This window comes from Macrotis lagotis, chromosome 2, assembly GCF_037893015.1.
Source record: "Macrotis lagotis isolate mMagLag1 chromosome 2, bilby.v1.9.chrom.fasta, whole genome shotgun sequence".
Lineage (NCBI taxonomy): Eukaryota > Metazoa > Chordata > Mammalia > Peramelemorphia > Peramelidae > Macrotis > Macrotis lagotis.
In genome coordinates, this window is record NC_133659.1 from 61,626,830 (window position 1) to 61,698,918 (window position 72,089).

Below are 72,089 nucleotides of genomic sequence, written 5' to 3' on the forward strand. Positions count from 1 at the left end.
CCAAATGGTTACAGGACTTAGACATAAAAAACAATACTATAAGCAAATTAAAAGATCAAGGACTTGTTTACCTGTCAGATCTTTGGAAAGGGGAGCAGTTTATGACTAAGGAAGAGTTGGAGAACATCACCAAAATCTAATTAGATGATTTCGATTACATTAAAATAAAAAGCTTTTGCACAGATAAAACCACTGTAACCAAGATCAAAAGAAATGTAGTAAATTGGGAAACAATCTTTACAACTAATGATTCTGACAAAGGACTCATTTCTAAAATATACAGAGAACTGAGTCATATTTTTAAACCAAAAACCCATTCCCCAATTGACAAAGGGTCAAAGGATATGCAAAGGCAATTTACAGATGAGGAGATCAAAGCAATCCATAGCCATATGAAAAATTGCTCTAAATCATTAATTATTAGAGAAATAGAAATTAAAGCTTCTCTGAGGTACCACCTCACACCTCTCAGATTGGCCAATATGACCAGAAAGGATAATGATTATTGTTGGAAGGGTTGTGGGAAATCTGGGACACTATTACACTGTTGGTGGAGCTGTGAACTCATCCAACCCTCCTGGAGAGCTATTTGGAACTATGTCAAAGGGTAACAAAATTGTGCATACCCTTTGACCCAGCAATATCACTACTGGGTCTATATCCTGAAGAGATGTTGAAAAAGGGTAAAAACATCCCTTGTACTAAAATATTTATAGCAGCCCTGTTTGTGGTGGCAAAGAATTGGAAATCAAGTAAATGTCCTTCAATTGGGGAATGGCTTAGCAAACTGTGGCATATGTATGTCATGGAACACTATTGTTCTATTAGAAACCAGGAGGGACAAGATTTCAGGGAAGCCTGGAGGGATTTGCATGAACTGATGCTGAGTGAGATGAGTAAAACCAGAAAAACACTGTATACCCTAACAGCAACATGGGAGTGATGATCAACTTTGAAGGACTTGCTCATTCCATCAGATATCTTATTGTCTGGTTTTGTTACCTCTTAGACTTCTTGCCTCTTCTTTAAGGATATGATTTCTCTCTCATCACACCCAATTTGGATCAAGGTACAACATGGAAACAAAGTAAAGACTGATGATAGATTGCTTTCCATGGGGGGTGGGGGGAGGGAAGTAAGATGGGGGGGGGGAAATTGTAAATCTCAAATAATATCTTTCATAAAAATAAAATAAAAAATAAAAATAAAAACAATCAGGAAAAAAATAATACCAGGAAAGAGTGATGCCTGGCAGTGGAAATGAACACGGGAACTTTCAGTCATATTCCATACTCTTTCCCTTTTAGTCTCCTCCTGCTCTGTGTACACTCCTCATTCTAAGTTCCTCAAAGTCTAGCTAAAGTTCTACCTTTTCCATAAAACCTGTCAACATTCCAACCCTTATTGACAAATCTTCTCCTAGACTCTGCTAGTATAACTAGGCCGCATGCACAAGACTCCGTGAAAGTCATCTGGTACGAACTTTTGCCCTGTTGTCAATCAAAATTGTTTTTGAAGTTTCTACCCATTGATTCTCCTTCTGATCCTCGGTACCTGGGAGAACAACAATCAACTCTCTTTTAGATGATAGCCTTTTAAATACTTGAAGACATATTTTCCATTTAAATCTCTTTTTCAGGCTGAACATTTCTTATTCCTAATTTTTATATAATGTAGTTTCAAAGTCCCTTATCAACCTGTTCACTTTTCTCTGGATGTTTCTGAACTAGCCAACGTCTTTGGTAAAATGAGGTACCCAGAGAGGAACGCAATCCTTCATATATGATCAAACCAAAACTATAATAATAGCATTACTTCCTTCATTCTGTTCTCAGTTATTCCCCCTTGTTTCATGGATGTTAGGCCTGCCTCGCAATAGATTGTAAACTCCTCTAAGATTGGACATTACATCTTATATCTCTTTATATGCTTCCCTACAAAGCTTCAGGCAATGGAAAGTTTATTTAATCTATCTTATTTAATGAATCAATCTTTACTTGAAAGTTTCACATATTTAAAAGACTAATCATTTGCAATTATAGAATGCTTTAAGGTTCACCTCTTAATAATCCCATGGGGTGGGTAGTACAAATATTCTTACTTCCGTTTTTGTTGTTTGACCTTCATTTTGTAGAGAAACAATGACATCACGGGGGTGATATCTTAACTTGCATGTGAATTGGATTTAAGTGAGGCAGAGTTGTACTGTCTCTCTCTTCCAGAATTACTGAAATCCTGGGACCAGACAGAAGTCCAGGTTACTGACAATGATTTGGAATGTCAGTGGATAACTTTTATGTCTAATCAAGCTTGAAGTGCTACAGAACCTGCTTTAGCCATCTTCCTGACCATTGAAACAATTTGCCCTTATCTCCTCATTCCACCAAGGAAAGTTTTTACCAGCTCGGGGTAGATCTGCCCCTAACTCAACAATGGGTTTGAGACTTGTTGATTACTCTCAACCTAGTTGAATTCATCTGTAGCTGCTACACTATGACTTCTTTAAACCTCAAGTGAGAGTTGAGTTATAGGTAGACCTGAAAAGTGTTCAGCAAGCCCTCACCCCAGAGGTGCTAGTTCTCCCTGAAGACTCCAAACACCCTTACAAATGAGAAAACGGAGACTCAGAGAAACCAGAAGGCTCATTCCAATAAAAGAGTTATTATGTGAGAGAATCAGTATTGTATCCAGGCAGACTATATTCTAAGTCCAACATTGTTTCTCCTACCCTGTGCTACCTTTATAAACCAAAGGATATTGTCAAAATCACTACAGGAGATGTTTTGGGATAGAACTGTGACAACACAGCACATTCTGGCCAGTAGACAGACATCCTGGTGTTTTATAAACTGAATAAAACAGTGGAGTGTATTGATACTGCTGTCCTGCTAAGCAAAAACATCCAAGGAACATCCACAGGCAAGATAAACAAGACATGATTCTGGTGGGGAAGCTGAAAAAATCTGGAGAGCAAGGAGCTAGATAAAATCAGTTATCATCGCAAAGGACAGAATTATCCTACAGAACCAAGTTAAATATCTTTTAATGAAGGTGGAACACCTTGTTCTGGGATTTTTTTTTCTGGAAGTATTCCTTCCAGGTTTGACCACATAAGCAGAAGATTTTTAAAGTATATTTTATAAGTATATAATATCTTTTGTTTTTAAATCACCTACATTTCTGACTATTTCCCACACAGATATATCCCATACAGATATCATGATTGATGTATGCAATTGATGCAAAAAGAGTGATGTCATAAGCCAATTAGAGACAGGAAGAAGAAATAGTCTCTATGCAAAGTGGAAGAGTTTATGACCAAAAAGAGAAATAGAGGATCACAGATAGAGAATATGATGATTGAGAATAATGGTGGAGAAAATGGAAAATTTGAACATATAAAATGTGAAAGTTTTTGCACAGAAAAAACCAACTTGGGGAAAATTAGAATAGTAATAGATAACAGGATATTCTGCATCATTTCTCTAATAATGAACTCATTCAAAATATAGAAGAAATATATTCAAAGAAATAAAGAATAAGAACAATTCCTCAATATAATAAAAAATGACTGAACAATTTTCAAAGGAAGTGGTTTAAGTTTATAATAAGAAGATTACAATATTGTCTTTTGTATTTTTCACAAAAATCTTTGGTGGGAAAGAAGTACAATTATTGTTCCTGTTTTATAAATGAGGAAACTGAGACAGATTTGGCAAGAATCACACATCTACCTAGGATTTGGACTCGTCTTCTGGGCTACAGATCCAACTTTTATTCATGACACCATGTCACTATCAAAAACAATTAGTAACCAGATGTTTCATTAGGATAGCTACCCTTTACATATCTAGAAGCAGCTCTCCTCCCTGTGCCTACAATATCCATTATGTCAATCTCTTGCATCATACTTACCTTGACTATTTCTCAGATTTAATGAGCATTGTGCAAGACAGCTCAGGGGAGCATGTTTGGTAGCTTTTGAATGAAGTACTCTGACCTTACTATGGCCAATGACTGATTCTACCTCCCTTGCCCCCATTTGGTGAATATGTATGTTTTTTTCCAAAGTAATCACACTGGGAATATTAAAGATCATCTTAATTTCGATGGAATACATTCAATGTTCTTAGGTTTTCCAAAATTGATCATTTTTACAATGTTGATTTTATAGTATAAGTTGCTTACCTCGTTCTGCTCACTTTAATTAACTCCAATTCATATAGGTTTCTTTGATCTTGTATCATTCTTCATTTCTTATAGCACAAAAAAACATGCCATTATATTCACATACCATAATTTGTTCAGACATTGCCCAATCGATGAACACTTCCTTTGTTTCCAGTTCATTGTTATCACAAAAAGCACTATGATAAATATTTTTCATTTTTCATTTTTTTTTACTCCTTGGAGTTTAGGCCTACTGATTGTATAATTAGAAAAAAAGGATATGTACAACTGGGTTATTGTATGGGCACAGTTCCAAATTACTTTCCAGAATGGCTAGATAAATGGGTTATTGTATGGGCAAAGTTCCAAATTGCTTTCCAGAATGGCTAGATAAATCCATAGCTCCTCTAGCAGTACATCAATGTTCCTATTTTCCCATAGTCTCTCCAATATTTTTCATTTTACTTTTTTTTGTCAATGATATCAGTTGATGGGAGGGAGCTGAAATTTCAGAGTTGCTTTAGTTTGCATTTTTCTACTTACAAGTAATTTGGAGTATTTAGTCATGGATAGCTGAGATGTCTTCTAATGAAAAATACCTATTCATATCCTTAGACTATATCAGATGGGGGATATGATTTTTATTCATATAAATATAGATCAATTATTTATGATTTGCAAACAAGAAGAACTTTGATACAAAGATGGCTTTTCTCAAGGTAGCTGTTTCTCATCTTAGTTGCACTGGCTTTGTTTCTGAAGAAAAGGATGTTTCTCCCTCTAGTCTATGTTCTTATATATTTTCTTCTCTATGCTTTTTACTGCTTCCACTCTTCTGTCCCTCTTCTCCTCTTCCTTCCCCAGACCAAATCACAGGCTCTTTCATTCCTTTCTGTACTAAGTGATCTGGATAGTTTTCTTTTATCATTTAAAAAATATTGGGGGAAGCTAGGTGCTACAGTGGATAGAGCCCTGGCCTGGTGTCAGGAGGACCTGAGCTCAAATCTGACCTCAGACACTCAGACAATAATTGCCTAACTGTGTGACCTTGAGCAAGTCACTTAACCTCAGTGCCTTAAATAAATAAAAAATAAAAAATATAATATCTAAAATCTTAAAAAATTGATAATTTATTTCAGAAAATCTAATGGTTTTTAAATAACCTTTCCTTAATATGTTTTCCAGGTTAATTGCTTTTTCATGTAAGATACCTTGTATTTTGGGGCGGCTAGGTGGCATACTGGATAAAGCACCGGCCTTGGAGTCAGGAGTACCTGGGTTCAAATCTGGCCTCAGACACTTAATAATTACCTAGCTGTGTGGCCTTGGGCAAGCCACTTAACCCCATTTGCCTTGCCAAAAACCTAAAAAAAAAAGATACCTTATATTTTCTTCTAATTTTTCAGTCTTGACTTCATTTAATATTTCGTGTTCTCCCATAGAATCATTGATTCCTATTGTTAATAATGTTATCCCCTTTCTTTCTATCTAGACTATTATTCTCACTATCACCCCATCTCCCTCTCCAATCTATTGCTGTCATTTGGCTCATTGTCTATTGTCAACAAACATACAACAAACATACCCCTACCTTCAAAATCTACTATTCCTTCAAGGTATAAGTGTATATTTTTCCTCCCTTTCCCAATCCTAGGGGAAAACAAGCAACAAGAAAACAAATAATCAAACACAAATAAATAGCTGTCTACTATCCTACTTCCACATCTGAAACTACCTTTTTCAAAGTTAGCAAAATTTTCTCAATTGACAAATGGAAGGTTCTTTTTGTTGTCATTGCTGTTTAACTTTCATTCGGATTGCCCTCTAGGCAATTGGAATTGTTGACCATCTTTTCCTCCTAAAGGATGTATCCACTCCTACTTCCCCCTTATTTTGGGAGGTGAGACCATTATCTTATCAACCAGGAATCAAGTCACAGGTCAATTCCTATAGGTTCTTCTTTGTTACTCTAGAAGGTTCTTTTGCTCATTTCTTCTCTTCCCTCATTTCATCACCTCTTTATGTGGTACAGTTGATAGAATAATGAACTTGGAGAATATCTCCTTACAGAAATAATGAATTTTTAAAACTGGTTGCTATATATTAGGTACTGTACTAAGTGTTGGGGATGAAAATACAGACAAGACAATTTTTGCCATTAATTCTAATATAGGAAGATACAGTAATAATAATGACTAGCATTTATAATGCACTTGAATGCTTACAAAATATTTTATAAATGTTTTCTCATTTTATCCTTACAATAACCCTGGGTTATGGGTCCGAGGTGAAGTGATTTACCCAAGGTCTGCTAATAGTTTGAGCCTAAATTTAAACTCAGTCCTCTTGACCTCAAATCCATCTTTCTACCCACTTCAGCCTATTGATGCCATTTCATTTCATTCCCTTACCATCTTCATTTATTTATTTATTCAGATTCCTAGGTATTTTTCCTTCTTTTATGTATCGAGACTCTCTACAATCTGGAATGACTTTACTTTCCCAGACTTATCAGACATATTTTGTGCTCTGCCCTCCCATAAATTATTGACCATCCACCATGCCCACCCTTTACTTTCCTGTTTCATTCTGGAAATATCCTACATTCCCCTTATCTGCTGAATTCTGACCAAGCCAAATCTTCCAAGCCTAATTATGACCTTCTCCAGCATGACTCTTCTCCATCCCAGTCCACCCCACCCTCAGTTAGGGTTGGCCTTCTTCCCCAAGGTCTTACAGTGCCTGTTGTTTACAACTCTCATGCTTTAACTATGCTATTTCCCATCACAACTTTTTATTTCCATTCCACAGTTTAACTTCCTTCATCTCCTCTCTCACCTCTTATCTACTATACTCTGCATGTAGTAGTTATTTAATAAGTAATGTGTTAGTAGTGGCTATTGTATTCCATTTGCCTCACTTTATGGATTTTTCCAGGAGTTTCAGCTTTGCTGATTGGAACTGGATTGTTTCATGTTCTGAAAGGTTTTTAGTATCATTTGTGCAGAAGCGCACAGCAGAACCACACTGTGCACCATTGTACCAAAACCACAAGGGGCAGCTGAGTGACTCAGAGAAGGGTTGATTTCCCAGAGCATTTTTCCAAGGGGTGCTGCCTAATTAGTTCAGTTTTTGAATCTGTCAATAATAGATTCCCACCAGGACACTTGACTTGGCTGAAACCCAACAGTTAAAGAAAGAAGGGACTCAGAGGGATAGAAGTGTTGCTTATAAGTACAACCTATACTACAATATACATGGCAAACTAATTTATTTCTGGTCCAAGAACAAGCGTTTCAAACAGCCATTGCTGCAAGTTAAGGGAAAGCTACTCAGGCTAGGGATTGCTTTGCTTTATTACTAAGAGCAAAGGGTCTCGTTCCACCAAAAACACCTTGTACTTATATTTCTGCATATCATATAAGTGAGGAAATCCATATATAAATACATACACACATATATTGTTTTTCCTGAGAACTGTTACATTTTGAACTTTTTGTCTCTAGTGCCTGATACATAGTATCTGGTACATAATAAAAGTTTAAGAATTGCATATTTACGAATTTATATTCAAAATCTATAGCTTCCCATCAAAAATGTTTCAACAGACATATAAAAATTCCTCTTTTGTATATAGAACTTATTAAGACAAATTGAATATTGGGGAGATACAAAGATTATATGGAATACAATCTCTATCCCTACTGATTTTTAATCTAATGCAAAAGTTTATATATATATATATATATATATATACATACATATATACACATATGATAGATTAATAGATATACAGGCAATCAGATCAATCAATAGATTAGATAGAAACAATGGTAGAATAAATTAGAAAACAAGGGAATAAGTAAGATCCAAAATTTTAGGAGTATGTAATTACTTTAACTTGGGGATTGGTATGGAAATCAGAGAAGGACACATGGAACAAATGGTATACAGTGAAGTCTTGAGAAAAGGAAAGGATTTCAACAGGTACAGATAGTAGAATCCATTACCAGAATGGGGTGGAATACACACAGGAGTGTACCAGTAAATGTTTAACAACCAGCTCTCCAAAAATCCATGGCAAACTTTTAAGTTTGAAATGCATTAACATTTTCTCCATTACTTTCTTAAGTCTAGAAAATCAACAAAACAGAAAATTAAGCCTGGGTTTCAGTTTTTACTGATTTATGAGGCATTAATGTTCCACTGAAATGTAACAATCAGCTCTCAAGAGCTGGTGGGAGCAATTAGCTAAGCTTGCTGTAGCATACCTCTGTGTATGAGGTGAAGGACAGGAAAAAACTCGAAATTAAATGCTGCTGATGAATATGTCTGGAATATAAAGTATGTGAAGCATACTGGAGTGAGTTGAAATACATCAAAAGGTAGGCTAAAAACACTCTGGAGGGTCTTGAAGGCTAGAATAGAATTTAGACTTAATTGTTATGTGACAGAATGCTACTAACAGCTTTGGAGTGGAAGAAGTGATCAAAGCTGTAAACTGCTAAAAAGATTTTCATAGTTGTGTGAAGTATGAATTTGATCAGGGACAGATTGAAGCCTGAGAGATCTATTAGGAGGTTATTACAGTAGTTCACATGAGAGGAAACAAGAACTTAAACTAGGTGCTAACAATCAAAAGAGAAAGAAGGAGAGGGAGGTATAATTGGCAGAACCTTTAAGCTGAACAGGTGAGAAGAAGTAAGGCAGAGGGAGATTGAAAATTGACTCCTAGATTTTCTAGAGAAGTGATTAGAGAATTGATCATTATAAAACAGGATTATTAGGAGGAGTTTTAGAGAGCAAAATGATATTAATGTAATCTCCAGTTGGGTGGAATTCAGGACTGGAATACTATGGGAAAAGGTAAGACTAGAAGTGAGGATTTATTAGTCATCTACAGAGAGAGGTGATAATTGCTGGAAGAAGATATCACCAACAATATGAGTATAGAAAGAGAACAAAAGATGGACAAAGATAGAACCTGGCAAGAAAGTCCAGTTTAAATAACATTTTTCCCCAAAATAAAGCACTTGAGAAAATAGCAATAATTACTGACCCATGTGTCTAATTTCCATGTTTATAGAATCTTCATGAGGATAATCTATGAAGACATCAAAGATATTCTTTTTAAATATTGGAAAAGGTAGATGTTTCTAAATGATATTTGATGGGAGATCATATGTGTAATTACAGTCACATAATTGGGAAAATTATATGGCTAAAAGACATAAAGAATACAAGACTTTACTGTGTGCCTTTGTTGACCACATTTTAAAATGACAAAAATAAAACGTTTAATGCAGTAGGACAAAATTCCACCAAAAAGGGGTTCTTCCATCTACTATTGTCAAAATCAAACCATTCTTGAAAAAGAGATAGTTTTATTTGATGACCCTCTGAATAGCAATTACAACCGCAAAAGACAGAGACTCGTGTTTATAAAAAGTATTTGGCATTTTCATGAAGGATGTGTGATAAAAGGTCCAATGGAAGAGGAATTCCCCTGGAAAAATCTTAACAAGGGAATGAGGTCCTCCAGATGCTCTTTCTTGGCAGTTGACATTGTACTGAAGATATAAAACCTCTAATACTGCAGAATTTCCTGGTGAGATTTATAATTATTCAAAAAAGTTTCACCTAACCATTTGTATATGAGAATTTTATAGGTTTGCACAGGCTCATCCAGCTAGTAAGGATGAGGCAAGATCTGAATGTGGATCCTCCTAATGCCAAGCTCAATTCTCTTAGCATATGATTTCATTCCTGGATGATGAAAACTTTGGAGGTGCAGGTGATAGACAAAGGCTTGATAGTAGAAATGACACCTGAACTGGAATTTATCAGGAGGGAATTACAGAAGGAATATATTTTCAGCATAGGGGATGGACTGTGGGAATACATGAGACCTAGGAAGGGCAGAATGAGATTGGTTCATATCTGGTAGGTCATTTTAGTTGCAAGATGATATACGTGAAGAACAGTAGTTTCATATAAGTTTGGACAGTTGAGTGGGGGCCAGATCATTGAATGCCTTAAATGCCATTCTAAGGAATTTATATTTTGCTCTGTAGGCAGAGGGCCACTAAGAATTTCTGAGGAGGGGGGTATTCAGTGGTTCAAACTGTGTAATAGGATAATTATCTTTAAGTGTATTTACTCCTTGAAATTCCTTAAAAAAGATTTTCATTCGACACAAACATCCCTGTTGACAAAGAGTATGGGGAGGTTCTTGGAACATTGGGAAAGGAGTGGCATTGCCTCTTCTTCCTAAGACACAGCACTGACTTTTTCTCTCATGACTTTGCTTGCTTTCTTGGTATGTCATTAATACATTACTTCCCCAACTGACCAGATGTTAGACCTGAATTTTGTTTGATTGCCCAGTGTGTGTGTGGGAGTGATTCTGAAGAGAGTAGGTCATTATGCATAATAAATAAGCACCCAGCCTGTAGACATTAAAATGATGACTCCAGCTTAATGATTTCTTCTCTTTCCATGGAGTCACCATCTGCTCACCTTTTCCTTTGGAACACAATCCCAGCACTGGGCCTCTTGGCAGAAGGTGTATGTTTGTGTTTTTTGGGTTATGATGACTTTGATATATATGACACTCTGGCACCTCCAGCCTGGGGCCCTTGATCATTTTACTTCCAGACAATATTTGTCTTAGAGCAATCTGATCGCTGCATTAGAATGTAGGAGAAGTAGATGGTTACAAACTCAAATCCTCTACAAAATGGTCACTGTCTGACTTCTCCTCTGCCTTGCCAAGGCATCTGATTATAATTGGGAGCAGTGTGAAGGAAACAAAAGCCCAAAGATCATGGAAGATGACACAGGACCCTTGGTCCTCATCGTGACTGGCCTTCCTGCCTTCTCTGCTAATTGCTGGTGAGTTCAATAGCTCTCTGTACAGTAAGAGAAATGAGGATCCTTAAATTGTCTCAGGAAAAGGGAACCCAGTTCTTAACAGATCAGACTATCCTACAGATATCTCAAACTCATTAGGATTCAATTATGGAATATTTCTTAATATCCTCATTATTGAACTGTTTACACACATGAAATTAGCCAGGAAGATTTTTTTAAAGATCAAATTCAGTCATAGAATCTTACAACCTCAGAGTTGGAGAAAAATCAATCACTTTGTCTACATTTTTTTGTGTCATAGATCCCTTTAGCAATCTGGTGAAGCCCATGCGCCCCTTTTCAAAATCATTTTGCTATCTACATTCATCATTGAAAAAATGCTAAATATTAATTAGAGGCTATTTATTGAAAATCAAGATTTTTTTTCCTCCATACAAATTTTTGGATCTCCTGAAATCTATCAACAACCATCAATAAATATTTCTTAAGTACCTACTATGTTCCTGTACCATACAAAGAAGGGCAAAAGACAGTCCCAGTTCTCAAAGAACTTCCATTTCAATGTAAGCAACTGTGTATAAACAAGCTCTGTGTGGGACAAATAGGTGACAATGAACAAAAGGAAGGCACTAGAATTAACAAGGGATGGAGTAGGTCTCCCATAGAAGGCATCTTAGCTGGGACTTTAAGGAAGCTGGGGTAGCCAGAAGGTAGAAATAAAGAGAGAAAGCATTCCAGGCATGGAAGATTGACTAACTCCCAAAGCTGGGGTTAGCAACTCTTGATCTAATCCAACCCATATTTAAGCAGAAATTACCTTTAAGGGCAATGCCAAACCAGTCCTCATCTGTCAATTGATTGATTCATTTTTTTAATGGACATCAATTGGTGGTCAGTTTGTTTGTCTAAATTAGCCAGTTTATATTGTCATAAATGATCAAACTCCTTAAGAATATGGTAGCTCTTTAAAGTAGTGGCAGCAGCGGCAGCAGCGGCAGCAGCAGCAGCAGTAGTAGTAGTGGTGGTGGTGGTGGCAGTAGTAGTAGTAGTAGTAATTACAAAGATTGCTTAGCTTCCATTTATTCATTATGACAAGGCTAAGTCAAGGAAATGCTGTTCTTTCTGAGAAAAACAGATTTTCAGTAGCTCAAAAGAAACCAGAGGTGTGCAAATTTAGTCTTCTCCACTTAAAATGTTCATATCAATTATTTGTGTTTCACCTGTGGTAGAAAACCTTCCAAGCTCATCCTGGACTGATCAGTAGAGGTCAAATACACTGTACTTTAACCCCAACATAGTAATGTCAATTTGGACCTTTTCAAGAATGAAGGATAAGAACCATTCTGTTATTGTCTAGGGATTTCAGAGTCAGCCAAGCAACATTTTTTGGTAGCTAGGTAGTATAGTAGATAGATTTCTGGGTTTATAAACAAGGAGACCTGAGTTCAAAACCAGTCTCAGACACTTACTGTGACTCTTAGCAAATCATTAACCACTGTTTGCCTCAGTTTCCTCATCTATACAATCCTACTTCCTAGGGTTGTTATGAGATATTTGAAAAGTGTTTTGTAAACTTTCAAGAGTCATATAAAATATATCTATTATTAGTAATAGAGTACTATTTCAGACCAGATGTTTAGGAATCATCTGCTCGCCCTTGTTGCTTCCCTCATATCAGCCTGAGATCTCCAAGTTTTTTCCTGCTTATATTGATCTCCATCTGGGAATCTCCTCCAGCTCTTTTAAAATTCCACTCCCCCTTCATAACTCTCAGGAAGACTCACTTCTGCCATGAAGCCTTCTTCATCTACTTTGAGATCCATAACTCTCTCCTTTCACTGAATTGTACATGATGCCTTCAGCCCAGGACATAAGCAGATGGGATTGTTCTTGCTAAAAAATGAAGAGGAGGAGATTCTTTTCCAAAGAGAATGCTCAGGCCTGTGCTCTTTTCCTTTGTATTTTCTCCCCATGCTTCCTGTTCTTTAACAAATACAACCTTAGCCAACCAGGAAGAGTGAAAAGGCACTTTTAAAGGAAGAAACCTGGTCTTTCTTTAAACAGTATTTTTAAGTTCATAGATAATTTATTAACCAATTCTTTACAAGTTCCTGTTTATGATAGGCTGACTCATACTTTCAATCCTGATGCTAAGGATCCTTTTGTCCTTTTTTTTCTTAGTTAACTTCTATTTTGTTTTCTCCTAATTCAAGTTAGATTTATCTGTCTCTCTGCTCCCTTAGACATGGAGGTCCCAAAGTCCTTTATACTAGTATTTTCCAGTCCCTCTTATCAGTACAGATTCAAAATTGCTCTATTTTCAGTCATGCAAGCCCTTTCTGACTTAGTTATCTTCCCTGGTCTCCTACTCACAAAAGTTTCTCTCACCTAGTCCATCTCTTCTTTGGGTACAAAGCCCTTGCTCAATTACACGGAGAGACCCACTTCTCTTCTCTTTTCAAGTTTTCAGAGGTTTTCTAATGGCCATTCCTTTCAGATATTTAAGTTCTATTTTGTTCAATTAGTAATCTATTTGCCCAAATTTCTCTAGTAGTGACATTTTCCCCCCAAACCCCTTTCCTTTTGTTATTACCCTAACACTTCAGAATCATAAATCTAGAACCCAGATGACATTTATCTGATCAATTACCTCACCTCAGTTGCCTTCATCCTCTCCTAGCTCAGCAATGCATTTACATATTGCTAAAAATGGAGAAGAAAATGGCAAACCATTCCATTATCTTTGCCAAGGAAACCTCATAAGAAGTCACAAAGCGTTGGACATGACAGAAAGAACTTAATAATAATAATAATACGAAGAAACCCTAATTAGAATTATGGATATTATATTGGTAACACAAGTCCTGAAGCACACTGGGGCATGAGTCTCTCCTCACTGGTCACCAATGTCTGGTGCCTGTGATTAGAGCAAGTACTGATTAGAGAAAGAGAGGAGAGAAATCCCAGCTCCTTTTAGCTTCCAGATTTGAGTGAGATGTTTGAGTCACTGAAGGGAGAGAAAAATTTTGGGGAAAAATTGACATGAGAGGAGCAGATAATCTGTCATGCTCCTAACCCCATTTTGCTATACTAGAGACTTTGGGGATTTTTCCCCCGGGTGAGATCTATGATAATCTCTCTTAGTTGAACTGAGCTATCTTGCTCCCAATAAGGGAGCTCCTTCAATCTCTACTTTTTGGCATATATTCCCCTTATATCCCTTCTCTGATTTCAGTTTTGCCATTGACTTGGATAAATGCTCTCTTTGATATATGATATATGTGTTCATTGCAGAATAGACATTTGTGGGAAAGGAATCAAGTTTTGGATATATAGTTTGCATCCCCCCATTTAGCTTCCTCATTAATGAATAGTGACCAAGTTTTTCTTCCACCTTAAAATTACTTCCCTTACAATTACTGACATAATTGTAGCCTGGTATCCCCTCTCTCGGAGGTGGACAAAATGGCCAGGTTCTTTCTATATACTCTATATACCCCACCCTATATACTCTTAACAAAAAGATGCTTAGACACACTACATTCTCTCAACTCATCTAGGGATGAGCACATCTTTTGGTGTGAGAGTAAGTTTTGCCTCTCATACATGTAGCTGCTATCACAAGAAGCTCAATATTAATGTTATTGTAACTTTCTATGTTGTTCCCCAATTGTTTCATGCAAGTTACAGTCTTCTCAGATAGACTGTAAGTTATTCAGCAGTGAAAATGGTGCCTGAAGCTTCTTTTACTTTTCTACAGTGATTTGCACAGTGTTGGACCAGGAGAAGATATTCAGTAAATAATTGAATTATTTTCTCTCAAGAGGAAAGGACAGAAATTGTAAGTTGTGAGAAATGTAGGGTGTTGATCTTCACAGGATGTGGAGGGGAACCTTAGGGAAGTCATTACAAAAGGGGAAGGTGTGAGAAATATAGGGTGATGGTCTTCACAGGATGTGGAGGGGAGCCTTAGGGAATCCATTACAAAGGGGGAGTGGCCCAGACAATCACAAGCCTGGAAGAGTTTTCCTACTCCCATTCCAGGGATACCAAACCCCAAACCAATTCTCAACCAGTCAAGAGTGACCTAGAGATCTTGACCTAATGCTACTGAGTTTGTGCAATTAGGTAATTGAATATTAACCCCCACACCCCCTGTGACAATTGGGGTTCTTTAGCATATCATGCGTGGTGTGATGTGGGGGGGGGGGTCAAATTAGGGGCATGCCATGGAATGGGTGGACCTCTTAGATTGTAACTCAAACTCTGAGAGCCTATGGACATCCAAGAGGGATGGGGAAAGAGTTTCTGAAGAGCATAAATTACCTGACTTTGAAGACTAATTCATACTTCACCCCTAGGTGAAGTACCCATACCTTGTAAGGTGTATCTTGCAAGGTTCGTGAATAAAATGTACAATTTTCTCTCACTCTATAAGCTTTTTCTTTTCATTCGTTTATAACAATTTTCTCTCAAGAGGAAAGGACAGAAATTGTAAGAATCATCATTCTGTCTGGCAGAATACTGGAGGGAAATAAGAGCTTTCCTCTACTAGTCATCCTCTTTCCACATTCATTTTATCTTAATTTCATTAAGGATTGTGGCAGTAGTCCTTCAGCTGAGGTTGGGAATCTACTAGCCATATTTCAGTCACTGCCAACAAATTGCTGAAGGCTTTGGACCTAATTTTATTATTTGTAAATCAATAGACTGCAATCTCTATGAGAGCTGGTACTGTGGTATCTTATATCTTTATATTATTAAGGCTTAGAATAGTGGTTTTGCTCCTTTTGGAAATGGGAAGATGTTCTATAATTTCATTTTTTATAGGAAGTTTGATATGGAAATTCTCTTTGTCATTTCAGAAATTTGTAACATGGTCTTACAACAGAGATTCTTAACCTGGGGTCCATGAACTCCTTAGAAGCCAGTCAGTCAATAAATATCAAAGGGTTTGCTTTCTGTCCAGGCATTATGAAGAAAAGTAAAACCTATTCTCTACGGTCAAGGAGCTCACAACCCAATTCAGTAAGATGACATGAAAAAAACTTAGGTAATACATTTTGATAAATGCTACATTTTAATTGGTATTCTTTATAATCCTATTGTTTTACTGAATTCATTTAAAACTACCACTCTGAAAGAGGGTTAGAATCCCAAACTCTACTGGGACAGGCTCCCAAGATTCAATTCCCACCATAGCCTAAGGGCTATGCATCCAGACAAGAGAAGAGTTTCCCAGACTGTCAAAGGGGTCCAAGAAAAAAAAAATATTGTTTTAGAACCCGTGTCTTAGAGCCTGGGAGCATTGAATAGTTAAATGATTTTTCCAGGGTCCTTCAGTCAGTATGTGTCTGAAACAGAAGTTGAACTCAGGTCTTCCTGACTCTGAATCTGAATCTCCTAAGCCATGTTTCCCTCTAGCTTTGTACATAATAAGAACTCAGATACTCATTTTTGAGTTTGTGGAGGTATAAGGACAAAGCCCAACCTCACAAAGGTATTGCATGGAAAATTTCAGATTGTTTTTAATTATCTAGAAACCCTTTACTTTTCATTATATACTCATCATAATGGTTTGAAGCCCATAAGGCGAGAGATTGAATCAGAGAGGATTAGCTTATATAAGGTTACTTATTGCATGAAGATCCAAGGTTAAAACTCCCAACTTCCAACTTCATAGTTCAGCTCTGAACCCCAATAATTCAGTAAGTTATAGGGACTAGCCAGCATTTTGCAAAATGGCATCAGTTCATGTTAAATATTCATTAGTCATTTGTTGAGGTGGATATGGAGGATATGACCCAAGCTTCTTGACCTCAAACTAGGGAGAAAGTTGTTCTTAGCTTCACCTTCATCATCTTCTTTGCAGACTAGACATTATACTTCAGAAAAGAATTTCCCCCTTTACTGCTTTTACTCCTGTCATGGGACTTTATCTGTCCTTTCCTGCCACGAGTATTCTTGTATAAGCTCTGCCAGCCTCTCACCAGCTGTGTGCTCCAGTATTTTTCATTAGCCTTGCCTTTTCATAGGGACTGTCAAGTCAGCCAATCAGTACTATTTGTCTCTGTCTCCAGCTGGGTCCCTCCACCCCCCAATCTGGGGCTGTTTCCTGGATTGGGGCCTGAACCAGTGCTGCAGTTTCTGAGATATTAATGGTTTCTTTTGTGAAAGACAAAACACCAAGTTCATTTGTTGCAAATTAAAATCTCCGGCAGGAGGAAAGGGAAGAATGGGGTGGAGATGTCCCTGTTCTGGAATTTAAGACAAATAAGGATAGTTTTTCCTGCTTTCTTTGGTTCATTCGAAAAATATATCCCAGCTGCAACCTTGGAAGTCTGAGGTTATAACTAATCAAGCAATTAAACAATGATAATCATTAATAACTCCATAAGCATTTATTAAGTATTCACTATGTTAGAAACTATATTGAATCAAAGGCTTTAACATGTATAAAGTACTTTGTAAACTTTAGGTGTTATATAAATGTTAGATATCATCATTATTATTATACAGTTATTATAATGATTGTGCAATAGTGATACAAATGTGAAAGTTCTTGCCCTCTAGGAGCTTACATTCTTATTGACTAATAAATAAGCTTTGTCAGAGCTTCCCCATTAGTCTTCATGTGAATTGGATTTTTGAGGCTTCTCTGAAAATCTGATCAGAACCTCAAGTCTTATTTTATAGAAGGCACACAAGATGAAGGCAGATTTCCATGGCTTTTGGCCTTGTTTCCATCCTCCTTCTGGAAAGGGAAAGTTTGAGAAAGAGAAAGAGGAAAGAACCGGGCAGGGTAAAAAAAAAAAAGTGATTCCCTGGAAAAGAAAGAGGAAAGGTTATTGGAAAGAGGAGAGGAAATGCCAAAAAGAAAGGGTTAAACTAGAAAAAATGCGTTAAATAAAACAGGGGAAGGAGTGGTTTGAGAAAAGAGGAGGGGAAAGACATCGATTAGTTGTAAAATAGTGGATTTTTATTTAGTGGTTTGCTTATTCTGCTTATGGTGATTATCATTGTGCCAAGTGATAGGGACTGAAGTTATCATGGGCTGGGACTGGGGTGGAGGTGGAGGAATTGTATATTTTCCATATCTACTGCCTTTCTTTTGTCAAAGAATCCCCAGCTCTATAGGGACAGGATCCTACCCCCAAGATTCAATTCCCACTGTAGCCTCAGAGCACATGGATGCATCCAGACAAGGGAAGAGTTTCCCAGGGAGCCTGCCAGGTAAGACAGCTGATATGAGTATATTTCCTGTGTGCTCTTTCATGTTCTGTTGACAATTCTCAGCTCTCCTTCTACCTTCCCAAATCAAAATCTCACTGGAATGACCTCAGGCAGTGGAAGTGGTCAGAACTCCCCTGCTTGTCATCCTAGAATTCCCAGCCAATCCCAATTGTCAAGCTCTCTCATTTTCATTTCTTTTCCCTGCACATTATCTTAATCAACTATCTTTTTTTTCTACCCCAGTGTGATTTCCATTTATACTTCCAACACACACACACACACACACACACACACACACACACACACACACCAACACACACAAAAAACCACATACACACACTATTTTCATCAGTAGGCATAATGATTCAGCTCACTCTCTCAAAGACAGAAAATTATTTTAGACAACTATTATCTCCTCTCTTCAAACCCTTGAGATACCCCCCCCCCCTTATTTCCTTTCCATTTCTGTTGCTCCCAGAGCACATAATTCAAATACCCATTTGTGGTGCTACATAACAAGAAGAAATTTCTGGCTGATTAGAATGATGAAAAAGTTTGATTCAAATAGATAATAACTGAATATATTCTTGATCGTCCTCCACCTAGAGCCCTCTGCCCATGCCTTCAGCTTATGTTTGCTGACAATTATGATACCTGTGACAGGTCCTCCATAACTAGATTCTCTTGTAGGATAGGGAGCAGGTATAATGCATACATAATATAATATAGGAAGTCATTGATAGACATATGAGATAGTCTCTAACCAAAGAATTAAAAGTGAAAACAGAGATTTAAAGAAAACCTATAGGTTTAATTAGAATGATTGTACTGGACAGAAAGATCAAATGGGCAGTATATAACTAAAAGAGGAAAAGAAAGACCAGTTCTTTCTGAAGGAGCTCCTGTTGGTCTGTTGATGAATGGAGATGCCTTTAGCTCTCTCCCCAGTACCCTGACTCTCCAGCCATCTTTGACATTCTAAACATTTTCAAATTCACAGTCGTAGTCTGTCATTCGACACATTATGAACTTCCACTGGCGATCCCTGTGGGGAGAGAGAGAAAAGGACAGAAGGATGATGTCAAAGACATGGTAGGCTGCTCCACCAACATTATGCAAATGAAATGAAGACAAATTCCTTAGGATCCAGTGCATAGCTTGACCTGGTGGTCAAAGAGAGGAGAGTTTGGAGGGACTATGAGAAGCAAATAATAGTAACTGGTTATAGTTGTATAGAAACTTTAAAACACTTTTGAACTTTATAGCTACTCTTTGAGTTAGGTAGTGCAAATATTATTTTATATTACACCGTGGGAAACTGAGGTTCATAGATCCTGAGTCATGATTTTGCCCAAGACATAAAGTAAAGACTTTCCAAAATCTATGGATTATAGCTTCAAAACAGCTATTTTTAATAGGACTTTGACAGCTAGTGCCCTGGTGGACTAAGGATCACTGCTGGTGAATTGTTAGTTTTGGACCTTATGTCCTGTTTGGATTGGTTATGGATAGCTAGAGATCTAAATTTCTAGGTACACATAGCTGCCACTGTAAGATGGCAGATATCTAAGATTAAGTAGGGAAAAAACTGGATAATAAAGGCATTTAATTCATTTTAAAAATAACATGACCCTCAATATATTGACACATTCATTTAAAGGACCCTATATCGGTCAAAGTAAATGGATCACTATATGAAAATCATGAAAGGGGGGAAAGGAATTAAGAAGAATCCCAAAGCATTGAATGGTATAGCTAGAGGGTAGGACTTTTCAGGGTCAGCTATAACATGACCCTAGAATATGCTGACATATCCATGTATGCTTTGTGGTTCACAGAAATCTTTTATTTGTGTTGGAGTTGGGGAGTAGACAAATTCAGCACTAGTTTCCCAAGAGTGCTTTACATCCACTGATGAGATGTGTTTTCTAATATAAGAAGCAGGACGGAATGAAGAGAGGAGTAGACCTAGGGTTAGGAAGATCTGGATTCAAATTCCATCTCAAATACATAAAAGGCTGTGTGAATCTAGTCACATCATTGAACTTCAGTTTCTTCCTCCAGGGAAGGAGCAATAATAGAATCTATTTCACTAAAACTTTGCCCACTTTAAAGAACTGGATAAATGTGAACTATTTCCCATTCACCTCAACAAAGATCCTTGGACTTCTAATTCAGCACAGGACATCATTTAAGGTCTGCTAGCTATAGTAGTTGGTCCTACCTTAGATGTAGCCTATGAAATACTGGTACTTGTAACCTTGGTCCAACCTCTTAATATAATTCCATGTATGAAAACCTCAAAGAGCAGTTGGGAGAGTTCTCAGGATGTTAACTATTACTGCTCCCTCCTCAATGATCAAGAAAAAGAGTATAAATTCAGATTGCTCTGCATACCACCAAGGAAATGTTCTACTACTCCGTGGGGTGGATGTCTAATCCTGATCCTGCCCCCACCCTCTCTTCAGTCTAAAGAGTGTTCCCTAAGAACCATCTTTCTTCCCTAGATGATTCCTAATGGAATTTCTGAGTCTGACTCCTGAAAGCCTCTTTAATCATCCTTTGAATGGGAAAGTGGGAGAGACCATGTATAAAATAAAGCTTTTGTATAAACTGTACAAATGACCCATAGCAGTCCTTCTCATTCCATACCCTGTTCCAAGGTTACCCATTTAGAGCAATTTGGAGACTGGGCAAAAGTTTTGAGAGTCTGGGTGGCCAACTACTCTTGATTGGCCCTGGCTCCTGCAAATGTCAGTACAAGGGATGACTTGTTTCTGGCTGGAGATTAATACCAGTTAATGGCATGTGCATTTATCAGACATGGTTGTATTAGGAGGGTGGGTAACTGGGATACTGAAAGTTATAAACAAATAAGGTCCCAAGCCAGTGCATTCACACTACTGCTTCAAGAGGCTGTTAATTTGTGTTGGACATCGTTTAGAGGCAGTCATAAGGCATTCCAGGGGCTCCGTTCCCAGAGCCTCTCTAAAGGAAAACAAGAAGCAGTTTTCATCTAGAGGACAAGAATATGCCAAATCAACTACATTCTCAACCTGGAGTCTCCAGAAGGTTGCACTAGGGGTACAAGGAATAAGATGGCAATATTCCAGATTTTGACTGGTGACCACAATAGCAAACCTGGGGATATAGGTTAGTCTCAGTGTAAGCAAATCCCATAACATCATTTCTCACTCATTCAGCACCAGAGAGGTAATCTTAATTGAGGTTGCTCCTATAAGAGACAAAGCATTTCTTTTCTGTAACCATTTACAATGGAAATCTTTCTGAAATAGAGTCACCTGATTTTTTAAACAGAAAAGAAAGTTTAACTTTTTCATTATGAATCAGGGTCTTCATTATGAGAATAGGATCTTGGATTTAGTGATTGTCCTCCTTGTTTCTTGCCCAAGGCACTCTATCTGTTGATGTTTACTTTGGTTGATTCCCCTTGCCTGGAATGTTCTCCAGTTTTCTTCTTCAAATCTCAGTTAAACTGCCATTGTCTTCAAAATGTCTTTCCCAGTCATCCTTAATGCTATTGCCTTTCATCTGAGTTTAATCTAGGATTTCTTTTTTTTTTTTAGGTTTTTTGCAAGGCAAATGGGGTTAAGTGGCTTGCCCAAGGCCACACAGCTAGGTAATTATTAAGTGACTGAGACCAGATTTGAACCCAGTACTCCTGACTCCAAGGCCGGTGCTTTATCCACTATGCCACCTAGCCACCCTAGGATTTCTTTTGTATGTATATTATTTGTATATGATTGTATACATGGTAACTACCCCTTTTCCAGTTAGATTGTAAGCTCCTTGAGGGTAGAGATGTGTTTTGGTTTTTCTTTGCATCTTAGCTGACATTCTGAAAGCACTTAATAATGATTGTTGACTTGACCTCTAGGTTCTAAAACTGAAGGGGATCTTAAGGTTACCTAGTCCTGACTCTCATTTATGAACAAGGAAAGAGAAGGTAGTGACCATTTTCGGGGTTCCCCAGGGAGTAATCCATAGAAATGGGAATCAGAGTTCCAGTGTTCTGATTTTGCATCCAGTGTTTTCCAAAGTACTTCATCTGTTATTGAATTGTGTTATAATGCAGAAATAATCTTGGAAACTTTTGAGGCATATAGGACTAGATTATTTTCTACCAAATGGTTCCAGTCTACACTTTTCAAAATTTGCTTTTTAAGAATTTGAACTTCTACCTTTTCATTTCTCACTGATGTCTGCATACGCACCTCTGGAAGCATACATTTGACCTTGGAAGTTGCTGTGAGGTGGGAGACCAGATAATTAAACTTGTTAAGATTAAAAGAGTCAAGAGGTTCTGAGTAAAGGGACTCTCATGGGTGAATTGTATCTTTCTTGGTGCAAAGACTTTGCAACACTCTTTCTTTCGGTTGTCACCAATGGGAAAAGTAATGTGTAAAAGTGGAAGGTTTTTAACTTGCTATAAAAGTTTGAGAATCACTATATATATATATATATATATATAATATAAATATAAATATAAATATATCATATTTGATATAAATATAAATTTATATCTAGATAGATATAAATTTGATGATCAAGCTTAAAGCTGCCCTTGGATAGTTATTTCCCCAAAATAACTCGATTCTTTGTATTTGAGTTGTTTCATCTGAATGAATGGTCCTAGGCAAGTCCCCTGTCAGACAGGCAAGTAAAATGAGAGTAAGGGCACACTGACATTGGCAATGGCCCTTCCCTGCTATTCCACCCTCCAGTCAAAGGGAAGATTTACTTACCTTTCTACTGCTGAGAAAGTGGTTGCTGCTCCCCGCATGTAGTATTCATAATTGTAGGAGATCATGTCTATCTCCTCACCATAGTGGCCTGGGTAGTCAGTTGTCAACCTGGTGGAAAAGACAGACAGAGAGAGAGAGAGAGAGAGAGAGAGAGAAAGAGGGAGGGGGGGGTGTTATTCTAGCAGGCAAACCAGCAGACACTATCTATAGAGGAATGACAGAATTGAAATAGGTTGAGGAAGATATGAATTATGTTTACTGTAGACCTGGCAAATTATCATGAAAATACCAAGAACAATTAGGGGAGGGTGCTAAGAAATCTACCAATTAGATTTTCCCATACATTCCCATCAAAGTCCTATTAAAAGCTATAATTTACTCATAGGTGACTAGGTGATACAGACTTCTGCACTCAGCATCAGGGAGGCCTGTCCAGTTCTAGCTGAGATAATTTCTGTTTAATTCTGGGCAATCACTTTAAATTAGGGATAAATTAGTAAATTAGGGATAAAAGCACCTACTTCATAGGGTCATTATTAGAATATTTGTAAATTATTTTGCTTTTAAATTTAAAATTAAAATAAAAAATTATTTTTAAAATTAAAATTTATGTTTATGAATATTCTTATGTATATGTATGTATATGGATTTTATATTAACTGTTATTATTGTAGATATTCCTTCCTGCCCACTAACCATTTTCTTCTCTTTTTTTAGGCTAGTCAACCTAGTCCATAGTATCCTCAAGGTCAATTTGATTCTAGGCCCATCCTAGGAGTCTGAATGTAGGGAGAAAGCTTGAAGCTTAAAGTCCTGTGGTTTCTGTCTGAAGTTTATCAACTTCAAGGACAATTAATCTTTGGTATGTTCATGGGGAGTTTTCAGATAAGAGTTAATACAGACAAGAATGTTTCCTATAGATTAAACTGGATTCCCAAGATCTGCAGCAGCACTCTGAACACTATCCAGGAGCTAACCTAGTCTCTGACTTGGCAAAAATGTTATGGGTCCAGTGCTGACTAGGCCATTGCACTATGAAAAGATAAAGGGTCTTAAATATGTTGTTCAACTAAAAGGGTTGATCAAGAAACCTACAGGGGCAGCTAGATGGCTTGGTGAATAGTGCGCTGAGCCTAGAGTCAGGAAGATCTGACTAGATCATTCAAAAACTAGCTGTGTAACCCTGAGCAAGTCACTTAATCTCTGTTTGCCTTAATCTATTTGTTTTGTTTTGTTTTGTTTTTTGGTTGGTTTGTTTGGTTTTTTGCAAGGCAATGGGGTTAAGTGTGTTGCCCAAGGCCACAAGAGCTAGGTAATTATTAAGTGTCTGAGGCTGGATTTGAACTCAGGTACTCCTGACTCCAGGGCCCGTGCTCTATCCACTGCACCACTTAGCTGCCCCTGCCTTAATCTATTGAAGAAGGAAATGGCAAACTATCTTTTCAAGAAAATTCCATGTATTATATGGTCCACGGAGTCAGGCAAGTCAGATACACATGAATAAATTACTGCACAACAAAAATGTGAAATCTTAGAGATACAGAATATTACAATTGATAGGATTCTTAAAGGCCAAGTCATTTAAGTTATTTATTTTATAGATTAGGAAAAAAAGAGTTGAGATCCAAAGAAATAAGGGTACTTGATCAAGGTCACACAGCTAGTTTTTGAATGATCTAGACTCTAGATCTCCCAACTCTTAGACTTTCTTCTCTCTCATCATGATTCCTGAATTGTTCTGCATTTTATCTCTGTTTAAGACATTACAATCCCTCTGTCATACAGCCAAGCCCAACTGGAAATGTGTTTCTACTTACTGTGGTCATAGTGGGAAATCAAGCTCAGCCAAGTCCAGGAATCATTCAATCTTTTCATTTCCAAATGGACTCAGACTTTCTGGGGTTTGGCTTTGTTTGCTATGAGCTAAGCATGGCTGTCTCTTTCTAATGAAAAACAACAGGTCTTATGAAATAGGAATTTGATGCCAAATATAGGTCATTAAAATAGCCGATTAATTTTGTGATTTCTGATATTTCCACGAGATGTTTGATAGAGTTTACCTACCTATGGGGTGGAAAGTGATGGTGGTATTGTTTGTACTGATGATAGTGATGTTAATAATATTGTTGTTTTGGTAGTGGTGTTGATGGTGGTGAAATTGTTATTAGTGGTAGTGATGTGGTGGTGATGCAAAGTCCAAAAAAAGTTTAATAAGATTAAAAGGAAGATGATTATCTTACTTGAAGTAACTGTTTTTGAGTATTTCAAAAATTCCATTTACATAAATGTTATTAATTTGTTTTACATATAAATCTCTTACAAATGAGACTATTTGGCAAAAGTTTCTTAATTTAAATCAAATTGCTGTAAATGTTTAGAAGTAATATGTCTGTATTTAATGAAAAAATGTAATTATTTAAGGCTTTGTATTAAGTCATGTTGGTCTCATCCAGATACATCTGAAGTAATAAGGAATTTTTACTAAATTGGGGGCAGTTAAATGTCCCCTTATTTTTTAATTAAGAGGGCTTAATTTCAGAATGAGAAGGCTATTCTTTGGGGGGGAATTGAAAATTCAAAAACCTTACAAAAATGATAGTAGAAACTACTATTGTATATAATTGGAAAACATAAAATATTTTTTAAAAAAGAATGAGAAGGCTAGAACAATAATAGTGACAACGAATGGTTGATGGGAATTGAAATATATTTAATTTAGGAGATAGGAAAAGAGTACCTGGATGATCATTAAGATCAAGTCTTAAGACTCAGATCAAAAAAGAAATTGTATTCATTATAATTGCTAAGTCACTTTTTTGGTCTATGGTCTCTTTAAAAATGTCATAAAGATTAAGTCAACTTTTATAAGCCTGAAGGATTACAAATGTTCTGATATTCAAAAATGAAATGCAGGTGAATACTTCAGATATTAGGTCAGAGAGAATGATTTTGATTTTTAGCAAAACTCTGGGATTTATTTTTAAAGAGAATTTTCTCTTGATGAAGAAAGTAAAGATTGCTGTAAATTAGCCCTGATAAGTTAAGATTGTTGATCATACTACTCTGGTTTCACTTTTGTAGGGTATAGTTATTAAATGGCAGCTAAAGAAAATTTGGTAAGGGTCAAGTGAATAGAAGTTTCTTAGCATTAGGGAATATTTTTAATTGTTTTTATATCCTCAATACCCACCACAGTGACTTGCATATAAGCAGTGCTTAATAAATGCTTTGGGGGGCTTTGATTTATTGCTGGATTTCAGCAAAATCATCTTTCATGATACCTTTGTGAATAATTTGGAATGGATTGACTAATACTTTACGAAAGTAGATTTGGACCTGATTAAATTATTGGACTGAAAGAAGTGTGACAAAATGACAAGGTTAATCTGGAGTGATGCCACTAATGGAATACCATGGAACTCTTCAACCATATAGTTTTCAATGTTTTTATAATGACTTGGATGAAGACAGATGAAAAGTCCATTAAAGTTACAAGTGGTAGTTAGACTACCCTTGAGAACTGAGACTCAGAGATATTTGTCTCTGGTTCCATAGCCAGTAAGTTTCAGAAGAAGAAGAATATAAACTCAACTGTCCTCTGATTCTCTTTCTTTTCTGGTTCAAACCTCTATTGTATTAATCCTCCCCTCCAGGTTTATTTCATCCATAAATTAGTTGTATGTGCTCACTGTTTAAGGAAATCATTGATAAACATATTGAACAAAATAGGATGAAGAATAGAACTTATGACACTTCCCTAGAGTCCTTCCTTTACATTTACATTGAGCCCTCAAAGTCACTCTTGTTATCTGATCCTTCAACCAATTTCAAAGTCTATACAATCTTTTAGTCCAAAGCACTGTAGCATCTCTATGTAGATTTGAGATTGATGAATGTCTTGATAAAATAAATAAAACAAAGAAAAATTTGCTGATAGTGCTGATTCCCAGACCTAGCAACTACTATTCTTGTTTTTTAAAAAAAAGTTAGTCTGGAATTTACATTAACATGTAGTGATCAACACTTTTTTCTCAGTGCTTACAAAAATTATCCTGAATTGACGTCAAGATCACTGGCCTACAGTCTGGAAAATCTATCTTCTCTGTTTGAAAACTGGATAGCATTTTACTGTCTCCAGTGTTGTGACTCATCTCCTGCTTTCATGGTTTCTTAAAGATCAATAATGGTGATTAAACAATCATGGAGGCATGTTCCTTCTATATCTAAGGATATGGTTCATGAGTCTCATAACTGGACTTCTTTGAAGGCATCTAAAAGCTTTCTAATCAAGATCTCATTTAGCTTGGAATTCATCTACAATTCAACTTTTGTGTTCTGTCCTTCTTAGCATGAAGATTTTCCTTCTTAATAGAGAAAATGGAAGAGTAATGAAATTTTTCTATCTGGGTTCAAGTGAGACAAGGAGACAATTTGCCATGACAAGAAAACCCAGAGGGGATAGAAGGTTTGAATTTTATAACTTTTTGTGGGTTACTATTATTTTTGTCATTTAGGGAAGACAGTGGCATGGGGACAGGAAGATTCTAGTATATTTATAAAACTGTTCTGGCATCTTTGGATAAACCTTGAACAAAGTGTTTTTTTTCACTTGACCTTCTCAGGTTGCATCAAAGATTTCCAGGCCAGTTGAGATAATTAAGCCATGCTTGACAGGGGAAATGGAAGAGATAAACTGGGAAGTGATCCTTATTTCATTTATTAAAATTTGTCATTTATTTAAGCATTTCTATTCTGTTTCATTTATACCTTTCCTAGTATCTATTTTGTGTATGTATCTGAGAATTATGGTAATAATGATCTATTATTTATCTATTTATAAAGAACAAGTAGAAAATGAAATTGAAATTGAAAATAAAATGGACTGGATTTTTCAATTCTCTACCTCACTTCTGGGTCAAAAATCAAAAAAAGGAAAGATCCACTCTCTGTTGTACATTATACTTGAAATAGGAAATGCTTAGTGATGTTTTTTCATCCACTGTTCTCAAGGGCATATCATATGGGTGTCAAAGACACTACCATCCTTCCAGTTATATTTGATTTCCTTACTTTCTCAACCTCCCAAATGTCCTGCTAGTTGCTAAATCTCAACATATCTGGTATATATTCTCTTGGATTCATTTACACAGATACCACTGGTTAAGACCTTCATCTCCTTTTTTTGACTTCTAATTAGTCTAATTAGCCTTCTAATTAGTCTGCCTGTTTCAAATGTTCCTTCACATTAATCCATCCTCCACACAGATACCCAGGTGATTTTCCTAAAATACTCATCTGACCATGTTACCTCTCTACCCTCCCTTCACACACTCCATGATGATTTTCTCTAGGATCAAATATAAGCTCCACTAGAAGGCTTTTTCAGACTTCACAGTTGAACTCCTATTGACCTTTCCAAGTTCATTTTCTAGATCCCTCTTCTTCTTGAACTCTGTGGACCATATCTACTTGCTCTCTTTTTGTTTCTCATGCCACCACTCTCCATTTCCCATTTCTATGCCTTTCTATAAGTTATTCCCATGTTCCTGAAATAAACTCCCATTTCATTTCTTTTTTTTGAACAAATAAAAGTCATTTATTTACTTTAAAACTCTGCTCAGATGCCACCTTCCAAGAAGAAACCTTTCTTCCCTTCCATAAATTTACTTATTATTAATGTGTGTGTGTGTGTGTGTGTGTGTGTGTGTGTGTGTGTGTCTGTGTGTGTGTGTATGCTTACTTTTTTGCTGTCTCCCCTAATAGAATGAAAATTCCTTGAGGGTAAGGCTATTTCACCTCTATTTTTATATCTGCAGTACCTAGCACTATTTCAGGGACAAGGTAGGCATTTAATAAATCCTTGTATGGGGCGGCTAGGTGGCATAGTGGATAAAGCACCGGCTTTGGAGTCAGGAGTACCTGGGTTCAAATCCGGTCTCAGGCACTTAATAATTACCTAGCTGTGTGGCCTTGGGCAAGCCACTTTAACCCCATTTGCCTTGCAAAAACCTAAAAAAACAAACAAAATAAATAAATCCTTGTTTCCAGTTCCATGGCACAAGAGTGTTCTAAATTCCCACCTTAGATATCATTCTGTCCCAAGTGCCAGAATTTATAGTTATTGCTCTGAGAATTCAGGAAAAATAAAGGGGTGTTAGCAAAAATAATTAGCTAACATTTTTAGTAGTGATTCAAAGTTTACAAAGCACTTTACAAACATTTTGAGATTCTCAGAACAATCTTGGGAGGAAGGTGCTATATTTCCTCATATTATAGATGATGAAACAGGTGCAACTTCTGCTTTGGTTCTCTGACAAGGAAATGGAGAAGCCAATTCATGATTAGAATCCAAGTCAGTTATTCACTCAGGAAAGCTCCTATCCCAATAAGGAATACAGGGCTCCTCAATAAATGACTAGCAGAAACTTGCATTAGTGTAGTATTCTAGTCATTCTGACCGAGTTATTATGGTAAGAACAGTGTAGGACCAAATTCCACTTTTCTAAAGACAGAAATGGGACCTCACAAGAGATAATTATGGTTCCAGTCTGCTGCTGAGTTCCTTTTTAATCTCATCCTGAAAAGTAAAAATACCTCAGGATAGTACCTCTCCAGAGCAGGCCTTAGAAGATAGAAAGTACTTGAAAACTTCCCAGCCAGAGTATCCTAGTGAGGTCAGTATGTACCAAGAAAAGTCTGGTTCACTCGAGCAAAGCCAATCATTGATCAACTTGCATCTCAGGCAAGATGGATGCTGGGAGTAGGGGTTCCACTCTAGGAGGGTCCATCAGGAACTATGAATGCTCTAACTTTGGAATCTTACATATTTTCCTCTCTCCGCCTGAACAATGGTCTATATCTCATCTCTCTTATCCTTTTTTTACCTTTCTATATCTCTAAATCTTATCTCCCTTGTCCCAATATAAACCAGCATGGTGGGTCCCCATGAATTACATTTTCCAACTCTTCCTTGAGCATGGTGAGTGATCAATAAATATTGTTGACTGGCCACCCATCTGACAGAATTAATGTTATCTAAATGTAAAGAGAAGTAGACAAGGGGCAGTCATGTTTCTATAGGGAGAGTCTCAGCTGCAATTCCATGCTCTACTCTGGGTAAATTTAGACTCTCTCCAAAGACAACTAGTCCATCAAATCCATTAATTCTCTGTGTTTTTGAAGTCACCCCCGCATTGGAAATATATATCCTTAGGCAGTAGTTATGTGGTTAAATTATAAAAATGACATGATAAAGTGAAAGTAAGTCAGAATGATAAAAAGAATAATTGTTTCTATCTGAGAAGAGAGACCATATTATTAAGAATACACACAAAAAAAGAACTTAGAATGTGATTAAAGTTTCAGTTCCCTACCAAACTATTTCTAGTCTCTTAATGTATATTATTTTCTGCCTGTGATGAGAACTACCAGCCTTCAATATTCACATCATTTGGCATAGATTCTTACCCTTCATCCCAGGGATTCGAAGTTGGACTTGTGGAATCAACAACTCAATTTAGAAACCTCTTTCTTAAACACTTGCCATATACCAAACACCAAGCTTAGTGCTCAAGGGAATACAAAGACAAAAACAAAATGACTCCTGTCCTCAAAAAGCATGTATTGGATTGGAATGTCAGTAGGCACGAGAAAGGAATGCAATAAAGTGGAACAGTAGATCTGGCATGGGATGAATCCTAATATTGTGATAAGATTCCTAACACTTTGGACTTATTGAAAAGAATACTTGACTTGTAGTCAGAAGATCTGAGTTCAAATTCTTCCTTTGACACTGTTAGACTATACACAATTATGGGTTATGTATACTGTGAGGAAAGTGTTGAAAGCATTATGTAAAATGAGTTCTTCAAATATTTCTATCATTTCATGGGATCATAAGTTTAGAATCAAAAGGCTGCTTAAATACAATTCCTTCATTTTCAGTTTTAGGAAATAGAGCTTCAGAGAAGTCAAATGATCTTTCAGAGTCACATAGGTAGGAATAGAGACAGTACACGAACTTCTGACTCCAGGGCCAGTCTTCTTGCTATTGTACTAGATGGTATAGCAGATGGAATTCTGGTCTTAGCATCAAGATTATGTGAATCCAAATCTTGTCACAGTCACTCCCTAACTGAATGACCCTGAGTAAATCATTTAACCATTCTTCCAGTCTTATTATTATAATTTAATCATTCTCCATTGCAATCTGAAATTTTTTTTTGGGGGGGGGGAATGTATTAGCCAGTATGGCTCCTTAGGAATTCATCTTTTGATACGATTTAACTTTCAAATATCTTAGGAGACAATAGTCTGTAAATTTTCTAAGAATAGCAAAATTTCCACTAATCAGGTTAAAAAGTTGATCTGAGTCATGTAGCATAAGAAAAGTACATTACTCTGATGGCCCTCAGTCTAACTGTCTCTCTGCCTAAACTCCATCCTAGTTCCTAGGCAATGACTCTGTGGTGGCACAACCCAATCAATAAGTATCATTCATTGGGTAAATTTCTCAGATATTAGAAATTCCAGTTTGAAAGTAAGGATCCTGAGCTACATAGTGAACAAATATCTAAGGCAGAATTTGATTACAGGACTTCCTGACTTTATGTAAAGAATTCCTTCAACTGTACCACCTGCCTAAGGGAATTTTCTTGTCAGTAAATGTATCTGGAAATGTGGTGTTGCCCTGAATTTTTGATATTGGTGACTTGCTTAGAAAAGGAAATGGGCATTCATTTCCCAGTATCCATCCATATGGTTGCCTAGCCAGTCACTACCCGGAAGGCATAATTGCTATGAAAGAAAACAGTAATCAGGTGTGTAAGCACTATAGCTGTTTGGAGAATAGGAAATGGTCATCAATGGTCTGCAGACTTGTAGCTACTTTAGAGATGTTGTTATGGCTTACTAAGTATAATGCTGAGAAGTCTAGGTATTATGCTTAGTGTATGTTCATTCACACATAAGTGATTGAACACACATATGTATTGCACGTATATGTGCATGCATGTAGGGAGAGGGAACATTGATTGTATAGTAGAGAGAACCAAACTCAATTCAAGTCTTTCTTGACACAAATGATGCTAGGCAGGTCAATCTTAGTTCCTCAGGCAATACTCAGAAACTAATTCTTATAGAACGGGTGGCAAGAGTGTTCTGTGTCATTGAAATCAGTTTCTGATCAAATTTAACTAGAGATATTTATGTATATATAGCTTAATAACTACAGATCTCTATATAATTTACCATCTAGATGCACACACATGTGTATGCATGTTTGTATATACTTTTAATTACCTATCAGGGAAAACATGATGAAATGCTTATGTTTTCAGCTTGTTAATATGTTCCTATGAACCTTTTATACCTTAAACAATTTCTTGGTAAAGGAAAATAAATAACTGATTTTTACCTTATGCCCATATTTTATGATGAGTTTCTTTTTTAAAGGTAACACTGTTGTCTTGAGGGGACTTTTGATGTGAATTACACACAAACTTTCTTTTGGAAATTGAAATTAATTTGGGAATGGGAACCATGTCAAAGAGAGAAAATGCATCCCTGGGGAGAGATCAGACACTCCACAATGGACCCTGATTCATTTGAGTTTAGAGCTCCTAATTGTGGGTTCCCTAGATTGTAAGATATATTTTTGGAATCCCTTTGTAAATCCTGGTATGGAAACTTCAGTAAACATCAGTAAAATGTCTTCAATGCATAGTCTTACAGAGATACTTAGAGACACAAAGAGGTTAAGTAACATGTCCGCTGAGGCACAACTAATAATGTCAAAAGTAGAAGTTGATTCCAAGTCTTCCTACTTAAAAAATTCTGTGGTTAGGTAATTTCCTTCCCCCCAACTCTTCTATGGAAGAAATGCCCATCTATCATTCTATGGATTCTTATTTTTATTACTATTTTAACCACAGGCATTCACTCATTCATTCATTCAAAGAAACAATTTTTATGAACTACTATTCAAGTCACTGGCAACTCAAAAGAAATTAGTGACTGCCTTCGTGGAATTTATATTTTCTTTGAGAAAAATAGTCAATCTATCAACCAACCTGGGATTTATTAAGCTTAAATCAAAGTCTCCACTTTATTCATCATCCTGGACTCCTCATGACAAGGAGATGATTCTGAAATCTTAAAAACTATCAGATCATTGCATGCCCAGGTTGGATCTAGCCATCGGAAAGGTATCCTAGCCTAGCTAAGATTGGAAAGGTTCATCACCAAAAGTTGGCCACCTATGATGAATTTTTTTTTAGTTCAATGATAAGGGCTGTTTAGCTGGTGAAGGGGATGTATGAGCCATATCAGGAAGAGCCCTAATGCTGATGTGATCATCAATCCCTTAAAGTATTAAAAAGAAAGAGGGTTGAATTTCTAGATGAACAAGCAGTCAGATCAGCCAGGGAGCTTCTCTCCTTGTCCTTGATCCTAACCCAATTCTGTTTTCTTCATTTTTTCTTCTCTCTTCCTTTTCTTCTCCTATTTCTCTTTTTCTTTGTCTCTTCTTCCAAGTACATGGGTAAATGAGCCATCATTCCCAAGATGGATGTTGTGAGGAATATTTACCATATTATCTTACACTGGACAACACAAGTCCACCTTCCTCTTAACAAAAGAAGCAAGGTCTGAACATACTGCCTTATAAATGTCAACAACTGAGAATTAGAGATCTTAGGGGATTTCTTTCTTTCTAAGTTGTTCTTCCCCAGGGCAACCTTCTGGGTTGTGGTTGGCTCTCAGGAGTCCAGCAACCAGACAAGGCTATATTCTGTAGGTGACAAACTGATGAAACAGTATAAGTTCTCATGGAGTGAGGATCCTAGTCTTTCAAGGCATTTTATTCGTGTGTGTGTGTGTGTGTGTGTGTGTGTGTGTGTGTGTGTGTGTCTGTGTGTGTGTGTGTGTGTGTGTGTGAAGTACTGGAAAATATTAAGTGAAGAGAGCCAAAGACAATAGGCAGCTAGATGGCATAGGGAATGGCATGCTGGGTCTGAAGTCAGGAAGTGTTGATTCAAAAGTGACCTCAGATACCAGCTGTGTGATAGGGTAGTCAGTTAACTGTTATCTGGCTCAGTTTCCTCAATTGTAAAACGGGAATAATAGTAGTGCCCACCTCCCAGGGCTATTGTGAAGATCAAATGTGATAAAGTAATTAGCACAAGATCTGGAATATAGTAGGTTTTGTTAATATAATACTCAAGTGCTTCTTATCTTTTTGTCTTCCATCGGATCAATTATTTTGGATATTAGACAATTTAGTTCTCTAAAGGACCACTATTATAAAACAACATTGGCTTTGGACCTTTGTAGGTGAAAAGGCATGGATGGATATACAGGGCCTGTAGCTGCAAGTGTGTTTACAACACTCTCTTTAAAGGAAACTATAAAGATTCCAAGAACTCTAATGCATCAGGTATGCTAAGTAGATGCAAAGATGTCTGGGAAAACTCCAATAGGATCCTACCTATATGACCAATCTTATGATTGGGCAGAGTAGGTAGTGGTCAGTTTGGAGTAATGTAAGATTCTCTGAAAGGTCTGACCCGTCAGTTCATTCATTTATCACTCAGAATTAATGAATTAGGTAAAAATATCAGGAACTCTCTAGACTAAACAAACCTGACTAGGAATCCTCTGTAAAAGATTCTCAAGAACAGAGACTTGACTATCATTCAAAACAGAGCTGTTGAAGGCCTAGTAGATGCTGAAGAAGTGTTGATCACCAAAAAAAGCTAGAAATTATAAAGAGTTGCATTATTTTTACAGGAGGAAGGGAAGGAGGGAGGGAGGGAGAGAGAGAGAGAGAGAGAGAGAGAGAGAGAGAGAGAGAGAGAGAGAGAGAGAGAGAGAGAGAGAGAGTATCAAATCCAAATTTTGACTAACTTCCTGAAAATCGCTAATATTTTCCATCCATCATATCTGGAATGAATGTGACCACAAGAGGTTTACTCTGTCAGTCTAGATGCTGGGGAGAGAGAGAGAGAAAGACAGTATTTTGCAGCTTGTGCCTTCCTTGCTTGTTTCTGATATTACTCCTAGATTAGACAGACAGCCTCCTGTGGGCTACTCCCCTCCAGAGCTCCTACCTGAAGCTAGGTCAATATGGTGCAGCAGAATAATGGGATCTGTCTCTCTGTACGTAGCTGAATTTCATAAGGACATTGATTTATCTTGTTGTTCACAGTCTAAAAGCACCCCTGTTAGTTTTAATCTGTCCCACTGATATATTCATTTGTTCCACAAATGAGTGCAAGTAGGGGCTTTCTTATACCTAAGCAGAGAAATGGGCTAGAGTGAAAAGAGTGTTCAATGTGTTTGAATAAACATAGCTTTTAGTTCTGGATTCGCTTCTGTCTTCTTAGATATTTGGAAAGTCATAAGATTACAGGGCCTGTTTCATAACATGGGATATATAAAATGGGATCACAACTACCCTATTTATTTCATAAGGATATAGCTTGCATAAAATTGCATTTTATCTATATAAATATGTGTGATATTATTTTGAAAAAAATAATAGATTGTCAACAGATGAATTCTGTTTCTTATCTGAAGGACCAAAATCTTAAAGTTGATTAATAATACTATGTATGCAAAATGAAATGTATTATTAAAGTACTGAGCTGAATTTTTAGGGGTTCCAAAGGGAAATTGAGACCAAGAAAGGGGCAGCAACTTGCCCAAGGCCACATAGATTGCAATTGATTCTTATTTGAAAGGATAAAAGAAAGGAAGTTGCATTGATTATGCATGTTATATCATGCTAATATATGTCATTTGCAATTCTTTATATGTACTTGGTGGTAAAAGACTACCTGTGTGCAATATAAGTTTATTACCCAAGTGCTAATTTGGAGACTTTGTTGTTTCAATTTATGGAAGCCTAATCATGAACAACTCTTAGATTATATTTGGGGATTTTCCAGCATAAATTCTGGATTGGGACATGATATGACAAAAAATGATCTTCTTAGGAAACTCTAGGGATAGAACCCAATCTACTTGACTTTGGAGCGGAGAAGGTGGTTGCTGGATCACAGGCTATATTTACTTGGTTTATATGTCGTATCAATTTTTCTTTACACATGTTGTTTCCCCTAGAGCAGAATGTATTTCCTTGAAGTAGCTCTCTTTTTATTCCCAGTATTTATTTAGGACAATGCTTTGCACGTAAAAAAAGAATTGAAGTGAAAAAGTTAGTCAGCTGATATAGTCAGATACTTTACAATTGGTAATCCAGAGTTCCTCATCCCCTAGTATGACTCCAGTACAGAACCTGGAACAAACACTAAAGGAAATGAGACACTGAAGAGGAAGAGAGCAGTTCTATAAGGAAAGAGTTCATTATGACTTAAGAAGGAACTACTAAGTCCTTGGGATATGAATTGATGCTGATGCCCTTGCTCTGGAAAGAGAATGCTCCTTATTAGGAGGATGGCTGCCAAAGTAACTGCAAGGAACATTGCTCTTTTCAAAAGACAGCAATAAGAAGTAGATGAGCTATTCTTGCATTAGTTGGCACCCACTGGCACTAGTCGTTAGAATTCCACTAACATCTCTTTGGATGGCACCATTATGGAGATATGGACAAATTTATGCTGCAAACAGGTATAGCCAAATGAACTACAATCCTTTTCAATCCTGACCTTTTTCAAATAACCCATACCATTACCGGGGCTAGAATTTTGAACAGAATCTTTCAATTAATTGATTCAAAAAGCATCTCACCCTTTTTCCATTGCAAATAAATTGAGAAAATTTACCCAACTTGCCCTAGCATTCTTGGGACAGCATCAGTGTCCTGGAAAGGAGTAGGTCAAATCTCAAAAAACATCTCCCTATAGCATTCTTTTGAGATTAGTATTCCAGAAGAGGAGCAAAGTAAGTTACTCATATAGTAATGATGATGATACTACTCCTACTGCTCCTACTACTAATACTTCTGATGATGATAATTATGATGATGATGATGAAGAAAAACCCCAGTATAGTGCCACCATAGGCCAGGTATTTTACTCAACACTTTACATTTTTCATTTGAGGAAATGAGGAAACTGAAGCAAATAGAGATTGAGTAACTTGCCTATGGTCATACATCTAGTATAGGTCTGAGGCCAGATTTGGACTCAGATCTTTTTTGGTTTTTTTTCTTTTTTTTCTTTTTTTTGCAAGCCAATGGGGTTAAGTGGCTTGCCCAAGGCCACACAACTAGGTCATTATTGAGTGTCTGAGGCTGGATTTGAACTCAGGTACTCCTGACTCTAGGGCCAGTGCTCTATCCACTGTGCCACCTAGCCACCCCTTAGTCTCAGACATTTTTGACCATATACCTATTGTTCTACCCATTATACTTCCTAACCTCCTATCAGCTGGTTGAGTATGAAAGAGTTCAGTGGTGCCATCATCTAATATGGTGTGTGTATGTATGTGTGTATGTGTGTGTGTGATACTTCCTACCAAGTATGAAGTGAAGAAGGTATGGATTAATTTGTTTTATAAGGATTTAGGTGTTTGCCTCATTGACTAGCTTCTCTTAGGAAGGAAGGACAGCTAAAATTTGGAAAGTGTTTATAGATATATCACTGTTAAAATGTCCCACAAGAGGAAGTAATTATAAATATATATCAACATAGTGTTGCTTTATATCAACAATGTGATTTCATTATTTCATTGGATTGGAGGAAATTCCTTCCAAACAATATAGGTGTGCACCTTTGCTTCAAACTGTAGTTTTTTGGAGAATTTCCAAAAACAATGAAAGACTGTGGTTTGTCCCAGGTCATAAAGCCAGTATGCTTCAGTTAGGTGTCTAACCCAAGATTTCTTGACTTTAAGGATAACTCTTTACTCACTATGCTATATTGGTTATACAAACACACTGAGTACATGTGTGTATTTGCAAATAGATACATATACACACATTGTATATGCATGTATTTGTATGTAAGCACATACATCTACATACAATACACACATATATACATACAAATACACATCATATTTTTTTACTCCTTTGCTCTTTTCCTTTGGTTAGTCACTTATTCATTACTTTGATGACAACCTTCAGATCACTTCCCCTTCATAATTCCTTATTTGTATCATGGCATCCATAACTCCTTCCCCCTACTATGCACTTCTTTATGGATTAGTCAATCTTCAATTTCTATTTTTATGACCTGGAATGTTTCAAGATTTGCAGCCATACCACAATAATGGCATCAATAAAAGATAGACCCTTCTTTTTTTAATTTTTTTTAGGTTTTTTTTTTTTGCAAGGCAAAAAGGGTTAAGTGCGCACACAGCTAGGTAATTACTAAGTGTCTGAGGTTGGATTTGAACTCAAGTCCTCTTGACTCTAGACCCAGAGCTCTATCCACTGCGCCACCTAGCTGCCCAAAATGCACCCTTCTTTCAGGGAAAAGTTTATAGTCATCAAAATGACTTTGCCTTTTATATAACACTGTTATGGAAGTCATCTAAACACCCTTTGGGGACATCTTTGATAAAGGTACTAATGACTCCCCTATGTAATATTCCATAATAGACTTTCATATAGTTGAATGAAAGCTATAGAAAATTTAAGCTCATGTGAAAATTACTGCTTGACAACTACAAAAAGTCTCTGATTTATTGAATCTTTAAATACTAATAAAGTCTTATGTGCATATATTAAAAGTATATTAGAATAAATCCCTTTAAGGTTTACAAAAGTACTCCATTAATGTATTTGATCACAACTTTGAGCTCATAAAGTAGGGATTATTATTTTCCCATTTTACAGCTGGAAAAGCTGAAACTCAGAGAGAATAAGTGACTTGCACCAAATCAAGCAGTTATTAATTATCTGAGATGGAATTTGAACCCAGACTTCCCTTATTTCAAGATTGACTCCTTAACCATTACATTGAGCTGCTTAGACCAGAATGATCTAGATGGATTCTGACTAGAATGAAATGCAATGGTTCTATTGTTTTCTTTATATTGGAGCCAAATACCTATCTTATTGTAGCCTAGAATCTCATTAAATTTTAGAATATATTAAGAAGAGATTTAAGATTTACTTCTCTGCCTATCTTAGGCAGAGATTATCAAGAGATTCTTGCCAATGTCAAATGTAGAAGTTCTGTCTTGAAGATAGCAGATACTTGAAGAAAGCAATCCTCTCAGCCCCCTTGCTAGCCCTGGGAGTCCCTGAGAGGGTGATCTTAGCAGATGACTACTCACCAACATGAGTATGGGCACCTCTTGCTATAGCGACAGCAGTAAAACTGCCATTCTCTGTCTAGGACTGATTCGAAGTAGCGGCTCTGGAACCCAGCCACAAGGCCATTACTAGAGCATGTCTGATACCTGAGAGAGGAAAACACACAATTCAAAGAGATTATTAGTTTGGGTTCACATGTAGCACTCTCTGTGATTGATACACATCTGGTCTTTATCCAAACATTGGGGTCCAGTATGTTTTACATATCAGATAATACACAGAAGACATTGGCTAAATAAATCACCCATGGAAATATTCAGTTCCAGGGAAGGGATTAGGTTGGAGAAGGAGGGTAATAACTCAAAAAGACTCATATTTACCACACAGATCCATAGAATCTTAAATCTAGAAGTGGAAGAGAACCCATCTAATCCAGGTCCCCTTGTTGATCATTTGAGGAAAATATGATATAAAGGGGGTAAATGAATGAATGAATGAGTGATCTAAATTATGAAACCTCTTTTTTTTCCTGATATAAAAACAGTCCCAAATAGTTGGAGAAACAAGTACACATGGGAAGTTAGAGCCAATGCAATAAAAAAAATGACAATACTACATGAATTAATCTACTCATTCAGGTCTGTACCAATCAAATTCTCAAAACAATATAGACTTAGAAATAATTTATATGAAGAAACAAAAGGTCAAGAATCTCAACGATAATGATATAGAAAAGTGGGGAGAAAGGGATCTATCAGAATCACATTTCAAACTGTGCAACATAGCAGTAATCAATAAAGAAAAATTCCAAATGGATATTTTAAGATCTAAATGTAAAAGGTCCACATATATTCTAAACATAAAAGATCATATTTGTCATAAACAAATAAGATTAGTAAGAAAGAGATAGATTTTTCAGATTTATAGAAAGGGGGAAAGTTCATGACTTAATAAGTGATAGAGAGGATCATATAGATAAAAATGGATCATTTGGATTATATAAAATTAAAATGGTTTTGCACAAACAAATCAAATACAGTAAAAAAAATTAGGAAACAGGTAAAATCTTTCTAAAAAGTTTATTAAAGTTAATAATATCCAAATTTTTTAAGGAACTGGCTCATATTTGTAAAATTAAGAACTGTTCCTTAATAGACAAATGAGAAAAGAATATCAATGAATGGCTTTCAAAGTGGAAAATAAAGCCCTGTTAAAGTCAACAAAACTTTATATCACTGATGATTAGAAAAAATAAAAGGAAACTTTAGTGCTTTATCTCCCTTTGGTTAGACTGTCAAAGATAACAAAAGAGGAAAATAACAAATATTGGAGAGGATGTGAAAAAACAGGTACACTGGAGCATTCTTGGGAGAGCTGTGCATTATTCCAATCATTCTGGAAAGCAATTTGGAACTATGCCTAGAAAGTCCCAAATCTAGGCATACCTTTACTATTCTACTACTAGGTCTATAAATACCCTAAATTTCTTCAAAGAGAAAAGGATGAATATGTACAGAAATATTGGTAGAAATTCTTTTCTTGGTAAACAAAACTAATTGTGTAGTAAGAGAACATCCTATTGAGAAATGAATTAACAAGGAGTAATGCATGATTGTCATGGAATACTATAGAACCATAATAACTGAATAAGTGTACAGTTTCATACGTGTTGAGTCCCTGTTCTTGACTCCCTCAAACTTCCCCAGGTGAGCATTGGAGGGACAGAAGACAAGGATTACAAAGGAGACAAATACTCCAAATCCATCAAGATCTCCAAGTGCTCATTTATTCACCAAAACAGCTGTGCCTAAATACCTTTCCAGTCTCTAATCCACTCCTACTCCAGTGGCACTTAGTAAGATAAGACTCTGGTGTTCAAGGACACCAGGTGAAAATAATCACAATACTCCCATATACAATGGTTCCCATCACAGAGGAATCTCAGAAGACCATTATTAATGGACAAAGAGTGAAGAGAGTAGAATTAGGTTAGCAATTTATACAAGGAGACAACAACTGAACATCTTCTGAGAGTTGATGAACTTAAAATGTAGAGACATACATTTTCAGATGTAGTTAATTGGAAATATATTTTGTCAGATTGTGTAGCTATGTGTTGAATGAGTTAGTTGGCATGACAGATTATTTTAAAAATAACTAACTACAACAAAAGAAAAAAATAAAAATATTAATGAATGAATATGAAGGCATTTATTAGGTGCTTATTATATGTCAGACACTCTGCTAAGAAATGGGCATTCAATATAAGCCAGGAAGGCAGCTCCCCGCCCCCAAAAGGGCCTTCTAATAGGTGAAGCCTATATGTTTGCGTGTGTGTGTGTGTGTGTGTGTGTGTGTGTGTGTGTGTGTGTGTGTGTGTGAAGGAGAATGAATATTGAGAAAAGGTCATCAGATTTGGCAACTTAAAAGATCTTTAATGACTTTCTCATAATACACAGTCTTGAATTCTGGTCTTCTATGGTTCAATATGAGCTCTACTCATTATGCCCCAGTTTACACTATTAATACCTCTCAGAAATTACATACAAGGTATATAGAAAGCAGATACTAGTTGACATGTTAAATCAGATTAGGATTAAAAGAAATTCTCTGTCTCACTGTCATTCATCAAGTGAATGAAATATGGAAGGCTGACAGCTGGTGAAGTGTATGCAATCATATACACAGGAAATAGTACACAAATAATCTAGGAAGAAGCAGCAATATTTTAGGAAGTGCCTAGCATTCAAATGATCTTTCTTAACATTGCAGGTGGGCATGACCACTGGTACACAAACACATTCATGTATAGCTATATAATTATATAAAATCTTATTTTATTCTATATTCTTTATGCCTATATACAACATAATTATATGTGACTATTCAGTCACATATGTAACAGATGTGATATAATATGCAAAACTACACATTATACAATCACGTATAATACATATTATCATGCTTGTGGTGTTTAATTTATATGTATCTATATATATATATACCTATGAATTGTGTGCATGCATATGTATGCACACATGCATACACACATGCATGTATATATGTACACACTCACACACACACACACACACACACACACACACACACACACACATATATATATATATATACCTCCTGAAAAAGCAATCTAGATTCCAGTCAACCTGGAGCTAAATTTCAACTCTGCCACCTACTACCTCTGGCATTCCCTCTTTCTGGGGAAGTTTCTTCATAAGTAAAATGAGGAAGTTAAAGCAGATGACCTCTGGGATTCCTTTAGTGCTAACTCTGTGATCCCATGATCCCTGTCACATTGAGATTTGGTGAGGTATGGTAGTTTGATGCAGTAACTCCAAGTGTACTCAGATTCCAAATCCCATTTCAGTTCCTGGGCAAGACACTCATCCTCTATCTACTTTAGTTTCCTTCTCTATTAAATGGGGATAATGATATGTGTTACAGACAACCTATGTGATGTAGTGGATGGGGCCTGACCTTGAAGTCAGGAAAATCTGGATTTAAGTCATACACCTGGAATATCTGGACTACTGACCCAAGAGAAGTCATGAAATCTCTCTGGGCCTTTCCTTATGGAACTCTCTGACACCATAAATGCAGAGAAGAAGCTGATCCAACTTCACAGAAGTTCCCTTCACCAATGATATTGAAAGAAAAACACTTTTAAGATCTCCCTCACAGGTCTGGGGGTGAGACTCGAAACACCCTCAAGCACTTTATCATTGGAGCAATCAAATGTATTTATTGAATGTGTATTAAGGTTGGACACTAGGTTAAATGTTTAGAGATCCAAAGAAAAGACAAAAACACAGAATCAGTTCCTACCTTCAAAGAGTTTACCTACTAATGGAGGAGGAAACAAGAAAATGAGTAGATCTTTACAAGACATGCATGGAGAACATAAAAGGCAACCTTGGTTCATGAGATTGGGAAGGGAGACTGGACCTCAGGAAGATCCACCACAGAATGGGGTATTTGAGGTGTCAGGGATACCAAAAGGTGAAGGTGGGAAAGAATTGGAGAACAGCCAGGCTATGGCCTGGAGATAGAATGTGAGGAAAAGCAAGCATGCCAGAGTTGCTAGATTCCAGGGCTTGTGGAGGGGACTAAGGCATGTGAAAAGTGGAGAACCTTAAACACCAAAGATGTGATCTGATACCTGGAGGAAACAGAGAGTCAGTGAAGTTTATTGAGCAGGAGACTGACATGGTTAGATTTATACTTTTAGAAAATCTCTTTGGCAGGATGGAATGGAGAGGGGACAGATCTGAGGGAGAAAGATTAAGAAGCTATGAAAGAGTTAGTGACTTCCTTTCCCTGTGTTAACCTGTTCTATCATTTTGGCTTCCAAGGTACTACAGGGAATATCCATGATGCTAACATGATATCTGCTATAGTGGTATGAATTATGAATTGGGAATCAGGATAATTTTTATTAATCCTGGTTCTATCCATTTACCAATTGTATGACCTTGAATTAGTCACTTTCTTTCCCTAGGTTTCAGTTTCTTCAGTAAAATCAGGGGTTTGATCAGATAATCTCAAAGGTCTAATTCTGGACAGTTAAGTGGCACAGTAGATAGTGCACTGATCCTGGAGTCAGGAGTATCTGAGTTCAAATTTAACCTCAGATACTTAATAATTGCCTAGCTGTGTGTCCTTGGGCAGGTCACTTAACCTCAGTGCCTTAAATAAATTTTTAAAAAAGTTGGAGTGGCTAGGTGGCATAGTGGATAAAGTACCGGCCTTGGAGTCAGGAATACCTGGGTTCAAATCCAGTCTCAGACACTTAATAATTACCTAGCTGTATGGCCTTGGGCAAGCCACTTAACCCCATTTGCCTTGCAAAAAAAAGTCTAATATTCTGGCACTAAGAGCCTATGACTCTGAGGATAGTTTAGTAGGCTAAAAATAGCACAGAGAGATAAATTAATACATTCAATAGGCTACCCAGAATCTTATCAGCTATCTTGGTTCCAAGAATTTTCTGCCAGCTGTTTGCCAACCAGTTGGTGATTGCCCTTTATGGGAAGGGCACATGTCACATTTACATATACACACACACATGGATGCCAGCACACCCACTCACACTGCTGAATTTTATTTCCATGCGATTGTCTTGTAGTCTCTATACTTGTCCAGATAGTCTCAAAGGTATGTATCGATAAGTATATGATGACAGAATTTGCCCAAAAGGTAGCATTCAACATTGCCACTGGCCTAACTTGAAATCCTTAAAATTGTTCTCATTTTCAAATTTTGTTGTTATTGTTATTAATTTATATGCCTAAATATATAAAGACAACAGAAAAATGGGACTGAATTTGAATATCAGAAAACTTGGACTTGAGAAACATAGATTTCAAATTGGAAGGGACTTTAGACATTATCTGTATCATTCCCCTTATTTTATAGTGAGTCAATGGAGAATATTTGGGACAGTTAGTTGAAGCAGTGGATAGGACACTAACCTGGACTTAGGAAAACTCTTCCTGAGTTCAAATCTGGTCTTAGACACTTAATAGCTGTGTGACTCTGGCCAAGTCACTCAACCCTGTTTGCTTCAGTTACTTGATCTACAAAATGAGTTCAGGAAGGAAATGACAGACCACTCCAGTGTCTCTGCCAAGAAAACTCATGGATTTATGAAGGACTGAACACAACTGAAAATGAATGAACAACAGTGGATATCAATCAGGGTTAAATGATTTGCTAAAGGCTACTCAGTCAAAGTCAGAAATTGAATTCTGCTCCTGTGACTCTAATTTTGGCTCTCTTTCTCCTTGCTCTGTGTGATCTTGGGTAAATCATTTAACATCATGAGGCTTCATAAAAAAGGGAGAGAGGGGCCTGGAAATTGGATAATAATCAATTGATGAGATTCTTTTCATCTCTGAATCTTTCCTATGATGCTTGGACACTTCCCTGCTCAATATTTTCAGTGACTTCCCATTGCCTGAGATATTGACTCTCATGATATCCAGGATTCTTCAAATACAAATTCTTTAGTATTTTTGTGATTCTTTTTTAAATTCCTCTACAGGTTTTACTTGTTGACTTCACAGGACTTCCTCTACATGCCGTAGAAATCTCTTTACCCTAGGAATGTATTTCACCCCTGGACTATTTCTTACCTTGGAAATATCATCTACTCCTGAAATCTCTCCTCCTTTGGCTAGTAATTATTTGAGGGAATGATTTGAATTCAGGTCTATCTGACTGAAAGTCTAACACTATACCATTTAGCTGTCTCTAAAAATTAGGTTTCTGACTGGGTTACAGAGAACAGAACTAGTAGTAATGGCTGAATATTCTAAAGATAGGGGGTGGGGGGAACCCTTCCCAACAGTTTAAGATGCAAAAAGGAAGTGAAAGACCCATGGAGGCAATGAAATTCCCCTCACTGGATGGAAGTTTCTTGCAAAGACACTCAGTCATGTTGTTGGAGGAATTCTTGGTTAAATGGTAATTGATTAGAAGTTCTTAATATAGGTCCTCCAGGTGTCCATGAATTTGATGGAGAAAAGATGATTTTTATATTCTCTAAAATCCACCTGATGTTTTATATTTCTTTCAAGTAGGACTTTTTAAAAGAAAATATTATTCTGAGTGGGAAATCAGAGGAACCCATATGATAGTAAGAAAAACTCAAAGTCTGTTCTCCTTGAATGAGTATGTGTATTGTAAGACATGATTTCAAGAGAGCATTAAAATGCATCATTTAATCCACAGAACTGATCTTGGCTGATTCAATGTATTCATCTAATTCACTAAAACTTTCTTAAAATAGGTTTAGTCATATTTTAGTTTTGTACAAATAATAAATAAATGCAATTTTTCTTTTCAAAAACATGTATTTAACATGTTAAAAATGTAAATGCTTTCAAAATTTTGAAACTATTTTTAAAAATTACATTGTGAGCTGAAGGACATGAGAAGATGACTTTTCAAAAAATACCAGTCCATAATAATTAATGATTAATTGTACAATGTTGACTATAATAGCTATGAACTTCCCTGACTTCCTCATTTATGATTGTTATTCTATGAACACTATTTCAGAAAATCCATAGTCACTACAATCCTTATTCTCTATCCATTTCCTCCTTGGGCCACCCCTTTATTCCTCCCTCCATCTATGAATACCACCCCACCTTCAGTTTTGGAAGTGAGAACTATGATCAAATCTTTTTTGCTATTGTCTTAAATGGCATGTGCCAATTATTCCTCTATGACCTTTTGCACCACCCTGGAATTGTCTGGACTAAAATGCCCTTTCTTGGTCAATCACTCTCATCCTTATATTGCTTTAGGATGTAATTTCTTGACTGTGGGAACTATCTTTGCTTTTATATCTTTATGTAACTACTGGAAAGTATTCTGGTACTTAGAATTAATTCCATATTTTGAAATAGTTGAAGAAAAAGTCTTTTAATAAACCATATTCCCTGTTTTTCAAGGAAAACTATGTGTGAGATATTTATTTGAAGGTGATGGTGAGATTAAAGGTGTCAACTTCAACATGTTCAAAGTCAGATTCCTAAACATTTTGGGAGATCAGCTTTATAAAATGAGTTAAGACACTTTTTTTTTATTTAGGGATTGAAAGACTCTCCACCTTAAGTATCTTCATACTCTATATGCCTTTGTATATTTGAGGTATGGCTAGAAACTGATCATAGAACCACAGAATTTCCTAGTGGAAGGAGAGCTTCACCTGGTCCAAATAATAACTGAAAATTATCCTCCTAACCCTTGAGCTAGATGACATAGTATATAGGGTGGTAGACCTGGAATCAGGAAGTTCTGAGTTCAGTTTCTGTCTTCGATATTTGCTAACTATATGACCCTGGGCATGTTGCTCAATATCTACCATAGTTTCTCCTCAGAGAACAGAACAATAACAGCCCCAACTTCCCAAGGTTATTGTGAAGATCAAATGGAAAAATATTTGCAAAGCATTGTATAAATTTTAAAGTGATAAATAAATCCTAGTTATTATGATTATTATCCTCCAATAAGTGGTTATTTAACTTTTGTTTAAAGATCTTAAGTAATAAGTAATCTCTTTTCGCATGTATTCCATTTTTAGGATCCAATCATTAGGAAAATTTTCCTCATATGAAAATTGTTTACTTCTTTGGAACTTCTATTCGTTACTCATGATTCTGGTCTCTAGAAGCAAATTTTGTTGTTATTGTTCAGTGATTTCAGTTGTGTCTGACTGTGATTCTGTTTAGGATTTTCTTGGCAAAAACATTGGAGTGGTTTACCATTTTCTTCTCCAATTCATTTTGCAGATGAGGAAACAGACAAACAGGTTTAGATGACTTGCCAAAGTCATACACCTATTAAGTGTCTGAGGTCAGATTTTAACTCACGTCTTCTTAACTCCAGACTAAGCATTTATCCACTATGCCACTTAGCTGTCCTATCAGCTAGAAGCAAATATCATCATCATCATCATCGTCGTCACATTTGTTCGATATTTTAAATCAAACACAGAATAAAAAGATTGTATGTATGAAGACTGGAGAGGGTAGTTTTGGTATTTCAGAAGCCCAGACTAGGAGGAAAAGACAACTTAAATATGCTTGGTGATGTTAGACTTAACATCTACCTGTAATGACTTTACCAGTTAATCTATTCAGTGACAGGCAGTATCCTGAAGGAACCTGATTGGGATGTGTGTATAGGGAGACTAGAGAAGACTTGTGGGGGAAAAAAGAGAATCTGAAAGAAGTTGGGGAGGGAAAGTGTGGATTGAGGGAAATCTAGGAGAAACACATGATCTTGATAATTTTCCTTAAGTTCGGCATAGATGGGGCAGCTTTTATTAAGTGGAGCAATAAAGTTTATTGCACTCTTTGTATTTGAATTTTCAGAGCCTAGTATACTCAGAGTACATCAGACAAATCAATAAAAACATGATTGAATAAAAAGAGAAAAAACACAACAGCAGCCATCTTTTTGGATAGCTTAAACATTGAATGAAGGAAAGTGAACCCAATCTCTAAAAGTTCGTTCTAAAGATCAGATATAATTCCATGTCATTAATGATATAAGGTTTCTTTGTGCTTACCCCTTGAACTCTACCTACTAAGTCATAATTTTATAGTGTCTTCAGTTTTACCAAGAATTGCCTTACAATAGCTCTCTGAAGTAGATAACACAAATATTATTCTATTTAGATGAGACTTAGAGAGGCAAAGTTACTTGCCCAATATCACACTACTGTAGAAGGAATGACCCCTGACTCCTCATATACTAGGTTGCCTCTCCCCATGGTCTGTTTCTAATTAAAAACCATTCATTTTGCCCACATGGAGAATGAAGAATATGCCCCCATAGAGACTTCCTTCAAGTAATTTACTCTGTCTTCTGACCTTCTCCCTTGCTTTCTTCTGACAGAAATCCAATAGATAGATAGTTAGGCTGAGAGAGTGAGGCAAGAATTTGGAACTCAAATTTGTTTGAGGTTTGTTTATGAGCTTGTCTATGGAGTCTTTCCCTCTGGTCTTTATTGGTTTTATTCCAATGGTGAGGAAAGGAAAAGAGAGATTGTGTTTGGGGAAAAAACTATCTTGGCTGAAAACATCTAAAAACTCTTAGGATGAATGATTTAACTGTGATGGTACCTCACCCAAGAGATAAACTCAGATGTGTTTTAGAGCCATGTAGTTAGAATTTCTAACTTCATTGTATATTGAGATTCCAGGTAGATGACCTTATGTAAGGGTGATGTAGGTGACTTTTTAGGCATGAGGAAAGTGCTCTTCTCCCCCCATATTCATTCAGCTCTCTTCTTTCAAATATTTTCCTGCTGACTTACCCAAAATTCTATCTCTGTGGATACCTTCTTTTAGCTTGTGCTTCTGATTCCTGTTAAAATACAATCTCCATTATTTTTCTTGACTATCTTATGATACAAGGGGTTTTGTTTTTTTCAGAAGGGGGAGAAATATGAAAGGGAGAAAAATAAATGTTTGATAATGGAAAAACTGAATTTAGTTAAAATTTTTAAAATGCACAAAGAAAACAGTATTGAAGGAGAATGGAACTTCTACCCTCATGCTTGTAAAAGAAGATATTTAGCACAGAATTTCAAGCTAAAAAGGAACTTAAAAGGTAAAGCAACAACACCAATAATAATATTTATTATGGTGCCAAACGTTAGAATTATCTCATTTGATCCTAACTACAACCCTAGGATGTGAATGTTTTCTAGTTTAGCCTAACATCTCTCATAAGGAAACCGAGAGCTAGCAAGATTAATGACATGTTTCATGTCAACACAGCTAGTGAATGCAGAAGTGGGACTTCAGACTCAAGTTTCCTGACTCCAAGTCCCATGCTTTATACACTATATGAAGGTGCCTTTAGGTCAGGTCCCATGCTTGAGGATTTTTATTTTGATGATGAGAAAGTTTAAGGACATATACCTGGTCGGGAAGAAAGTTAAGGATAATACTGACTAGATTTAGGGATAGGGAACTGGATCCGTAGGAAAGAAGGGAGTGAAAGTGTTCTCTACTCACAGAAGACCACCCACTGCTCAGTGGACAAAATGATCTTCACTTAAAAGGAAGGTCTGATCATGTATGTCCTCCTATGCTCCCATGCCTTCCCCTCCCCCACTCAATAACTTCTAGAAGTTCAAATATAAGATTGTCTGTTGGACTTTTGAAACGTTTCACAACCTGAACCCTTCCTGCTTTTCCCATCTTATATTTTGCTTTGCTCTCCAATCCAGCTACTCTGGCTTTCTTCTTACCTCCCATTTGACATTAGCCAACCCCTGTTCCTTGATCATTCTCCATCTACACCTTTGCATCTGGCTTCTTTCAAGACTCAGTAAAAATCTGACCTTCAATATGAGGTCTTTCTTACTCTCTTCCACTGCTACTATCTTTTCTCTGATGTTTCCTATTATTTTGCCCTGCATATATTTTGTTCGTACATGTTGTTTGTATGTTGACTCTGTTAGAGTAGAAACTCTCTGGGAGTAGAAACTGTGCTGTTTTTATTTTCTTTATCCCAAATAATTAATCTGAGTTAGAAAGGAACTAACAAGTACAGGCAGGGGGAGGCATGTCTTCCTGACTTGGGGATGGCCTATGCAAAAACATGGTGGTAGCAAAAGGAATGTCGAGTTTGGGGAGCAGCTAGGACAGTTCAATTGGAACTTAGAATTTATGATGTAAAGTGATCTGAAATATGTTAAAGGGTAGGTAGAAGCCAAGATTTGGAAGACTTTAAATATCAAGTTAAGTTTGCATTTCATCATAGGAATGATAAAAAGTCACTGAAGATTTTTAAGAAGAGAAGTAATGTGGTCAGATCTGGAAGGATGTTAATTTGGCAGATAATGGATTGAAGAAGGATGAGCCTAGCATGAAGGAAGACAATATGAAGGCTTCACCAATTACAACAGCAGTCCGGTATACTTGTGAATAAAGAAAAGGGGCCACAAGGGAGAGGTGTGGGAGAACTCAATTTGGAAATGATTCTATAAGGAGGGAGGAGGATGGGGTAAGTGGGATGAGGTCCAGGGTATGGGAAGAATCTCTCCCTTATCCTGGCAGTGACTTGTGCCTCTACCAAAGATAAAAAAGCAGGCATTTGTTGTATAGCTATGCAGATACATAAATATTTAACTGGTTGTCATGGCCTTTGGCTTCTATATTCAGTATGTGCTACAGATGAAACGTCTCCACTTCACTCAATTTTCCTGCATCTTTATGTGTGGTGGAAATGAGTTTGTAGAAACTTTATAGAAGTTAATAAAATTTAATTGAGAGAGCACTGAATTTGGAATCAGAACCCAAGTTCAAATCTCTTTTCTGATACTTAGCTCTATATGGCCTCTGCTAAGTCATTTAACCTCTGTGAACTTATTTACTTTTTTTGAATAATACTATTTCTTCAAGTACATGTCTTTAATTCCAAAATTTAATTTCCCCATGTTTAAAAATGAGGGTATTGGACTAAACTAGCTGAAAGATCTCTTTTAATCCTATATCTATACTACTATTATAAAGATGGAAAGGGAGGGTTGTACCAAGTTAACCAGTTAACTCAACCCATTTAAAGTAGATGATAAGTTGCTAAGTCCATGGTAGAACACATCTGGATTGAATAAATTAGAGCTGTCAACCAAGAATGAACTAAGCTTGGACATCTTTGTCCTAATAGAGACAATAGCATTTTTATTTTGTTCAGTTTGTTACTTTGATCAGTGGTTTAAATTGGCTCTTTGTTCAATGAACATTTGAAGATTTTTCTGTAATGTACTGTAGCCATATAGTGGCTCATTATTGGGGAATTGATAGTGTAGTATATAAGGAATACTTGTTCTGGGATTGGAAAAACTTCTCTTCCTGAGCAGATCTGGTCTTACATACTTATTAGCTACAAATCACTTCACTCAGTTTCCTTATCTGTAAAATGAGCTAGAGAAGGAAACGGCAAGCTACTCTATTATCTTTTGCCAAGAAAACCCCAAATGGGGTCATGAAAAAATGGCTGAACAACACTAACAGGTGCCTTGCTATAAGTAAGCTAGATTATATGAAGGTTTCAATGTCTATCCATCTCATTCATCTTCAATATATCTGACATCAATCTTTGGGACATTCCCTCCAAGGGATTTGTCATGGCAAATCCATATACTAAAATGGTCAGTTTAGATAAGTTGTCATTTTAAAAGCTGTCTTTAATATCTAGTAAAATACAGACCTGACTAGAACCATACACTTCTAGAGCTTTTAGGAACAAAGAGATCATTGTATTCAAGTCCCCTCATTTTTGTATGAGGAAATGGAAGCCTATGGATTTTAAATGATTTGACTGAGGTCATGCAACTATTGATAGGCTCACAGATAAAGGGGCTGAAAGGGATCTCAGAATTAATAGTCTAACCCTCTTTTTCAGAGGAGGAAACTGAGGCTGAGGGAATTGACTTGCCCAAGGTCACACTGGTAGTCTCTGAGGTGAGATGTGAACCCATGATCGTTAACTTTCAGACTCAGTGTTCTTTCACCTGTAGCACATTACCTGCTTGTAGTAGAAATGGAACAAATGTCCAGGTCACCAGTTTGAATTCTGAGGCCTTTTCCAACACACCATGCTCGACAGCCTCAGGGTTCACATTCAGTTTTCACCTCATCCTTTAGAGAATTTTCCTTACAAACATAAGGCAGAGGGACTTCAGTATAACAGCTGAAATCAGGCCCCATAATTGCAAGACTTGGCTTGGTGATTCCAAAGCAGAGTCGGCCAATTCAAGTAATCCCTAAAACTGGAGACCAACAGCTGGCGTTTAGTGACTTTGGAATCTGGTACTTTTGGCTCATAAACCATGGTAAACATCACTGTTTCAAGCCTGGCATGCCTAATGGAATCACCATTCCGGCGCTGGCTCTCCAAGGAACATCATTTGCATACCAATGGTTGCTAGAACTCTTTTTGTCCTATCCATAGTTAAAATAAAGCTGAAAGTTAATTCAGTTGGGCTAGGGAGCCAAACAGTGTAAAACATTCCCTGCCTCCCTTTCACTGCCCTCTCCTTCCCAAACTGATGAAGAAGAACCCAGCCTCCAAGGTGCCCCAATCACTGGTCTATCTTTGAGCAATTTCTTTCTTTTCAAGTTTTCAACCGAGTTCAGTATAAAAAAGCTTCCAAAAATACTGGTGTGAGGTGGGGTGGGGGTGGGGGCTGTTATCACTCCAAGCCACAAAGACTACTTTGAAAAGAAACATTTTTTTATACTAGCAAAGCATGGGGGAGTTTATTTGAGGGAGGACAGGAGGCCCAAGACTTGCCACACCCAGCTAGGCTCAGCTCTTCCCCCTTTACAATGCTGAGAATGAGGAGACATAAGAGACATTTCTCCTCTCAGCTTTTCACTCAGTCCTATTTTCAAAGCAGTTTTTTCATTTTTTTCCCTCTCCTATGATTTGGGGGCGGGGGGAGGATTTGAGAGTGAACACAAAAACAGCTAAAAACTGGCAGCTTGAAATCAGATGGTTACTGCTTCCATCTGACTAACAGGGATAGAACGAAAGGGGAAAAAATGGGGGAGGTCGTAGGAATTTAAGTGAATTTTCCAGAGCCAGGAGAGTCATAGAATGTGTGGCAGAACCATAAAGATCTGTTCCTTCCTCCCCCACCACAACAAACAAACACATTTTATGCTACAGATTCAGACACAGAGGTACAGAAAACTAACATGTTTTGGTGGCACAGTATATAGCACCGGACCTGAAGTTAGAAGGACTCGAATTCAAATGGAGCCTTGGACACTAACTAGTTATAAGACTCCCAACAAGTCATTTACCTCTATCTGCCTCAGTTTACCTCAATTATAAAATGGGAATTATAACAACTCTTATTTTGAAGGGTATTTGTGAAGATCAAATGAGGATAATACTTGTAATATGCATAGCACAAAGCTTACCACATAATAGTTTTACATATAAATGTTTAATCTCATCCCTCTTGCTCAAGGTTTGAGACAGCTAGCATATAATAGAGGAGGCCATAGTAGAAGGAATCCTGGTTGTGGGAGTCAGAAGACACTGGGGTCACATCCTCGTGTCTTATATTTACTGCCCAGGTGACCTCGTACAAATCTTTTAAATACTTTGGGCTTCTGTAAAATTATGTTGTTGGATTCCTATTGAATTCCTAGATTCCTACTGAACCTACAGATGATAAGATCCCAGATCTCTTCCATCTCCTTCAGTCCCTATCCTGTCTTTTGTTATACCTTGTAAGCTTTGAGATGCCAGTCTTCTGAGAGAGGCTTCTTCATTCAAGAGATGGCATCTAAAGGGGAGCCATAAACAAATGATTCTTAAAAGGGACAGATGAGTCCATCACTATGGGAATGTGAGAAGTAATGACCTAAGCTAGGTCAATTCAACTCACAGCAAACCTGTCTGGCAGTAGGAAAGGTGCCGGCAGGGAAAATGAGCTGCTTAGAGAAGAGCTATGGGATGATTTTCTGTCTGGACTCTGAGCTGACATCCATCTGTCAAAGATGGTTGCATAAATCATGTTGGGAACTTTGTCACCAGGCAATGGGAGACTAACATGTATGACCAGGGAAAGGTAGGCATAACCTGAAGATGTAAATAATTTTTTCTCCCCCCAATATTGCCAAAGAATGGTCACGAAGCATCACAAGATATAAAGCCACAGTACATGACTTCCCTGGCAGCTAAACTTCACTGCATTTGACTCTTGATAAAGCCTTCTGATAAAGTTCATGATAAGTCTGTGCTTCTTGCCATATCAAAGTGAGTACTCTCATTCTTGTCCCAAAATGAGACATGCTGTGCATTTTCACTCACTCCTCAAAAATGACTTAGTCATGAAACAAATGGTTTGAGGGAGTAGGGGTAGGGAAGAAAAGGTGATACTATAATGAAGAAATTCTCTATAAAAGCACTATGATTATTTGAGGGCTAGGGCAGCAAAACTTGTCCCAAATGACAGAAATGAAAGAAAATAACAGAAAGGAAGAAAAAAAATGAAAAGAAGTAGAGTACTTGTCCTATCTAATTTTCTTTGTTGCCATTCATGTCTTCTAAGTCACAGTAACTCCTTTAAAAACCAGTCTCCAAATGGGTAAATATGATAATGAAACTTTCCTATTCTGGTTAGACAAGCCTTGCAGCATGGTAACTGTCATCAAACACCCCACCTTGAGCATGATGTAGGCTTTGGCAGATACCTGCCCTGTACCTCTCAGGAATGACGAGAAACATCACAATTTCCCTAAGTCAAATAGAGGAGACCAAGTCTTACCATTGCATTCCAGCCCTGTTGATCTCCTCCCACCAGCATTCTGTCGGCTCCCCAAGACTTTGTGGGGTGGGAAGGCAGGCATAGTTCCACTGCCTATCGGAACCTTCTTTCTTACTGAAGATGCTTCTCACAGCCACCACCACCTGTCCATGGGGACACTGAAAACTGAAGCCTTGTCGGTTTAGATTCACCCAGCCTTCATCACCATAGTCATGATACTGATACCGGTAATCACCATACTGGCCCTTGGCTACCATCACCAGTGGTAAGAGCAGGCAGAGAAGTTTGAGGTCCATGTTGCCTTTGCTCGTGGCATGGAATTTCACCCTTGGTTTGTCTGGCTGGCCCCTTTATACTGCCTCAGACATGTGGTTTCCAGATGTTGATGAGTTTGATCCAACTGCAATGTGTCATTGTTTTAACAAAACTTTCCTGCCTCAGAGATGTTGGCCACAAATGCATTGAACTGTTTTTAAGGTGGACTTCTACTAGCAGCAGAAGCTAGAGGAGCACATATGTGGAGAAGACCCTGAAGGAGCAACCTCATAGAGAAATCATTTCTCCTACTGGAGTGATCATTTGCAGAATGTGCTTTTGGTGATCATCAACCTCCTATGTCCTCATTTCTCCCACTGGAATGTTCATTTACAGAATTTGCTTTTGGTGATCATCAAACTCCCATGTCCTCAAAGGCAAACCCTCAAGCTTGTCTTCTGACCACCAGGTAGGGATGATTCCTAATAGCTCACTTCTGAATACTAATGTCTAGGAAATACCAATTAAATCCAAGACTGCTATTAAATACAGGATGTTCTGCTAGGTGCTGTGGTTACACAGACAAAATCAGAGTGGTGCCTGCACTCAGGAAACTTAAGTGCTACTGGAGCAGCACCAAATAGGACATTTACTTTAATGTAAATATCCCATTTCCATGTATCTATAAAGTCAGAAAAGAAAGGTACCATCTATATCACAATTTTCATAATAAATTAAGACCATGGATATAGAGCCAGAAGGCATTAATAATACAACTCCCTCACATCATAGAGAAGGATACTGAGGCAGATAGAGATTAAATGATTGGTCTGGGGCATACAGCTAGTGTGTTAGAAGAATTTGAATTCAAGACTTTCAGATGCCAAATACAGAATCTGATTCACTATACCACTCCCAACTCAGAGGTCCATCAATCATGGAAAACAAAGTGTAACACCTACAAATAATGTGCCATCTTGAGAGGGGGAAATGACTATGAAGAATACAGGGTATCCCAAATGTTTGAGTTCAGTTTTTTAAAAGCTGAAAAAATTTTAAAGCAACTTAAAAGTTCACAAGCACTTTCGGGACATGATACAAAACAAAAAAAAAATCAGCAGACATATTAATTGCAAAGTAAAATAAGCAGAGTCAAGAAACAATATTACATGGTGACTGCAACAATAGAAATGAGAAGAAAACAGCAACAGATAACAAAACAAAACAGGAATATATAATTATCATGATCAAATTTGGTCCTGTAGAACAGATATGAGAATGCATTCCTTCCTTTCTTTGCAGAAGTGGGGAGTTATGGGTGAGCTATGTGCTGGTCTACTCTTTTTGTTCTTTTCTTTTTTGTCCTTCTCCCTTCTTCTTTCTTCTTCTTCTTCCTTCTTCTTCTTCTTCTTCTTCTCCTTCTCCTCCTCCTCCTCCTTTTTCTCTTATTTCTTCTCTTGCTCCTCTTCCTCCTATTTTCTCTCAGTACTGAGAGAATCTGGAACCCAGTAAGAACTTAATTACTACCCACTGAGTAAAAAATAGCCCAGATGAAGGATGATGATCAATCAAATTAGGATAGATATTGAATGAGTAAAGAAAAAGTAAATGTATGCAAGAGATACTATGCTTTTTTAAACATGGCAATGGGGTTAAGTGACTTGCCCAGGGTCACACAGCTAAGTGAATATTAAGTGTCTGAGGTCACATTTGAACTCAGGTCCTCCTGATTCCAAGACCAGTGTCCTATTCACTGATCCAGGTAGTTGCCCACCAAGAGATATTATGGAAGTAAAATCAACTAATTTATCAGGCTCTGAGGGTTAAAGGAGAGGGAAGAGTCAGAAGTCTAACATTATGAACTTGGGTGACCAGAAAGATGGTAGTTCCTTCAACTGAAACAGGGAAATTTTTAAGTAGAGATGTGTTTTAGTTTTTGTTTTAATTGATATTTTATTTTATTTTTTCCAGTTACATTCTATGGGAGTTTTTGCACATCATTTACAAATTTATGTTAAGTTACACAATTTTCTACCACCCTTATTTCCTCCCTCCCCCCTTGGCATTGAACATTCTAATAAAAGTTGTATGTATACAATTGTACATCTTAGTCATTTTTTGTAAGAGGAATTAGGTCTAAGGGGAAAGAAAGAAAACCATCAAATGGAAATGAAAAACTTAAGAGAATTTTTCTAAAAATCAAACAGTATACATTCAGATTCTGTGGTTTCTTTTCCTCCCTCTGGATGTGGATGGCATTGTCCATAACAAGTCTCCCTGATTGTCCTTACTCTCTGAACTGCTGAGAGGAGCTTCATTTATCATAGTCGATCATCTCACAATGTTTTGCTAATGTGTGCAATGTTCTCTTGGTTCTGCTCCTTTTGCTTAGCCTCAGTTCATGTAATTCTTTCTAAGCTTCTCTAAAGTCAATTACTCATGATTTTTTATAGAATAACAGTACTCCATAGTATTTATATATACCATAATTTGTTCATCCACCCCCCCCCAATTGATGGGCATAGGGATAGGTTTTTGAAGGAAATAAAATTAGTTACATCTTGAACATGATTGATTTTGAGATTCTGATAGCACATCCAGATGCAGATGTTCACGATACAGTGAGAGAACAGTTCAGGACAGAAAAAGGCATTGGACATATAGATAAGAATTAGCTGCACAGAATAATGAAATCCTTGGAGACTGATGAGTTCACAAAAGAAGTGACTTTAGGGAAAGGAGAGGAGACCTAGGAAGATCTTAGGAAAGGGCCCACCAGCACTTAAGAAGTTTGATGAGGATGATGAACCAATAAAAAGACTGAGTAGTCAATCAATCAATGGGCAAGCATTTACTAACTACCTGTCTACAATGTACCAGAGAATATGCTAAGAGGAATCATGGGAGAGCAGCATTAGAGTAACCCCAAAAGAAGGGAGGGTCCAGGAGAAATCCATCACTGATGTCAAAAGCTGCAGAGGTTGAGTTCAGTGATGCTACTGAATTTCACAGTTAAAATATTCTTAGTAAACAGTGAGCAGTTACAGTTGAGTTCTGGGAATAGATTTCATATTGCTAAGGTTGTGAAAGCAGGGGAGAGGTAAGGAAATGGGAAAAAAAAGTATTAGATTTGTAGGATCATAGGGGGATGATAAAGGAAAGGGAAATAGTTTTTTTTTGGGGGGGTTGCTTTGTCTTGTGTTTAAGGGTGGAAAAATATGGAAATTTGTAAGCAACACCAAAAAGACCAAGTAGATAAAAGAAATTAAAGATAAGAGGGAGAAGGGTATTTTTGAAGAAATAATCTCCTCACCTTTATAAAAGATCTATGGAAAGGGGAACAAAACTATTTTATGACTGATATCTTCCTCAAATTCATAGATTGTAGAATCTCAAGAACTGTAAGAAATCTTAGGGATCATCTAATCAAAGAGTTTTTAACTTGATGATCTATCTACCCCCAAAATGTCCATTGATTCACTTTAGGGGGGTCTATTAGCTTGGATGGGGAAAATTATATCTTATTTTCACTAACATTTGATATCCATTGTAATCCTGTGTGTTTTATTTTCTGCATTTAAAAACATTTTTCTGAGCTTTATCAGATTGCCAAAGGGATCCACAATATTAAAAGGTCATGAATCCCTCAGTCTAATCTAAACCTTCTTTATAAATGAGGAAACTAAAGGTCAGAGACAGGGAAGTTGTTTGCTCTAGCTCACATAGTGGGAGGGGAAAATTGAAACCTAAATTTCTGGTCTAGTTTAGTCCTTTTTCTAGTATATTCTGGAACCTCTTGTTATCCAATTTCTTGAAGTCTTTGGTAAAAAAGTCTCTGTGTTACTTTGCATGTTTAAGATTTTTTGTTTTAGTGAGCTTTACTGGTAAATCCCTTGAAGGTAGCTTTGTCCTGAATTATTTATTGAATACTTAATACCCCAATAATACCTCCCCATTCTTCTGGAAACATATGCAATAATAGCTTCCATCTATCTATCTATCTATCTATCTATCTATCTATCTATCTGTCTGTCTGTCTGTCTGTCTGTCTGTCTGTCTGTCTGTCTATCTACCTATTTAAAATTATTGCCTTATATCATTGAATCTAGCATAGATGAATCTTAAGGGCAGGCCTGGCTCAAGTTTAACATTGGGATGAAATGAGGCTCTCATAGGTCCTTAAATCATTTACTAAGCCCTAACATAGCAAGACACTCAAGAAAAATACAGTAGAATTTAGCTTCAGTAGATACAACCCTTTTCATCTCCATATGGAAATATATTGGTCAATATGACAAGATATAGTGACTTGTGTCAATGTAGCTAGAAACTACCAGGAAGTTTCACCATCAAAGGAGGTACAATTTGAGCTTTGCCCCATCTTTTGAGTTAATCAAGTCCTGCTTTGTCTTCTTTTAGGAAAAATCTATCTTAATGTATTGGGAAAGACCCTGGTCAATAATGGTCCCAAAACAGCAGGGCAGGACTGTTATTTCTGTATTACAGTTAAAGAAATTGCTTCCGAGAGATGTCCAAGAGGTAGTTATTTGTAGAAGTAAAACTCAAATCTGGCCCTTCCAACTAGAAGTGGCATGTTCTTTATATTGCCCCCAGCTATTTCTAGATGTTCACACCTAACCAAGTCTTTACATCATCTATTACGATAATAGTCTAAACAATGAGTCACATTTATATAACTCAGCTTTACAAAACAAAATACATTCCACACAATAGCCCTGTGAGATAGTCTCTGTCTTCCCTTTCCACAGGATACCCCCAGTAAATGAGGTCTCCACTGACACCCCTGCCCCTGACTAAAGGCCATCTTCATCCTTTGCCATCCTTGGACTAGGGAGGGTAGGTCTCTAGCAGGAGCTCCCTCTGGTATGTGATTAGACCTCTTTGTGGAGGCACAGCGAGCTCTATAGTTATCACTCAAGAATGCCCTAGAAAACAGTGAAGGTGTAGCCCTCTGTAACTATGCAGTATTTACATCTTTCACTTCCAGAACAACTTCTGGATCAAGGCCTAAAAATACCAATCTTGACCAATAATTGAGTACGCATATAGATATCTCTTAGATACATAATATCCTTCACCATTTTGGCATGAAGCAAAGAAACTGGAGTCTAGTGTGAGTTCTGTCTGGCCCCTAGAGGCACGGTACCAAGAACTCTCCAAACTAGATGCTTGAGTCCCTCTCTCTGCTGTCCCACCCCCTCCCTACTCTCTGGAATTTGGAGAGAACAGCCCGATAACAATCTCTCTTATTGCAAGAGCCTGTGAAGTAGGTGGGAGGAGGAGTCAGTGGATGCTCTACCCACTATCCCCATCCTGGTAAATTCCCTCCTTCTCCTCTGTGAATTAGTTAATATTTGCTGAGTTGAAAATCCCCTTCCGTTGCTAAAACTTCCACAGATCTTTGAAATTAACTTACTTCTTTGTTAACCTGGTTCAGAGAAAATAGCATTGGATCTAGATTCTGGAAATGTGGATTCCAGGACCAACTTTACCTTGTAATTTCTGTGTGACCTTTGGGAAATTACCATTTTTATTTTTTTATTCATTATATGAAAGGAATAGACTCAGTAATGTTGAGGATCGTTTTCAAACCTGCTGTTTAAGGCCTCTGAACAAATCAGTGCCTGGTTATAATTCCATATGACTAAATATAGGATCTGAATGAGTTTTGCGTCTCACCAAGCCCATCCTAGTTTTACTTACAATACCATATTGTCTGAGGATCCCCGCACACTACCCATCATGCATTACTTCACCTGGAAATCTGGGCATTGTCAAATGGAAGGTTGACTGAGGCAGCCAGGTCAGATAGCGGATGGAGGTCCTGAGCTTACATCTAGCCTCACACGCTTCCTCACCCTGTGTGACTCTGAGCAACTCATTTAACTTCTGCTTATCTCTGTTACCTTAAACTGGAAAATGGGGAATGATAATAGCATGTACCTCCCAAGGTTGGGGTGAGCACTGAATGAGGTAATATGGATAAAGCACTTAGCATAGTGTCTGACATAGAGTGGGTGCTATGTTCTTCCTCTTCTTTCTATTCCTCCTCCTCCTCCACCTTCCCTCCTGCTGCTACAACTACTTCTGCTGCTGTTACTACTCCTACTACTGCTACTGCTATCACTACTCCTGCTGCTGTATTACTACTACTATTACTGTTAGTGCTGCCACTACTACTGCTGTATTACTACTACTATTACTATTATTACTGTTAGTGCTGCCACTACTACTGCTGCTGTATTACTACTACTATTACTACTATTACTGTTAGTGCTGCCACTACTACTGCTGCTGTATTACTACTACTATTACTGTTAGTGCTGCCGCTACTACTGCTGTATTACTACTACTATTACTACTATTACTGTTAGTGCTGCCACTACTACTGCTGCTGTGTTACTACTACTATTACTACTATTACTGTTAGTGCTGCCACTACTGCTGCTGCTGTGTTACTACTACTATTACTACTATTACTGTTAGTGCTGCCACTACTGCTGCTGCTGTATTACTACTACTATTACTGTTAGTGCTGCCACTACTACTGCTGCTGTATTACTTCTACTATTACTGTTAGTGCTGCCACTACTCCTGCTGCTGTATTACTACTACTATTACTGTTAGTGCTGCCACTACTACTGCTGCTGTGTTACTACTACTATTACTACTATTACTGTTAGTGCTGCCACTACTACTGCTGCTGTATTACTACTACTATTACTACTATTACTGTTAGTGCTGCCACTACTCCTGCTGCTGTGTTACTACTACTATTACTACTATTACTGTTAGTGCTGCCACTACTCCTGCTGCTGTGTTACTACTACTATTACTACTATTACTGTTAGTGCTGCCACTACTCCTGCTGCTGTGTTACTACTACTATTACTACTATTACTGTTAGTGCTGCCACTACTCCTGCTGCTGTGTTACTACTACTATTACTACTATTACTGTTAGTGCTGCCACTACTCCTGCTGCTGTGTTACTACTACTATTACTACTATTACTGTTAGTGCTGCCACTACTCCTGCTGCTGTGTTACTACTACTATTACTACTATTACTGTTAGTGCTGCCACTACTGCTGCTGCTGTATTACTACTACTATTACTACTATTACTGTTAGTGCTGCCACTACTCCTGCTGCTGTGTTACTACTACTATTACTACTATTACTGTTAGTGCTGCCACTACTGCTGCTGCTGTGTTACTACTATTACTACTATTACTGTTAGTGCTGCCACTACTGCTGCTGCTGTGTTACTACTACTATTACTACTATTACTGTTAGTGCTGCCACTACTGCTGCTGCTGTGTTACTACTACTATTACTACTATTACTGTTAGTGCTGCCACTACTCCTGCTGCTGTGTTACTACTACTATTACTACTATTACTGTTAGTGCTGCCACTACTCCTGCTGCTGTGTTACTACTACTATTACTACTATTACTGTTAGTGCTGCCACTACTCCTGCTGCTGTGTTACTACTACTATTACTACTATTACTGTTAGTGCTGCCACTACTCCTGCTGCTGTGTTACTACTACTATTACTACTATTACTGTTAGTGCTGCCACTACTGCTGCTGCTGTGTTACTACTATTACTACTATTACTGTTAGTGCTGCCACTACTGCTGCTGCTGTGTTACTACTACTATTACTACTTTTACTGTTAGTGCTGCCACTACTCCTGCTGCTGTGTTACTACTACTATTACTACTATTACTGTTAGTGCTGCCACTACTGCTGCTGCTGTGTTACTACTATTACTACTATTACTGTTAGTGCTGCCACTACTGCTGCTGCTGTGTTACTACTACTATTACTACTTTTACTGTTAGTGCTGCCACTACTCCTGCTGCTGTGTTACTACTACTATTACTACTATTACTGTTAGTGCTGCCACTACTCCTGCTGCTGTGTTACTACTACTATTACTACTATTACTGTTAGTGCTGCCACTACTACTGCTGCTGTATTACTACTACTATTACTGTTAGTGCTGCCACTACTGCTGCTGCTGTATTACTACTACTATTACTACTATTACTGTTAGTGCTGCCACTACTACTGATGCTGCGGCTACTACTGTTGCTACTCTAGCTGCTGCTGCAGTTTCTGTTGCTATTGCTGCTACTGTTAGTGCTGCTACTGCTACTGTGACTGTGGCTGCTGCTGCTACTGTTGCTATAATACCTCCTGCTGCTGTTACTGATGCTACTACTGCTTCTGCTATTGCTGCAGCTGCAGCTATTAAGGCAACTGCTGGTGCTGCTTTACAACCACTATTATTATTATTACTGCTTTACTACTCCTCCTGTTACTCTTACAGCTGCTGCCAGTACTTCTATAACTACTACTACTAATAACTCATGTTCGTATTAAGCTTTAAGGTTGGCCAAGGATATGCTCCCCTCAGCCTTGTGAATCGGGTTTTAAACAGCAAGGAGGAGTTTAGTCTAAGTCATTAATGAAGCATAGATGAATTTGAAAAGGGAGTGAAACTATCAGAGTTGAATTTTAGGGAAATGACTCTGGCAGTAGTATAAAGAGTGGAGTAGAAGGACAGTTAGTTCATTGCAAGTAGTTTATGAGAAAATGATGAAAACCCTCTTTGAAAACCATGAAGGAAATGTAAGATATTTTCTACCTTTAAGATTTTATGATTCATTATTATCTCTGATGATCATAGATATTCAGTGCTAAAAGTTTTATATTTAAGCAAGAGAAACAATAGCAGTCAGAGTATATAGGAATGGAATCTGGGTGGGGGGAAGGTACCTTTAAGACTAGAACTATGGTTTAATTAATATAGAGGACTCCTGGACATGGAAACTTCCTCTCCCAATGCACACTGAAACATTAGATGACTTATTCAGGGTCAAACAATTAAAGTGACCTTGAATCCATGTCTTCTTGACCCCAAGATCAGTTTTCTATTCACCATACTATGGTCCAATGTAAGAATAATTCATATACTGAAAAATCGTGATGTTCCCTACTCATTGTAGAATATATTCAGTTACTATTGTGTGATGGACATGGAATGGCATTCTCCTATCTCTCCCCATGGTGTGTATGTATTTGGATATATATACATATATATATATATATATATATATACATATATATATATATCATAATAGAAACATGAGCTCCATTAACCTGACTTGATGGCACAAAACTACTACATCTACTTAAGAGTCTCTTAAAGATTTAATAAAAATAAATTTAAAACAAAGAGTCTCTTAAAGAGATCTGCAAACTCCTGGGTAGTAGGAACAGGTAGAAAAGACTAAAGACAAAACAGAGCCAGAACTCTGGACAAAGAGAGAAAAAAGACAAAAGGATTACAGGTAATATGGAACAGTATAAAAAAGACTATATTTAGAGACAAGATGCCTATGGAGCATCTAGGTGGCCCAGTAGATAGAACACCAACCTGTTGAGACCATCTGAGTTCAAATCTGCCCTCAGACACACACTTAATACATCCTTAGCTGTGGGACCTTGGGCAAATCACTTGTAAAAATTAAAAAAAAGTGGTGGCTAGGCTGCCCAGTGGATAGAGCACCAGCCCTGGAGTCAGGAGTACCTGAGTTCTAATCTGGCCTCACACACTTAATAATTACCTAGCAGTATGGCCTTGGGTGGGCTAGCTACTTAACCCCATTGCCTTGCAAAAAAAGAAAAAACTAAAAAAATTTTTTTAAAAAGCTGCCTATGGTTGAAACCTGTTTCACTTTCTATAGGTTGTCTCTCTGGGCCTTGGTTTCTTTAACTGTAAAATGAAGGGAAAAGACTAGATCATTTATTTCTAGGGTCCCATCCAGTGCTAAGGGGATGATTATCTTGGAAACACTAATAGTCTACAGATTATAGGAGGATTGAGTGGCTAATTTATACTTAGGGATCCATTAGCATGAATAAGGCCCAGAAGTGCCAACTATTAAAAAAAATCCAACAAAAACCACCCCCCTCTATTACACAGTAAAGTACATGATGTGCTTATAAATGAGAGCAGCACAACCACAGAATAATCACCACAGCCTGGAGCCTGGGAGTATCTAGAGAGTTGCTCTCTCTTACCATTTTTTTTTCTTTTATCAAAAGCACTCACAACAATGCTGCAGCACCAGACCCTCTTTGCCCATCTGTCTGCAGTCTTCTTTGCTTCAGACCTCTCTGAACTCCTATGGCGCCAGTCCCAGGGGCTCTAAGGAGGCAATCGCCGTGTTTCTAGGGGCGATGTGACTGTTGGTACATGGCAGCTTCAAAAAAAGGTTTTAATAGGTTAACAGAGAGACCATCTATCCCTGGAGAGCTTTGAATGAGTCAACTCAGACGTATGTTTGCCCTCAATTCCAACAGAGATGTAGAAGCTTTCTGCAGAAGAAGCCAAACCTTCTGAACAATGGGTTGACTTCCTAGCCCCTAACAGATGGTCTAAACTAGGCCTCCTTAGTGTCCAGGCCCAGATCATCAGAGATCTCTTTCTTGACTGCCCTCTTTGAGATCCTTGAAAGCAGAGTCTGCCCTTTACCTCCCTTTTTATCTCTAACTCTTAACTCAGGCTCTGTCAGAGGGTTAGTGCTTAATATATAAATAACTGAAAGGATTTGATTTTATTTCTTTGGACTTTAGAAGGCCGAAATGGAAAAATGTGGGGGCTAGATCTGATGGCTTTTAAGGTCCCTTCTAACACCAAATATATGATCCTGCCAACATGGTGATGAATTATCATGGACATATAGACTATCCATCCAGTCACACAGTGATCCACCCACACACTATTGCATATAAATTATCACATGAAAATCAGGAACACACACAGTACAAACCTGTACTGTAATCTCTCTCTCTCTCTCTCTCTCTCTCTCTCTCTCTCTCTCTCTCTCTCTCTCTCTCTTTCTCTCTCTCTTTCTCTCTCCTTCCTTCTCTCTCCTCCCTCTTTCCCTCTTGTCTCTTTTGTCTTTCTCTTCTGCCTTCTCTCTCTCTCCTCTCTCCTCTCTCCCTCTTTTCCCCATTTCTCTCTTTCTCCTCATTTTCGTTCTTTCCCCTCCTTCTTTTCCTCTTTTTTATTTCTCCCTGGTTTCCTCCATCCTTCTCTCCTCACTTCAGTCTCTCTGAATGATTGCCTAAACCTCTTGACCCTGACAGATGGTCTAATGCTTCCTTATTCTTTAGGCCCAGTGCATCCAGGATCAGTTTCTTCATTAGTCTGGAGCTATGAGAGCAGGTGCTGTCTTTTGCCTTTCTTAATCTTTTTAGCACTTAGCATAGTGTTGGAAACAGAGTAGGTGTCTAATAAATGCTTGCTGAGTTGACTTGATTTCATTTCTCTTGGACTTAGATCTTTCCCAGTAGAAATGCAAGGGCTAGATCAGATGCAGCAGGAATCCCCCTGCCCCCACCATTTCTTTCTCTCCCTTTCTCTCCCTTTCCCTTCTCCCTCTCCTCTACCTCTGCCTTGATTTCTCAGTCTCTCTCTCTCTTTTTCTTCCTCTCAGTCTCTCTCTCCTCCCTTTCCCTTCTCCCTCTTCTTTATATCTTATTTCTGTAACTCTCAGTGTGTCTGTCTTTCTGTCTCTTTGTCCAATTCTCTCTTTTTCTCTCTTTCTCTTTCACTCTTTCCTTTCTCTTCTCCCTTTCCTCTATCTCTATCTTGTTTTCTCAGTCTCTCTCTCTCTCTCTCTCTCTCTCTCTCTCTCTCTCTCTCTCTCTCTCTCTCTCTCCCTCTCCTCCCTTTCCCTTTTCCCTCTTCTCTATATCTTGTTTCTTTCTCTATCTTTCAGTATCTCTCTCTGTTTTTCTCTGTCTCTGTCTCTGACTCTCTCTCTTTTTTCCACTCCTCCCTTTGTCTTCTCTCTCCTTTTTCTCTGACTTGTTTTCTCAGTATCTCTCTCTGACTCTCTTTTCCCTTTCCCTTCTCATGCTTCTCTTTATTTTATATCTCTATTTTTTCTGTCTCTGTCCTGTCTCTGACTCTGTCTCTCTTTCCTCCCTTTCCCTTCTCCCTCTCCACTATCTTTGTCTTTTTTTCTTAGTATCTCTCTCGATCTCTCTCTGACTCTCTCTCCTCCCTTCCTCTTCTCCTCTATCTCTGTCTTGTCTCTTTATCTCTCAGGATCTCTATTCTCTGTGTCTGCCTCTCTATCCTCCCTTTCCTATGTCCCTGTCTTGTCTCTCAGTATTTCTGTCTCTCTCTGTCTCTGTCTCTGTCTCTGTCTCTGTCTCTGTCTCTCTCTCTCTCTCTCTCTCTCTCTCTCTCTCTCTCTCTCTCTCTCTCTCTCACACACACACACACACACACACACACACACACACAGAACCATCCAATCCCAATCCCATCCTCATGACCCCAGGCCTCCAGAGGTGTTTCCTGCACTGCAGAGGCTGCCGGCCTCCCAGGCCTCCCATGCCCTCCCATGCCCTCCCATGCCCTCCCATGCCTCCCAGGAGCCTGCGGCTCCCTCTCCTTGGCAGGAGGAGCTGGGCAGCCTGAGGTTTGCAGCTCTCCCACTCCACCCACGCACAAAGTGACTGAGCAGAAATCCTACTGCAGCCAAAGGCAGAAACCAAGGGCTTTTTTCCCCTTGCTGACAACAGCTTGGAGAGAGATGTATTGCACGTTAATTAGTATTATGTTCTAGCCAGGCTTTAAAAAGTGCTGGAATATTAATACCTACTAAAATAGAATGCTATTCAGCAGGGGCTTATACCTGAGCAGGGAGAAGTCTACATAGCAGCCTTCCTTCTAATGTCTCCATAATAGGAAAGTATTTTGTCATCCTCATTTTAGTTTTCATTGCACCAGGAAAAGTTTTTGATTGACTGGGGTCAATAACATGAAAATTATTTTCCAGATCTCAGGTTTATAGGGCAAGCACCTAGCTGCTGCTTTTGCTTCTCTCCTTCATCCCCTCCTTCCCTTTGAGTCCTGTGATACTTCTGCTGCTCCTATTTCTTATTCTTCAAGGAGAAGGGAAAGTCTCTTGTCCTGGGAAAGGAAACTGTCACCATTACATTTCAGTTTAGGTTCAGGGAGATCTGAATTCTGGATTTTCACTATCTGGTCCAGAAACCAGAGAATCCAATGCAAGAAGTCAGTAGACATTGTATAGAAGAAGAAATGCTGGTCTTGGAATCACAAGGTCTGGATTCAAATTCAAGGCCTGAGGCTTAATTGAACTAGGGCTTCAGTTTTCTCAATATAAAATAAAAGATCTGCACAAGATAGTCCCTTAGGTACCTTCCAGTTCTAACATGCTATGAGTCCATTAGGAATCAATTGAAATGTTCTAGGGGGAAGGTGATGAGTGACCTTGGGAAGAGAAAGTTCTATTCTGAATTCAAGGATGATGAACCATCTCAATTCCATGCTCTCTTAAGTCAGCAATCTCTATTTGACAACACGGCACCCTCCTCCTGAAGGCTCATAGTCATTTTTGCCAGGGAGGGAGGGAGGGACCCACACCAAAGCAGTTGCAGGTCTTCAGCCTCTGTCCTCCCTACCACTTGACTCTAGTTTTTGTCAGTGATCTTTCTCTTGGTAGCTGTTTTCATTTAGTATTTAGTCTCCATCATGTAAGGATTAGTTGAAGGAGCCGGGCATATTTGTCTTGCAATAAGAGAAGACTCATGGGGGACATGATAGCTACTTCTAATATATGAGGGACTATTTCATGGACAAAGAACTGCACTGACTTTATTTGTTCCTGGAAGACAGAAACAGGAACAATGAATGGAAACCGAAAGATTTTCAATGTCAGGGGGGAAAAAAACCAAGCAAACAACCAAAAGCAACTGCAAAGACAGCAACAACAACATCAATGATAACAAACTTCCTTAGAGACGTCCAAAAGTAGAATGGATTACCTAGACAGCTGGTGACTTCTCCCTTCTGGCAGGTCAACAAGGAGAGGTTAGAGGATCACTTAGAGGATCACTTATTGGGTAGGTTAGAATAGGGATTCCTTGTGTGTATGTGTGTGTTCCTCAAGATGGCTGCTAAAGTCCCTTCCAACTCTCAAATTTCCTGATTCTGTATCTTTGGAAGTAGGAAGAAACCTAAAAGAATACTTACTTCAATCTCATAAGTTTACAAATGAGAAAGTATAGAGAAGTTAAGCAACTTCTTCCAAAGAAGCATATTTAGTGCATGCCCTTTGATGCAGCAATACCACTACTGGGTCTATACCCTGAAGAGATCATGAAAAAGGGTAAAAGCATCACTTGTACAAAAATATTCATAGCAGCTCTGTTTGTGGTGGCAAAGAATTGGAAATTGAGTGAACGTCCATCAGTTGAGGAATGGCTGTGTATGTTATAGAACACTATTGTTCTTTCAGAAACCAGAGTGAGGGGAATTCAGAGAAGCCTGGAAGGATTTATATGAACTCATGTTGATTGAGATGAGCAGGACCAGAAGAATATTTTACACCCTAACAGTAACATGGGGGCAATGATCAACCTTAATGGACTTGCTCATTCCATCAGTGCAACAATCAGGGACAATTTTAGGGTATCTGCCTTGGAGGATACCATCTGTATCCAGAGAAAGAATGGTGGAGTCTGAATAAAGACTAAAATCTATTACCTTTAATTTTTTTTTAAAAAGTTTATCTTATTATGTAATTTTGCTATCTCATATTTTATTTTTTCCTTGAGGACATGATTTCCTCTCTCAACATATTCAATTTTGATCAATGTATTGAATGGAAACAATGTAGAGACTATCAGACTGCCTTCTGTGGGGGATGGGGGAGGAAAGCGAGATTAGAGAAAAAATTGTAAAATTCAAAAATATATATATAAATATAAAAGAAGCACATTTATAGTTAGTTGTATAGGACAGAACCCAAGCCTTCTGACTTCTCTCATTACATCACATGCTTTCTTCCCTCCCTTCCTCCATTCATTCCTTCCCTCCTTCCTCCCTCTCTCCTTCCCTTGCTTTCTTCCTCCCTTTCTCCCTCTCTTCTTTCTTTTCTTCCTTCCTTTGTTTTTTAAAAGCCATTTTCCTTCTTATGAACAATGACTTAACAGAGAGGGAGAAACTTTGATCTGAGAAAAGGAAAGTTATTTGTAAAAATAGATTCAAAAAAATTAGGGACCTTTGTCAGATTCTTTAAATGAAATTGGTCTTGCTTTCACTGCTATACTGTGCAATCTTTGTTCCTGGAAATGTCTGAGAAGGGGAGAGTCAATCAGTCAATAAGCTCTCATTAAGTAGCTAACTAAATGCCAGCGAATCTTCTAAAAATTCCTTCTAGATCTTCTTTTCTGTGAGTGCAAGCTCCTCAAGAGGAGAAACCTTCAGCATTGTATTTGTGTGAATTTTCCCCTCTCCAACAAATACAAACACTAACAAAGAATTCTGAGCAACAATTTCACAAATATTGTTGATGACTGGACTGATAAGAGTGAATGGTTGTAGGTTGGACAAGCAAAAAGGGAACCACAAGGAAGCTAAAATTGCTCTAAGGACACATGGAAGGAGCTAAATATGATGATATTTATTAGGTAGAAGTATTGGTGGTAGAAAGATCTAAATCTCTTGGAGCAAAGAAAAATGGGTTGACTTTTTTTTTAGTTTTTTGTAAGGCAATGGGGTTAAGTGGCTTGCCCAAGGCCACACAGTTAGGTAATTATTAAGTGTCTGAGGTCAGATTTGAACTCAGGTACTCCTTACTCCAGGGCCGGTTCTCTATCCACTGTGCCACCTAATCACCCCATGGGTTGATTTTTGAAAGATCTTATTCTAGTACCTGAATTCTAGAGGCAGATCTATAAACAATGACAGGCTTGCAAACAATAATTATAGCTCAAAGCTACTCTTTCAATATAGACAGTAATAGAAAGAACCTCTAGCTAATCACAGTCGCAGATGGTCACCACAATATGAATATAAACATTAATTACACATATGATATATGTGGAATATTTAAGTATAAATATAATATTTATAATATGTACATAATTATTTGGTTTTCAGTTATTTTTCAGTGGTATCTGACTCATTGTAATCCCATTTGGGATTTTCTTGGTAAAAAATATTGGAGTGGTTTGTGCTTTCCTTCTCCAGCTCATTTTACAGATGAGGAAGCTAAGGCAAGCAAGATTAAGTGACTTACCCAAGGTCACACAGCTACTAAACATTTGAGGCTGAATTTGAGTTCAAGGAGATGAGTCTTCCTGACTCTAGGTCCAGTTCTCTGTCCATTGTACCATATGGTTGCCCATATATGTATAATCTATGAGCATATTAAATTAAAGGTGTGGACATGTATATGTTTTTTACTAGCTAACATTTTGATAGTACCTTAAGGTTTACAAAGTTCTTCACAAAAATTTGGTCTTCATGACAACCTTGGAAGATAGTTGCTGTTCTTATCTCCATTTTATAGATGAGAGGACTAAAGCAAACAAAAATTAAATGACTTTCCCAGGGTTCTTTATCTAGTGAGTATCCGAAACTTGACTTGAACTTATGTCTTCCTGATTCTAGGCCAAGGGTTCTATTCACTGTACCATCTAGCTGCTGCTGTAGTAACAATAGAGTAACATCATTCATTTTAAAATGTGTGAGCCTCAGTATTGTCAGATCCATGATTCTATCTCTGTATGCTCATCATTGATAGAGGCCAACACTTCTCTTTATGTTGCTAGCTTCATACCCATGGTAAATTTCACAAAATGCTCT

General features: G+C 37.6%; 1 protein-coding gene across 1 annotated transcript; it reads right to left on the minus strand.

Moving 5' to 3' along the window:
* Positions 1–18,530: 18,530 nt before the first annotated feature.
* Positions 18,531–55,433, minus strand: LOC141512757 (dermatopontin). The gene is made up of 4 exons (XM_074221949.1): positions 55,100–55,433; positions 39,288–39,413; positions 23,043–23,150; positions 18,531–19,321 (listed from the first exon to the last, which is right to left on the minus strand). Exons 1-4 carry the CDS (start codon positions 55,393–55,395, stop codon positions 19,255–19,257), a joined length of 597 nt encoding a protein of 198 aa, XP_074078050.1. The 5' UTR covers positions 55,396–55,433; the 3' UTR covers positions 18,531–19,254.
* Between the last annotated feature and the right edge of the window lie 16,656 nt (positions 55,434–72,089).

What these genes read in the sequence shown, in the direction of transcription:
- LOC141512757 (XM_074221949.1), bottom strand. Translation starts at nt 55,395, where the DNA reads ATGGACCTCAAACTTCTCTGCCTGCTCTTACCACTGGTGATGGTAGCC. An exon ending in AACAGGGCTGGAATGCAATG is followed by an intron (nt 39,414 to 55,099) that starts GTAAGACTTGGT and finishes TTCCTCTCTCAG; the next exon opens with GTATCAGACATGCTCTAGTA. An exon ending in AGGTGCCCATACTCATGTTG is followed by an intron (nt 23,151 to 39,287) that starts GTGAGTAGTCAT and finishes CTTTTCCACCAG; the next exon opens with GTTGACAACTGACTACCCAG.